This window comes from Bidens hawaiensis, unplaced genomic scaffold, assembly GCF_021521415.1.
Source record: "Bidens hawaiensis isolate Kalapana, Puna unplaced genomic scaffold, B.hawaiensis_p1.1 tig00014475_1, whole genome shotgun sequence".
NCBI classification, from domain to species: domain Eukaryota; kingdom Viridiplantae; phylum Streptophyta; class Magnoliopsida; order Asterales; family Asteraceae; genus Bidens; species Bidens hawaiensis.
The window spans coordinates 93,035-165,123 of record NW_027492262.1 but is presented as its reverse complement, the minus strand read 5'-3'; the positions used below and the strand labels follow the sequence as shown (position 1 = coordinate 165,123).

Here is a 72,089-nt window from a genome sequence, read left to right as displayed (position 1 = left end):
AACAAAAAAATTTGACGTTTGGTCGGTTTCCATTACGTTTATTATGGTAACTGAACTAAAAAAAATCACCGGACAAATACGGTGCCGCCAAGTGACTTGCGGCACCAAACTTGTAAATAATAATAATAATAATAATAATAATAATAAATAATAGAGAAAATTCTCAAAATAGCCCTTTTTAGAGAGAGGGTTCCCATAGTAGCCCTTTTTTCCTTAGAATTATTTAAAATTTGGACTGGCAAGACGCTTTGGGAAAAGATAATAATATAGGGGTAGCAAGCCAAATTTCTAAAGAAAGTCAGGTAGGAGACGAGATTTGGGGAAATAATTAAGGTAAAGTCCAAATTTTTTTGTAATCTTGGAGCAAAAGTTCAGATTTTTTCGAAACTGTTTTTTTCATAAAACCATCTTGAGAGACTGTTTTTTATGTTTCCTACCTTTCCCGTCCGTATTTTCAAATTATTGGAAAAATAAATTTTTTACAATTATACCCCTGAACCACCACCACCACCTTGAACCACCACCATCACCGACGCCATCGGCCCCAACCCATCACCACCACCGTTAACCGCCACCACCATTTCATGGATCTCCGCCGTCGCCTCGTCGGGTTTTAAGAGTTCAGTAGTCCTCCCAACCTTCTGACCATCATCTGAGATCTTTAGGGTAGTTGATTTGGCCTTTAAATTCTGGGAAACGGCTTCGACGGTGTCATCGGAAACATCTTCAACCTTGATATCATCCCCCAGCCCCAGATGACCTCTCATCCGAGAAAACGAATTTATCAACGCCAAACTCACCACTGTTCTTTCATTAAGAAACTAACCCACAACCAGTGGCGGTCCAAGGCTTTTAGAGGCCTCAAGCTAACAATCAAGTTTGGGGCTTTTTTTCAATCTTTTCTAATATAAACCTTCATCCTTTATCCGGGCTTGGGACAGGCAATAATAAACCAAAACGTTTATAGTTGGCGGAGTTAAATTTTTTTTTTTTAAGTTAAATCTTGTCGATGGAAAACAGTGCTTACATGAAATTTACTTTTCTAGCTTTATTAGATGCAAATTGTTTAATGAAATAATCATAGTCAATATCTGCCAAAAAGTTCTTCTCAATCGACAAAAGAGCTAAACCGTTTAACCTTTCTTGTGGCATTGTAGATCTTAAATAATTTTTTATCAACTTTAATTTGGAAAAACTACGCTCTGCGGAAGCAACAGTTACAGGAATAGTTAACTCAATTCTATAGGCAATATAAGCATTCGAAAAAGAAACAAAGTTTTTAATATAATTTAATATGTTAATAAGTGTGTCGGATTCTAAATCTATAATATCTCTTAGCATTTTTAGCTCTTGAAATAGATCTAAACCATCAATATCTACCTTACCGTCATGTTTCAAAAATATTTCAAGATTAATACACTTCTTTTTTAAAGTTTCTTCAATGAACGATTTTAACTTTTCTATGCTAAACAAAAAACCGTAAATAGTTTCAAACTCTTTAAATTGATTAAATCTACTTGTGAGTGAAGATATAGCTTGATCTACTATGTATAAGAAATAATCGGTTCTAAAACATTCAATAGGAGTTCTTAAAGTTCCATTATCAATGTTTTCATCAAACTTTTTATTTCTACGAATAATACGTTTCTCACGAAAAACAGGTTCAATACCAATATCTAAAGCTATTTCTTTGGTTGCGTTCATAACTTTTTCAAATCCCTCATCTCTATACTTTTTAAAAAAACAAATAAGTTCATTCAGTTGTTTCATAGCATCATCAATACATATATCTTTTGCTTGTAAGTTTTTACTAACTATATTAATAGCAAACAAAATGTCATACTAAATAACCATCGCTAATAAAAGTTCAAAATTTTCAAAATGTTCAGTAACTAAAATTTTAGCATCACCTTTAGTAAGTAAATTTTTAGCCTCAACACTATCCTCATATAACTCTAATAATGCTTCTCTTAATTGTGAAGCTTGAAACCTAATTGCTTTAACACTTTCTAATCGACTTTCCCAACGCGTTTGTGATAATGGTTTAAGAGTTAAATTTTACATTATCTTGTAAAATTTTCCATCTTTTAGGGGATGATGAGAACAAAGAATACACACGTATTACACAAAAAAAATCCTCAGCATTGTTACAAGAGATAGCTATATCAGAAATCACTAAATTTAAACTATGACAACCACATGGTGTGTAAAATGCTCTAGGGTTAGTATCTAACAATCGTTTTTGCACGCCTTGATGTTTTCCCTTCATATTTGATCCATTATCATATTCTTGTCCTCTAATGTCATTTACATCAAGTCCTAAATTATTAATTTCTTCAATAATAGCATCGAAAAGGCCTTACCGGTTGTATCATCTACTATTAAAAATTCTAAAAAATATTCATTAATTTGAATTGGAGTTGACGAAACATCTACACATCGTAACACAATGGACATTTGTTCTTTATGACTTATATCGGGGGTGTAATCAAGTATAATTGAAAAATATTTATCTTCTTTAACTTTTTTAATAATTTTAGTTTTTATTTCATTTGCTAACAAACAAATCAGTTCGTTTTGCATTTTGTGCCCAAGGTAATGATTATGAATTTCATTATATTTTATGCGTCGAATATGTTCTTGCATTACTGGATCAAATTCTGCAATCATCTCAACAAAAGCTAAAAAATTACCGTTATTTTCTTGATAAATTTTTTCATTTTTCCCACGAAATGCTATATTTTTTTTACCAAAACTCTTTACAATTGCAAGTATTCTTATTAGCACATTTCTCCAATGTTCTTTATCTTTATCCATTCGAACTTGAGCTTGTTTATCAATTGTTTTATTTTTTGCCACTCTTATCTCTAAATCCATCCATGTTCTCATATTGATAATATGCGCATTACTTATTTGATGTTCTTTTAATTTATAACTATGATTTCTCCAATCGTTACTACCTTCGGATGCTAATTTACTTGTACATTGATTAACATCAAATAATTTGCAACTAAAACAAAATGCTCTATCTAGTTCTATAAAATAAACCAACCATTTTCTTTCTATTTTTTCTCCATTTGGTAACTTTTGCATATAAAGAGACGTATTGATGATTTCCACTTTCCAATCCATGAATTTCGTGATACCGTGATAGTCGCTTGGTATCCTCCAATCTTGTTTCTGACTTCCGGTCTTCTTGTGGATGAAGCGAAGTAGCAAACGGCAAAAAAGAACCCTAATATAATATTTTTTTTAGGGCCTCTATGAGTTGGGAGCCTAAAGTCCTAATTTGGGTCAACATGTCTATTAGGCCTGCACTGCCCACAACTATACTAGTAATTTTAAAAGCAAAAATCATGTTTCTACTCATACAAACAAACAGATTATCAATTTAAAATCACCAAAAAATACCAATTATTGAATATTAATTTGAAAGCTAAAAAGAAAACTGCCATCTTCAGCCTCAGTAATGGTGTTTTTGAGAAACGTGTCTTGGAAGGTTGCTATCACTGAAATAGAGCTCAACCTGCCACCCATCAAAGTTATACAAATCAAATGACAGATTATTATATTATAATAATAAGACTTGAATGGAATGAATACGTACAACGATTTTCTTGACGGTTTCTTCATCGAATTGAGTTACCATTTTAACAAACACATCAAAACAGAGAGAGGGAGGCCAATAGAAAAGAGAAGAAAAGGGGGTTTTTATTTTTAGAGAAGGTCGGCGACGGTGGAGATCCATGAAATGGTGGTGGCGGTTGACGGTGGTGGTGATGGGGTGGGGCCGACGGCATCGGTGATGGTGGTGGTTCAAAGTGGTGATGGTGGTTTAGGGGTATAATTGTAAAAAGTATATTTTTCCAATAATTTGAAAATATGGACGGGAAAGGTATGAAACATAAAAAAACAGTTTTTCAAGACGGTTTTGTGAAAAAAAAGTTTTGAAAAAATCTGAACTTTTGCTCCAAGATTACAAAAAAAATTGGACTTTACCTTCATTATTTCCCCAAATCTCGTCTCCTACCTGACTTTCTTTAGAAATTTGGCCTGCTACCCCTATATTATTATCTTTTCCCAAAACGTATTGTCAATCCAAATTTTAAATAATTATAAGGAAAAAAGGGCTACTTTGGGAATCCTCTCTTTAAAAAGGACTATTTTAGGAATTTTCCCTAAATAATATCCTCAACTATCACGTTTGCTATTTTATCATTCTATAGGATTAAATATGAAACATCTTACAGACTACAGGGGGCTATTAAAAAATATTCCGTTTTAAAAACCTACAAGATGGCGCGAAAATACCAGTATCTGTTTAACCAACGAAACAGAAATTGGCGGGAAACTGACTTCAATAAAACAGAGCTCCGATAAAGAACGCCGACGGGTTATATTATTCGCCGATCATACATAATCGGAATCGGTACGGTTTATTTGCTGTATAGCTTACCGAATTTACGAGTAACAACCGGCTAATTAATAATTGTTAGAATTCTTGCGTGACGGTCGGTTTTGTGGAATAAAAATTTGAAGCTTTTGATCGGAAATTGAGGGTAATGTTTTGATGGTCGGTTTGGGGTTAATGAGATGAATATTGGATTTTGGGTGGTGGGTGACAGAAGCTTTTGGAGGTTGGTTAACGGATTCGATAGTTTAAAACCGCACATAAGGTGTTTGTGAAAATGCCCCTGAGAGACGATATGATGATTGGAGGTTTGGGAAGTGTTGGAAGTTAATTATGTAAGTTATATCAACATGTTAAGATATGTGAGAATGAAGGACATGTTTTCTGGCATCTGCGAAGCATAGTTATAAAGGCGCTAAAAAAGTGAGGGCCGAGGTAAGCAAGACGCGTAGCATAAACATACCATTTTTTTAAAGGTTTTTGACATGTTTTTGGCTGGTTTAGGCTGGTTCCAAGTCATTTTTTTTTGGATGTTTCAGACCTGTTTGCCCGTAATTTGCAGAAATTTTCCAAATTTTAAGGATTTTGGCCAGAATTTGGCTGGAATCTTGCCCGAAGGTCGACGGATCGCCTGAATGGCATCAAGGCACTTTCCTGCGCACCGTGCCTGAAGGGATTTTTGACATCATAGCTGCGAAGTTGTGGGTACTTATCCGCGTCTCAATCATACTTTAAAGATATTGATGGTGGTGGCTGCTCTAAGGTCTTCAAGATTAAAGCTTTCATCTCAAAAACCGGTAAAAGCTATCTTTTTCAAGAAACTTATGATATCTTTGGCAGGGGATGTTTGGTGATCATTTTCTGTGCATTAGTTTGTATCTAACATTAAATAATAGTTCTTGTTTTGAGGTAGATACGCTGAAAACCAGTAATTAACATTTAACAACAATAAGAGGAGATATTACCAAGTAATTCAAATTAGTTATCACTCTGTTATGAACATCTCAAATAGTTTTGCCACTTGATCATTAGTATGCATTTAAAAGATCCAATAAAATATTATACCAAAAGGCATTTGACCCAATGATATCATGGTGTGGTGTTTTATAAGGTACTCACTCCTTGTAGGTCGAGGGTTCAAGTCTTGTGGTATTATCATCTTTGTTAATAAGTGAAATTTTAAGAGACTTCTTTTTGTTATAGAGAACTTTAGACGTGTCACATGTTTTACGTATCCGGTATGATATACAATTGTATTATTTGCGTGCAAGAAATGTTAATATCGATTTTGCAACAAGTTGGAATGCGATAATGGAGTTTTCCATTTGATCTATTTGCACATTTATCTTTCAGTCTTTAGTATTAGTGGAATCCTTTTTCATGGCATCTATAGTGTTCGGTAATAGGGCTTTCGGCCATTGAGCACATTATGTAAGGTCAATAAACTCGAACCGATCAAGTGGTCCCTTTTATCCAAAAACAGATATGCATCTTTCATGTACAATACACAAAAGATAGTTGAGTACAATATACCACTATGCAATGATTTGACATCATGATGGTGAAACATTATTGAAACAAACACACCATGTCAAGTTCTTGATTATTTTTTGTCATATACATACCTATGTTTAGCTATAGTGTTTCATATGTTCCTATAAAAGCTATTTCTTGAGTAAAGTTGCACATTGATTGGCTTGCTATAATAGAAAATACCTATAATGCATCCCTTTGGGCCTTTCTTCTCTTTTATCACACATGTATGGTTCTAGGTAAAGATCTAATCACCATCATTCATGCAAGTGAGCACTACCTTTCAAACCTAATTCACATGCTTCCCACATAGTCAAAACATTCAAACCATGACATCTTTCTCCCTTATTTCATTATAAAATCACAAAAATATTAACCCATCTTTTAGAATAATAATATAAAATCCAAATCATTTTAAAAACTACAAGTATAAAAAGACCCATCAAGATGAAGTTTTATATATGGATGGACATCTTAATCATTGGAAAACAAATTTAGCATAACAACTCCACAATACTTAGGCATAACCTAATCACTACTAAAATACAAAAAGTAAACAACAAAAGACACTACATTGTCTAAGGGCATTAACACATCTATTAAATCTTTACCAATACTCAACTGAATATATAAAACAAAAACCCTTTATTTCTAAAAAGGCCAACTATGTTTAACTTATATGCCTAAAAACTGATTTTTTTTTTTGCATTTTTTTTTAACTTTTTAAAGTTAAACTCAAGTTGGTACAAAATCTCTAGGGATTACCATCACTAACATTCTAAACCTTTTTTTAAATATAATCTTTTTTGTCAGCATATACATCAAAAAGCCAAAGAAAGCAACCATCAAAATACACTGAACCCAAACATAAGATCCTGTGCAAATGTAACCAAACCAACAAAGCCACGGTAGCAAGTTATTCGGTACACTGAGGCCTACAAAGTTTTCAATGGTCCAGCATAGGTTATCATAGCAGAATACTCGCCTACATAAACCCTAAAACGAGATTTTTCGACTAGTTCGTTTCACGGGCCCGCAAAACTTTGATATATCGAGCTGCTGCTAGTGCTTGAATTTGGTAGCAGTAGTTCTGCTTGGGGGAAGCAACTGTGTGACGGCACATCTAGCAACAGATCTTGATCAGAACTTTCATCTGCATATTTTAATGATTCGAGCATTAGGGAGCTGTGATCAGGTGGTAAGGCGAACAGGCTTCTTGGGCTGAAGCCCGGCCCGTCATTTTCCATGTGCTCTTTGTGTTCATAGTTTGCCTTCATTGATGGTCTTTTAGGGCTCTTCATTGCAGCCTTTGATCCTGAAAGATTCAATTGTTGCATAAAGCATTCTTGATGAGAACACATTAACATTTTTATCTTTTAAATACAATGCTGACCTGGATATGGTTGATATTGAGCAACTCGTGGTCTCTTTACGTTTACCGCACGACCACCAACTGCAGACCCTCCATTATCATATTTACGTTTTGCATCCTAAACGAATTACAACACAAGATTAGTGTAAATGAGTAACTTACGGATATTTTATTTTTGATCAATTCAAACCTCAAGCTGAAAATATTTCTCCACCCAATCGGATTTTGTAGCACTACAAAGAGCAGCTCCTTAATGTTTTACAGCCTTCATTTTTCACCATTGGTGAAGATAGATCAAAAACTCCTTCAGAAATAAGCTTCTGGAAGGAAGATATGTTGTCCTTAAACTGAGGGCTATCAAACATGCTTTCGAGGCTGTAAAGTTTTAAAATAAACACTTATTATGATCATTTGTAAAACTATATGAACTTGATTATTAAATAACTTTGATTTATATCTATTGAGTAGTATAATATTCATGTGATATAAGATAATTATTAATAATATTATGATATAGTATGCAAACCTATCAGGGGCTTGAAGAGAGTCAGCATAAGGTAAATATTTAAGCAGTTGTTGCTGTTCATCATTTGTCATATGTTTTTTGAACTCTCCAAAGTTAATAATATCCTGCAAAAGTTTTATAGTTTTCTTGAGAACTTTTCATTGTTGCATTAAAAAGCAATAAGCAGATACGCAGTAAAAACAATCCCAAACACCCCATGTGTATCTAACGGTAATACAAAATTACTTATTTACCCCTTTCTTTAACCTAATTCGAGATATTTTTTAACCATCAATAAAAATCATCTTACATTCAGATCAATGCTGCAAAGTGGAGAATTACAGTTCATAAGTATCTGCAACTTTTCGTCATCATTCCTACAATTTACAACAAAAACACATACATTTCACTTTTTTTTTTTAAAAAAACATAACATAGAAAATAATATCTATGTAAATACATACCGGTTCAAGCAGTCTAGATTAACGGGCTTTTTGGCCCGGCTTGAGAAATTCCCACCCTTGTTTACATTATATACAGGAAGGGTAGTAAAGCGCGAATATGCCTCGTTTTTCGTATCAACAGAGAGAGAACTTGCTTCAGATTCTTCTTCACGGGCCATAGAACTTGGATGGCGAATAAGAACACTTCCATGCCCTATTTCAACCGAAACCATCGGCGTATCACTTTCAAATATCAAATCTTCTTCTGATGAACCCGAAAAATAAGATTGTTGTTCATGTAAAATGGTGTGTAAATCCTTTGTAAGTTTCTCAACAGGAGACTGTTTTTAGTCGGTTAACACATGTTCGCTTTCTTGAAGGCACCATTGTGTCCCAAACAACTGATGATTGAGCTTGACCTGAATAAGCCAACATTGATTATGTAAACTAACGTGATCAGAACCAGTTTAACCGTATTCATACACCAGAAATTAATACCTGTCAGATCACTAGCATCAGCACTGGCAAGCTGCATATAACCATCAGAATTAGATATAGCCGAACCAGAACTCGATCGGTTGCTTGTATCTTCATCAAACGGTTTGCGAAAAGCCTGGTTATGGTAGTCATACGCGAGGCCACCACACCAAAACCGCCACTGCCGGCAGTACCCGAGCATAATGCTGGCGGAGCCGCCTACTACATTGTCATAATTCGGCTTTCTTTTTAGTAATTTTGTCTCTTTGCTCTTAATGGATATAGTCTTAACTCTAGAGGCCCTATGGTCTACAAGATCATCAGGCTCGGATCGAGCATGAAGTGGTGTGTAGTTAACAAGTGATCCTTTGGTTCTCCAACGCGACCCGCACGCGTTGCACAAAACGGGCTTGTCTGGAGGCCCGTTTCGCCACAACGGAGTGCCTGTAATCACAATTCATTTTCCCAGAATGTTAAAAAAGAATTAAACTGTTACATGATTGAATGACTATATAAATGGACATGAATGTAACAAAATCATATATTCATATCACACATATTCCATTTTGGCTGTGTTTGATGGTTCATTAGACATTAAAAGCTAACAAGAACAATATGAATGTTGTTAACATGAAGTAAATTATCAAGCAGGTGGTTTGCATTATAATTTGAAGTGCAATTAAGCAACAACCAATTAATTAAGCCAAAAGTCATTGATAAAAGATTACTCTGTATTTGATATTGAACAAGTCAAACATCTGGTTTTTATAACAAACAAGCTCAGATTTCAACTATTTCTTGTGTTCAACATCGAAAAATAACTTACCCTATCAAAGACTCCAATAATTATTCATATTCAACTTATTAAACACCAAAAAAATCCCAGAAACAGACAACAATCAGCATAATAATCATGTATGTTATTAATAATTATTTCCAATTTTTTCCAGGTAATTTCTGCAAATTTTGACCAAACTCAAACCATCATATGAATATTGTAAATCATGATCTCATAAAAAAAAAATTAAAAAAAAAATCAATCCATTTTTATAAAAATAAAATTCCCCCAAATTATAAACTCACTTGTAACACCACAGTGATAGCAAGGTCCTTGCTTTCCCATCTCCAGACAATTAATTTTCCAAACAAAATTAAATAAAACCCAAATTAAAGGAACAAAAAATAATCAAGAAATGAACTATTCTCTATAAAGAAAACTCATTTTTCAATTTTTTGCAATTTTTTTTCTATAAAAATAAAAACCCAGAAAACTTATGAACAAGATTCAACTGGGTGTTGAAAATTTTTAAATACAGATTTCAAGAAACCCTTAAAGAAGACCAAGAAGTTAACGTTTTAAAAACCCACCATAATTATTGAATAAAAATAGGAAAAACTGAAGAAAATTAGATGTTGTTTCATAAGAACATAAGCATCTGCAACATAATATTAATGATAATGATAATAATATTAATAATAATCCAATGGAAGAAGAAGAGAAGAAAAAGAAAAGGAATCTAATAAATGGTTGGGAAAGGAAGGTGAAAATGGTGAGGGGGTAGAGAGAGAGAGAGGTTGTATGTGATTTGTGTGTGTGTATGACTCTTAATTCTTAATGTTTCAACTTTTTTTTCTTTAAATAATTATTTTATGTAATTAGTTGTATTAGTATTATATTTTTTTAACCCCCAACGAATCTTTCAAATAGGCTCTTGCTTATGTTTTTTGTTTCGGGAAAAAACCTTCAATTAAGGTCAACGTTCGTGAACACTCGCTCGAATGCACGACTGTACTGTAAAAATAAAACTCGTTCAATTCAAAGATCTAACTAATGAGCGTCATCTACTCGTCTAGGCTCCCACTAGATCACATAAAATATCAAGTCTTTTGTTAGTCCTTTCCACTCCTGTATTAATATTAATACATGTAATGAAATGTCATTGGAAAATAATGTTGACTTTTCTCATAATGTATTTAACGTCTATAAAAATGATATCTTAAATGATAAAAAAAAATGGGTTCTTAGTATGTAACTATGTATTGAATAACAGTGTTTAAAGAAATAAATTATCTTGAGTTATAATTTTGTGTGTTTATGACCCTTATAATTCTTAATGTTTCAACTTTTTTCTTTAAAATAATTATTTTATGTAATTAGTTGTATAATAACTGTATTAATACATATAATGAAATGTCATTGGAAAATAATGTTGACTTTTCTCATTATGTCTTTAAAACCTATAAAAATGATATCTTAAATGATAAACAAATGGATTCTTAGTATGTAACTATGTATTGAATAATAATGTTTAAAGAAATGAATTATCTTGAAGTATAATAATATTAGGTTTTTTGTATGGTGAAAGGGTGTGGATGTGTGATATCTATTTTTTGTCACATTGATAACAAGAGGTTCATCATATCCTTTATGAATAAAAATCACATATACATTTTTAGAATTTTTAAATATGAATAATATATTAATATGGTTTATAAATCGTTATCCGTATATACGAGTAAAATACATCAAAATATATTGTAAAGATATTTGAGTGGATTGATGGTACGACGATTTAATTAATGACTTAAAGTTATTAAATTAACTCTGTATATTAAAACGCTTATATGTAAACTGATACATCTATTGCATGAGAATCTACATATTTGTAAACGCTACATACCGTGTATAGAAGTAAAGTCTACATAATTAATAGCAAATATTTTATTATTAATTAAAAACTAGAATATCTTCTGATAGATAAATTAATTTTATGAAAAAAAAATCATAATACAAATTTATAAACTTAAAAAATATAAAAAAGTGGGTAATGACAACCATTAGTACTTCAACAGAAAGATAAGACGTGTTTTTAAAACTATTTAAATACAAAATGTGGCATTTGGGTTTTATTTTAGTTATTTATTTATTTTATTTGCATTTCTTCTTTTGTTTCTTTTTTCTTTTTGGTTGATGAATGAAATGTTTATTTGTTTCATAGAAGTTAGTAAAATAGTCATATTTATTTGTTTCAAGCTAGAATGTTATTCATCCATTACATTATCGTAATATTTATTTGTGTGTGTGTGTTTTTTAACCATATTTATTTTTGTGTGTTTATATTCATAACTTTGATAATTACTAGGGGGTAATTTTGACGATTTTGAAATACAAAAGTTATTTCTCATGGCATTTAATCTAATATATCTTTATTTCTAATAAAGTTTATTATTGTTAAATTTTTGGTGGCATGATCAGGAGGTAAATATTAGGGTTTACTTCTACGGTGATGCTCAAGCTCGAATCTCGGCTTATGTGCATGATATGAAATACGGGCACCATCACTGTAAGAGGGATTCAAACTTTAGTAAAGTGGGTTGTATGTGAGTGGTATGTATTTTGAAATCCCCTGACAACCGGTTATACTTGGTTGTTCAAAAATTTTTTACAAATAAACCGACATTGAAACAACCATTATATATAGATAATATGTACATGTCGAACATGTTTTGTTACGATGTTTATAAATAACATATTAGTTGTCATCATTTTCTCTTTCATTAATTAAAGGATTGCTAGTGTTTTTATTTGATTCAATATATAACTGAACGTATTAAATGAAATTACTTTGAATTCACTCACGTTCGAACTAATTGCTTATGAAAATTATAAAACTGAAGCGTTGAGTATACGTTCGGTTTTAACCAATAACTGAACTGACCCATTCTCATCCCTAAAAAAAAGCAACTTTAATTCCCTATATTGAGTGTGATTTGGAACGGAATCAACGACTACTATATATAACTCGAGACTTCAGCTTACACACCAATGTCTAGTGTGTTGGTCCAATAGTTCATTTACCTGTGTGTGTGGGGGGGGGGGGGGGGATGAGGAAGCACGGAAGTGTCACTAGAAAGTGGTGAATGCCGCAAACACCTTCTCCGCATGACAATGATAGTCACAATAGACCGCAAACGTCGTAATTTTTTTTCCATCTAACAAATAAGAACTATTACATATCATTCTTCATTCTCCACTATTCGTCGCGTCAACAACTCATCCACCATTCACATCATACCACTTAACTTATGTTACACCCATCATTTTCCATTCCTCTTTTTTTTTTATATATATATATACACACTTTTATATTGTAGAGAGTGGGAATAAAAGAGAGAGCAAAGGTGAATGGTCTACATGGACGGGACCGTTTTCAGTTTTTTTCGCCACGCCATGTGTTAAATGGTTATGAGGGGCATGGTGTTACATTCCCACAATCTCGCCATTCACATGCTAGCTACGACCATTCTCACCTCTCGTGACCATACCCCATAACCTTACGGAAGTCACTCTAGTCCCGATCTGATATAGTAACCATCATGCAGAAACTTCTCGTCCAATTATCAATAGCGTACAGTTAATCGTGACCATGAAATTGTCAACAAACTTCTTGTACACGATTATTTTGGTGAAAGCCATATATATAATTTAAAGGATTGCGTTTTGCAATTCAAAAATGGGTAGCAACGCAGCTTGTTACATGTTTGTCTTCTGTTTCGATGCAATCATTACTTTCCGGATTATTTTTTAATCTTTGTATTAATAATACAAAGTTTAATATCAAAAAGGAAAGTTTTAAGGCATGGGTCATGTCGTACCAAAGTTCATCTTTAATTCAATTCGCATTCATATTTTTCAACATTTTCTGAATTTACTGGTAATTTCTTTTAAAAGTCTTGACTTATTTTAGAAATGAATTTCTCAACTTTAATGTGGATAAATGTACACTACTAACTGTACAATCATAGCCGTTGATTTTAATGTAAAGCGATCCCAGTTTGGGGCCTACATGGCTACGTGGCATGCACTGACCATTGGTCAATACTTGGATTCAACCAATATGGGTTTTCCAAATGGCCCTTCTTGTATAGTTAAATATACAAAGTGTCCCTTTAAACTTTCAATTTGTCATTTAGTAACATGGTTTTTACTTTTTAGCATTTATGCTAAACTAGTATTTATACCCGTGCTTTGTGATGGGACCGTTAGATCAAACAAAAAATAAACGTAAAAATATTAAATCACGCATGCACATTATAGCATGTTAACTTGTAAAAAATAGACAGAGGCATAAAACATATAATAGAATAACCATGTCGAAATATAACACATAAAAAACATTATTCAAGCGGGTGTGAATTAATATAGTATATAACAACAACAATAATAATAGTTGGGTTATTAAAACTAAAAATAAACCACATGGGTTATGCCAATGAACTAGTGGTGGAGTGGTAATGAAAAGACTTGGTGTTTCATGTGACCTAGGTTTGATTTCTGCAAACAATATTTATTTTCAAAGGCACCAGGGTGATGACGGAAGACTAAACGATTATGTAACTTTTACTAGTTGGATCATTGAGTTGAACGAGTTTTATCTCACCGCACTGTCGTGCATTCGGGTGAGTGTTCATGGGCGTTGGCCTTAGGTGAGGGTTTTTCCCGGATCAAAAGACGAATGCATCCCGATGCGATGAATTTAGCCAGTAGCCCATCTGAAGGAGTCTTTGGCCATTCAAAAAAATAAATGCATGGTTTGTCTTGTACTTTTACTAATACTCCAAGGAAAGAACACTTAAATATAGGGAAAATTCCCAAAATAGCCCATTTTAGAAAGAGAAATCTCATTTTAGCCTTTTTTTTCCTCAAAATCTTTTATAATTTGGACTTGCAAGACACTTTGGGAAAAGATAAAATAAAGAGAGAGCATGCCAAATTTCGAAAGAAAGTCAGGTAAAAGACGAGATTTGGGGAAATAATGCCATGCAAGTCCAAATTATTTTGTAATCTTGGAGCAAAAGTCCATATTTTTCCAAATCTTTTTTATTCAAAAAACCTTATTGAGAGACTGTTTTTTATGTTTCCTACCTTTCCCGTCCATATTTTCAAATTCTTAGAAAAATATATTTTTTACAATTATACCCCTTAACCACCACCACCACCTTGAACCACCACCATCACGTCGGCTCCACCCCATCACCACCACCGAACCACCACCACCCCCACACCATCAACCGCCAATTCCAAACCCTAATAAACATGATGGTGCCGATGATGATGATGAAGCCGATGATGACGGCGAACATGCGGCGAAGGAAGGTGACGCGCTGTTGATTGGCGACTGGGTTGTTGGAGTGGGTGGTGGGTTTTGGGTCGGGTGGGCGGCGTAAGCGTAGGCGGTGCCGGGTGGGTAGCCGTTGGAAGCGGGTGGAGCTGGGTAGCCGGTGACGGGGCGGGTCGGATCCGCCATTGGAGATGATAGGTTAGGCGGTGGAGGATGGATAACCAAATAAGGTTGGTCGTTGCCTCCCTCCTAAACCTCCTTCAATAACCCACCACCATCATGAAATGGTGGTGGCGGTTGACGGCGTCGGCGTCGGTGATGGTGGTGGGGGTGGTGGGGGTTCGGTGGTGGTGATGGGGTGAGGCCGATGTGATGGTGGTGGTTCAAGGTGGTGGTGGTGGTGGTTCAAGGTGGTGGTAGTGGTTAAGGGGTATAATTGTAAAAAATATATTTTTCTAAGAAATTAAAAATATGGACGGGAAAGGTAGGAAACATAAAAAAACAGTCTCTCAAGACGGTTTTTTTGAGTTAAAAAGTTTTTGAAAAATTTGAACTTTTGCTCCAAGCTTACAAATAATTTGGACTTTACCGACATTATTTCCTCAAATCTCGTCTTTTACCTGACTTTCTTTCGAAATCTCGTCTTTATTTTTATCTTTTCCCAATGCGTCTTGACAATCCAAATTATAAAAGATTTTGAGGAAAAAAGGGTTATTTTGGGACTTCTCTCTCTAAAAGGGGCTATTTTGGGAATTATATGCATGCAATAAAAGCTTGTACATTGAGCTTGTGAGTATATACCTAAAAAATAAAAGTTGGATAAAAAGTTAAGTAATTAACCATCACTAAAGCAAATGGTACAACTTAAGTAAGCAAAATATAAAAGGAATAATAAGTATGAGAGATAAAGTAAAAATCATAAATAATATATGGCCGGATTTAGTCCGATTAATTCTGATTTTGGTCGGATTTGACCATTGACCGATTAATTGGTCGAGTAGTCCAAAATTAATTAGTGAAGTAGGGATTAACGATTAATCGGTGCATACTCAGGATTTTTACAACACTGGTTAAGATGTTACCAAACAACCCATTTTATATACAAGGTAGAAACAAACGAAACTTTGCTAATTAAATGAAACATGCATGCTATCGCGTGCATATTTTCGTAAGAAACATAGTTTCTAATGACGTTTTCATTTATTGTAAATTACAATAAAATGTTGGTCAGAGAAGTTGAAGAAGGGCGATCTTAGGGTTCAACTTAATTGGTCAGATGAAGAGAGAACAACATGATACATTGAGTCTAGATTCATTAGTTAAGCATGATAAATTTTGGCTTTGAACCATTTGTGACCCAAGTTTTCAAAATCTTGAATAGACAATATTAGTTGTGCATATTGAAATGTATAATATTAAAGCCCAAATCTATAACATTACAAATAGTTGTTTGATTAAATGTTTTAACATAAGTAATTAAAGAGTACTACTTAAGAAAATATCTATAAAATAAAATTATATAAAATACTACATGTCCGATATTTTACAAAGGACTTTTGGTCTAAACCGAAAACCAAACCATGATATGTTTTGAAAATTTATAAATCAACCGATGGAAGTTCAGGAAAAAAAATCGTTAAACCATTTTAGACGGGTTGATTATTTCAACATTTTTTTTACATTTAAGTTAATGATGTGCAATTTTTTCTACGACCTTCATTATATAACCGTAATATAACACTTTTCATATTTTACATAATAAAATGAATGTAGATGGTTTGAATCAAAATGTATAAGCTAGAGAATATCATGTAGTATTTCTTTGTCATTTGACAATTCGATACTTTTGATTCCATCTCACCAAAATGGATACACTTTTATGTGCAATAATAATATTCTTAAATTTGAAATCCAACCAAACTAAATGAAAACAGGCTAAGAGCATTCCCAACCCATTCCCTATTGAAGAGGTAGGTCCCAGCAGAGCCCAGTTGGACCCGCAGGACTCACCTTGAAGAGAGACGTCTGCGCAGAAACCAACTGGATCCGCAGGACCCACCATGCTCAGAGACGTGACGTCCTTACGCGCAGTACGCAAGCTGTTCCCGCAGGAAATGCCTCCCAATGGCAAAGTACTCCGCCTGTTCCCGCAGCTGCGGATACAAGCCATCAGGGAAGGCCACCCGCGCAGCAAGGCTACACGCACAAGGCACTTAGCTCTCAAAATAATTCAGTAGTCACCTGAAGGAATGAGCAAAGCCGGGAACAATCCCGCACAAAGGCGGGAGGGGGAATGCTCCCGCCCAAATGAGCCAGTCCGTACGATACTGGAGGATCTTTTGTACTGTACCTGACGAGGTATGGGCAAAAGATCTGACCAGAGATACGACAGCTCATTGACAACAGTATGGCGAGCAGCATGCTCTTGTACTGTATGTCACTATTAGCCGCTGCCTACTCACCAACTCCTGTCATACCACGTGCATAGCCTGCAGTTGGTGGAAAAGGAATAGTACACAACAGGCCTGGTCACTGTTAGCCGCAGCCTACCCACCAACTACCAGCATGGCACGTGCGTAGGCCACAGTTGGTAGAACAGGAATACTATTCAGCCGGCTATACCCTCTTGGAAACCTACCTTCGGCTATAAATACCCCAAATGGTATGATCATCTCATCTTATCTTGTATCTTACATCTTATACCTGATATCTGCTCTAGCAATCTCTTAATATACACTTATATTCAAGAGCAATCTAGTCTGATTCTCACGCCGGAGGGTGGTCACAAGGAGGTACCTCCCCTTCTCAGTGACGAGCTCACGGTGTCTGTTTTGCAGGTTATCAGAAGAACCATCTTTGCCGGATCTAACCCCTCGTGGGAAACATCTATTTAACCCCCAGATTACCCGTAATCTGCCCGGGGTCGATTAGTGTTTCTTCATTGGCGCCATCCGGGCATAAAAGCTAGAACTTCATTTCTTTTCAGTTTTTTCAAACTTCTGGAAAGATGGTTAAAGAAACTCCGGTAACCACAACCCCAGCTACTGGGGGGAATACCGGCGACTACACAGTTTTTACGAGCACTACCCCGGTTACCCAAGCCGGGGCAAGTGCAGTAAATTTTACGAACACTACCCCAGTTACCCAAGCTGGGGCAAGTGCAGTAAATCGCCCACTGGGATTCACCGATACCCAGTTAGAGAGACAACGAACGAGGCTCCCCCGCCAAACACTCGATGAAGTTAAAGCGTGGGCCGAAGCACGTCAAAAAGAATTCCAAGCTGAGTTGGATGAACGCTTACGTTCACTCCAATAGCCTGAGGAATTCGGAGATTACTTGGTCAATGATTCGGAGGAATCCGATAGTGACGCAAACCCTCGTCATAGGGCGAAAGGGAAGCGTAAGGAAACGGACTCCCAACCGAGAAGGCGTTTTGGAGAAACCTTCAAACCAAAAAACGCAGGTGGAAACCCACGTGACTTCTCCAAAACATTTACACCAACTGCTGCACAGGCGGGAACGTCCAAATTTGCAAGGGACATTGCGGAAGCAATCGTCCCGAAAAGTGCCAAACAGATGTCCAACATCGGCACTTACGATGGTATATCTGATCCAGACGATCATTTGAACAGGTTCATAGCGGGGGCAACCGTCAGTAGTTGGACGGAACCTACATGGTGTTACATGTTCCAAATGACGCTTGTTGGGGCAGCTAGAGCGTGGTTCGATCGTCTACCGGTCCACCACATCTACGATTGGGAAGACTTCCAGCAGAAATTTAGCCAACACTTCAGCCAACAAAGAAAGTATACCGAAGAGCAATGGACAATCCTCAATTGCATTCGAGAAAAAGATGAATCTTTGCCAGACTTCATCACTCGCTTCAACTCAAAGAAGCTAAGTCTGGGTAATATTAGCGAAGATCTTGTTCGCGCTGCTTTCATCCAGGGCGCGAACGACCCAGAGCTCATCCGCACCTTAACGGGTAGAGATGGCATGCCATCCACATGGGATGCCATCATGACAGCAGCTAAACGCTTTGCGGAAACGGAGAAGCAACTGGGTAGAGATCTCCCCCAGAGCACAAACCTCTACACCCAGAAAACAAGAGAAGACAACGTCCTTACCGCCCGACTAAACAAAAAACGGAAGCTAGGCATTTGGCAGTCAAGGATAAACTTTGACACCTCATCCGGCTTGCAACATCGGTTAGGCAGAAGGGATAACGTACAGTCGAACCAGGACTCCAGATGGACGCCACTCACCAAAAGCGTAACCGAGATATTCGCCACTGAGGAGCTCCCATGGCCAAAGGCTCTAATAATCCGACATCGTCACAACGCTGATCGGAGCAAATACTGTGACTTTCACAGAACAAAAGGCCACAACACTGAAGAATGCACAGACGTGAAGGACATCATCGAAGCATACGTCAGAGATGGGACGCTCGCGCACCTCGTGGCGTAACAAACGCTGAGCAGGCTGATGCGTGTAGAACCCCAGCTGGGGGAAACACGAATAAAATTGCAGCTTCAATGCCGGAGACTACATACTGCGTAAACAACGAGATCCCGAACCAGGTGCATATCGGCTCGATGGCACTCCCATCCCAACATGGAAGGGAGCTCACACAGTTTGCATGTAGATCAATTCCAAACTTGTAAAGAAAAGGCCCAGAGCCACTTCTAATGGAAATGATTCTCCTTAGAACATTGATGCTGATGATCTTACATTTATACTTATGAACTTTCCACACGGATATGCCGGTCTTCACCGCATACATAAGTGTGAAAGAAAGTCGTTGCGTGGGGAAGGCGGCAAAACCCGCATAAACCCAAAAAATGGCAAACCTTCACGCAGGTCAGTTAAAGGTAAATTTCAGTCATCCCACTAAATGAAAGTGCCGGTCTATCCGCACGAATCATGATAGAGGAAACTGAACACTAACCTATTAACAACCGCGCGTCGAACGATCAATTTATTCAACACTGATGCCGGTACTCACCGCATAATTACGTGGAAAGTCGTTGCGTGGGGAAGGCGGCAAAACCCGCATAAACCCAAAAAACGGCAAACCTCCACGCAGGTCAGATGTAGGTAAAGTTTAGCCATCCTACTAAGTGCAAGTGACGGTCCTACCCGCACAATCACGAAGGAGGAAGCAAAACTTCAACCTATTATCTACCACGTTCAAAGGTTAACTTATTCTAAACACTTAGAAAATTTCTAACAAAAAGATGAGGAAAACCTCCACGCAGGTCAGATATAGGTAAAGTTTAGCCATCCTACTAAGTGCAAGTGACGGTCCTACCCGCACAATCACGAAGGAGGAAGCAAAACTTCAACCTATTATCTACCACGTTCAAAGGTTAACTTATTCTAAACACTTGGAAAATTGCTAATTTAAACTAAAGTATGCATGAGCAAGTCAAATAACGTTTATAAAGCAAGTCATCCAGTGAAAGTAGCGGTCTTACCCGCACAAAGATTTATATTTCATAATATTCATTACAAGAATGGCCGGGTAACTACCCGCCTACAAGAATATAAATCTATACAAGCTAAACCTATCCTAACAGTGGGAAGGGATCTTAGGGTTCAAGCTTCAGGACCACTCCCTCCAAACCCACTTGTACCCGCACCATCAGTTGGCTGTGGCGGTTCAAGGAAGGTCTTTAGAATGGCTAGCCCATCATCAGCAGCAGCAACTTCGTTCACCTTCTCCACCACCGGATGCGGGAAGGCGGCATACTGATTCACTGCTTGGTCATATATAGCTTCAGTGTCAACATCATATAAAGGGAAGTTGGAAGGTGGGATGCCTTTCTCAACGAACCCTAGACCAAGCAGGAAGCCGGCCTTTTCCCCATCCTCGTGAGAAGCGTTGAGGGCTGCGCTCATGGCATCGTCGTATGATGTGTCCGTGAAGACTCGATGCACAACCTACAAGAAAAAATACAAGTATCAAAACCTTTTCTATTTACAAAGAAAAGCGTGAAGACATTAGGAAGCTAAGCTTACCTGCGACAACGCTTCTCGAAGAAGCCATTCCTTGGTAACCAGAGCCTCCTGGAGGGCAGCTTGAGCTTGGTTACGGGCGCGTTCGGCTTCACTTTTGTTGAGGTTGGCAAGCAACACTTCTTTAGCCGCAGCCTCTTCAACGCCCTTTAGCTTCCGCTCAGTATGGTCAAGCACCCCCCTCTGGTCCAAGATCTCTTGGAGCTTCTTGGCGTCTTCCATCGCCAAGGCATCATGAGCCCGTTGGAGCGCCTCTAGTTTGGCTTTAAGTTTTTCATTCTCGAGGCGTAGAGGCTCAGCAACAGCTTCAGCCTTGGTGGCCCTCTCGGTTGCGTTCCGTGCAGTTTCCTTAGCCAGCCGAAGCTGTTCGTTAACAGCTTGGGCAGCCTTGGAACGGGCCTCGAGCCGGGCCTGAACTTCAACCTCTAGAACCTTGAAGGCCTTCTCCTTTTCCGCAGCCACTGCGGCAAGCCTCTTGTTCTCCTCCCGGACAGCCCGCGCCTGAGCTACTTCTTGAATACGAGCTGCTTTTAACTTGTCGTTTTCACGACAAAGCAGCTCGACGCGCGGCTGCATCCGGGCCAGGAGAATCCGAAGCTCGTTGGTTAGCCTACCCTCCTGGTAGCTAGCCATCGCTTCCCCCAACGCACCACTGGGAGCTGCGTGACGAGCCCACTCCACGCACTCCACAAGCGTGCGAAGGGTTGTTCCTCGGCTGATGTTCCATCGTGGAACATACACTTCATTGGAATCCGACACTGCAAAAAACAAAAAGCAGTTAGGAAAAGATGATATATAAAAAAAAAGGCCAAAAGAACCCTACGTACCTGTAGGGTCGACAACAGGCCGATAGCTGCCAAACCCATCACCTGAACCCAAGGGAAATCCATCAAAGAGGTCAGGCAGATGGGAAAGAGGCAGAGGTTGGCGAGAAGCCCCAAGCATACCTGAAGGATCGGCTGTAGCTGCCGACGTCGGAGGCATGGAGGCCGCCGCGGTGGAAACCAACGGAGGTGAACTCACAACCGTGGTCGCCGCTGCGGAAGTACCCGCAGAAATAGTCACCGCCGGCTCAGTGAAAGATTCAATAAATATGGCACTGACAGCCGGCGGAGATGTCATCACAGTTGGAACAGTTGGCTCAACTGGGTGAGCAACTGAACCAACAACTGAAGCAGGCGCAGCCGCCTGGCTCATCGCCTCAGGTAGGTTGACCAAGCCTACCGTCATGGGTCCGGAGGTGCTCCTCCCCGCTCCACCCTGGAATGCGGTAGCATCCACACCTGCACAAAGAATATATAAGTATAATGGCGGAAATATATGAAGTTAAAAAGTAAAGTTTGTACTTACGGGTTTTCTTGAGCCTAAAAGTGCGAACAGGCGGGGACGAACCCGATGGAGCCGGCCTCTTCACGCCGCTCACCGTCGTTGTCCTGGGCTGCTCGGAGGTGACGGTCGTCTCAGCCTCCGGAGCAGTGGTCTTAACACCACCAGGGTTCCCCGCCACCTCCTCGCTTTCGATCTCTGAATCAGACCGATGCACCGGATCGGCAGTTGAGGCAACCTTCGCCTTCCCCTTCCCGCCGGCAGCCTTCTTTTTCCGCACCAACGGAGGACCATCTGGGGATTCCTCATCAGAACACAAGATTAGAGGAATTCCAGCAGAGGTTTCAGCATTGAGAGGTCGAGGATTGAATAACTCCTTACCTAGCCGCCTGGCGCTCAAGATCTCGTGGCCTGGCGGGTAGACCTCCACGAACCGATCCGCCGTCTGTTCAAGGATGGGCAACTCATTCTCATCTAGAGCACGAGTACCCATCCGAGCGGGACCATCAGCCTCCCGCGGATGTAGGAGCGACTGCAAGTCATTCCCCTCTGAATTAAAAAAAAAAACAGTTAGAAGAAAAACCTATATCAACAAAGAAGACAGAGCATACCGTAAGGGACAGGACGATGGGAACCTGCGACGCCTCCTTCCACACCCGGCTCATCCCAAGCATCACCATCCCAGACTCCGCAAAGCGGTATACCGGAGTTTGGACCCGGGAGATCTTGGCGAACCACTCCGCCTCCTGGTAGTTGAGGGCGTGAATGGCGGGGAGTGCTCGTCCATTCTTAAAGGTCATCGCAAGGGGGACGACGCGAGCGGAGATATAAAAAAACTCACGCTTCCACGACCGAAGACTGCGCTCGGTAGCGCAGATCTTCAACCCCTTGATCCGATTGACCAAGGTGTACCACCCCTGGATGCACCTCCAGGAGTAGAAGGTCATCAACCGATCTACGTGGGGCTCCACGCCCAGAATGAGGCACACCCAATCAAAGTGGCGGATCTTGGCGATCGCCATCGGGTGTACCTCCGTCAGATGCACGACGTGCCTCTCCAAGACACGGTATACAAACTTCGTCAATGGGAACCTGAGATTCCCATAAACGAAGAATACAGCGTACACCCCTATCTTGCCCTTGGGGGCATCGTACACCGTCTGGTGTGGCTCCGGAAACTCAGGCTCGAACGACTCGAGCATGAACTTCCGGACGACGTACCGATAGAGGTCGGCCGGAAGAGCACACTGGCATTCGCCAGCAGTGCTCTTATCGTCTTTATCAGACGTAGACGTCGGGATCTCAACGTGCACGTCAGATTCTTCGGCAACAGCTTCAAAATCGTGAGTAGAAGACATGGTTTGGAGGTAAAGAAGAGTGATTTCAGGAGAATGCTTGGCAGAAAGTATTCGCCGGAAATCGTTTACAAGAAGAGAAGAGTGAGTGTGAATTACAAAAGACCCTCTCCCCCTTTATATACTCATCGCAATTAATGCGATGAATTTAATGCGGAAGAGAGAGAAATCGCAGGTGCAATGAAACTATGACACGTGGCAATGAGCAAGCTGGCAACAGCTGTTGAAAGGACGCGTGCCATTAATTTCGCGGCCACGCGCCCGAAAAATCGCGCCTACGCGCCCGAAAAAGCGCCTGGAATGACCATATACTGTCACGTCGCCATAACTTCCTGCACGTCCTGACACTGTCAGAAGAAACCGTCGGACGACGTTTCAACAGTTTGGACTGTTCTTATCCTTTCACCAACTCTTCGAATTTCAAAATTTCAAAAAGATTCAAAAGTAAGCGGGAAAATACCCCTTACCTTGGCAACCAAGTAACTATAAGACAGGTGCGAGTACAGTGTTAAGGCAAAACCCTTCACATACTTAGCACCTGCAGGGAATTGAAGCCAAGAATACCTCGGCGACCAAGTAACTATAAGAGGGGTGCGGGTACAGTGTTAAGGCAAAACCCTTCACATACTTAGCACCCGCAGGGAATTGACGCCAGGAATACCTTGGAAGTAAAGTAACCGTAAGACGAGTGCGGGTACAGTGTCAAGGCAAAACCCTTCACATACCTAGCGCTCCGCAGGGAATTGAAACCAAGAAGGATCTTCTGGGCCATGCTTGCGGAAACGGGAATAACATCCCCGCATAGCGGGAACGTCGAGAACTATATTGTTTGAAACTCCAAGATGGAATTGGTGGTTTTAACATAATTGATCACTATATTCAAAACTACCAAAACCTCATGGAGAATCCACACAAGTGGGACTCAACGCTCCCGACTTGCGAGGAGGTTACAGACCTACCCGCATCATATCCAAAGATCAAGCAGGAAAGTCGGGAATTTCTGCAAGTGACATTAGGACTTCCGCGAGAAGAATCCCCATGGAAAACCTTAAAACTAAACCCTTTTCAAAAACCCTTTGCTTAAGTCCAAAAGTTCGCCTCACTTATTAAACATTCATGAGAAGAACATTGGACTGGGGGGACTTGAAGAGGTAGGTCCCAGCAGAGCCCAGTTGGACCCGCAGGACTCACCTTGAAAAGAGACGTCTGCGCAGAAACCAACTGGATCCGCAGGACCCACCATGCTCAGAGACGTGACGTCCTTACGCGCAGTACGCAAGCTGTTCCCGCAGGAAATGCCTCCCAATGGCGAAGTACTCCGCCTGTTCCCGCAGCTGCGGATACAAGCCATCAGGGAAGGCCACCCGCGCAGCAAGGCTACACGCACAAGGCACTTAGCTCTCAAAATAATTCAATAGTCACCTGAAGGAATGAGCAAAGCAGGGAACAATCCCGCACAAAGGCGGGAAAGGGAATACTCCCGCCCAAATGAGCCAGTCCGTACGATACTGGAGGATCTTTTGTACTGTACCTGACGAGGTATGGGCAAAAGATCTGACCAGAGATACGACAGCTCATTGACAACAGTATGGCGAGCAGCATGCTCTTGTACTGTATGTCACTATTAGCCGCTGCCTACTCACCAACTCCTGTCATACCACGTGCATAGCCTGCAGTTTGTGGAAAAGGAATAGTACACAGCAGGCCTGGTCACTGTCAGCCGCTGCCTACCCACCAACTACCAGCATGGCACGTGCGTAGGCCACAGTTGGTAGAACAGGAATACTATTCAGCCGGCTATACCCTCTTGGAAACCTACATTCGGCTATAAATACCCCAAATGGTATGATCATCTCATCTCATCTTGTATCTTACATCTTATACCTGATATCTGCTCTATCAATCTCTTAATATACACTTATATTCAAGAGCAATCTAGTCTGATTCTCACGCCGGAGGGTGGTCACAAGGAGGTACCCCCCCTTCTCAGTGACGAGCTCACGGTGTCTGTTTTGCAGGTTATCAGAAGAACCATCTTTGCCGGATCTAACCCCTCGTGGGAAACATCTATTTAACCCCCAGATTACCCGTAATCTGCCCGGGGTCGATTAGTGTTTCTTCACCTATCCTATATCCATATATATCATATAATTACACTAAAAATCACTGTTTTTTCTACTTTTTATACCTTTATCATTATCTTTTCTCTTTCCTCAACTCACAACCACTTTTAGAAAATATTAAAAAATTTATACGGTATGAACAGTGAATCCCAAATTTAACTTTCTCCTATAACATTTTCTCTCTCCTTTACTCACATCCACTCATAACCATACCATATAATTAACAAATCACCCTCACAAAAATATAGGGAATAGGCTGAAAATGCTCTAACGTTACTTAACTAAGAAGTACAAATATGAAAAATAACATTTCCCCCCTAAATTTTAGCATGTGCCTGTAATAACAAGGAGATATTTCACAATTCATGATAATCAAACCTAATCAAACAGCTAATAACTTATAAAATAATTAAAATATAAAAGTAAATAATAAAGAAACAAAAAAGTTGAATACAAATATAACCTCCACCTCCTTGAGTTTTGATTTGTTTCATTATCTTAGTCAAACAAACCACACCTCATCTTTACAATCTAGGTCCATGGAGCAATATCAGCCATCGGATTGAAACAATAGAAAAGAGATCATATTAGCCCTGAGTTGAAAAAGTATTTGGGCGGCTATTGGGCATCATCAAGTTTTGTTGGTTTCATGTATCTATAAGTCCATTACTCTTTTTACTAGTATAGTTACTTTTTCATTCCCTTAGATGGGAGTATGGACCGCCACCAATGGAAATTTACTATGGTGGTGTTTGTTTTTTTAAAAATGTCCATGCAGGTTTTTTTGTCTCTCCTGTACAGATCATGTGTAGACATTGTTATATGCAAACTATTTGTTTTTTAAATACGTTTCGTTAAAAAATGTTAGCGAACTCTTCTTGGTGCAAACTTGGTCTATCTACTTCTAAGGTTTGCAGAGCTTTAAACAACACCACCTAACAACACCCATTTTCCGCCACCGCCATCTACCACCACCACCACTGTCCACCATAATCCATCGCCCACCAGGGGCGGACCTAGCTCTTCATCCTACCCCTCAACTTGGAGGCTACCCCTCAACTTTTCGTCGATAATGTAAAAAATTATTTTTTTGGGTAGGTTTTCATATTTCGCTACCCCGGAAAAAAATATGATGTTACCCCTATTTGTGTAAAGCTCAACTAATTCAAAAGTTTAACCAAAGAAAACCCCAACCAAAGTTTAAAGCCCAAACCAATTAAAACCCATTAACCATTTTTAAAAATAATACTCGTTGTTTGGAAATTGAAAACTAGCCAGACATCAAACAGCGTTGCACCAGACACCACCACTCGACACCATTTTGAGGTTGAAGTTTTTAATATAGTTTTGGACATGCAAATTCAAGAACATGAAAATAGATTCAGGATGTCTCAACTAGTTTGTTAGAAAACATGTCTGGTTTAAATCCTTACAATTCAATTTCTAAGTTTGATATATCTAAGATAGTGTCATTTTATGAGATGCATCCGAATGATTTTAGTAATGAACAAAGATGGTGTATTTCGGGTGATGATCTTATGACCTTTTATCACACTTTAAAGAAAAATGATAAATTTGCAAAAGTGAGTGTAATGTGTGAACTTGCTCGTGTAATGGTGGAAACGGGAAAGCACACCACTTTTCCTTTGGTTTATTGAATATTGAAGCTAGCGTTGGTTTTACCGGTTGCAACCGCAACCGTTGAAAGATGTTTTTCTAAAATGAAGCTTGTTAAGACAGATTTGTGCAGTCTAATGGGTGATGAGTATTTGAACAATGCTTTAATTTGTGCGGTCGAAAGAGAAACGTTTGATAAAGTAAAAGAAAATGATGTAATGTCTCGATTTCAAACTTTCAAAAACCGAATAGGAGAAATTTGCACACTATGTATTTAAATTTATTTATTATCGTGTTTCTATTTTAGTTCTGCTTATATCAAGGGCGGCTATGAGGTAGGGCCGGGTGGTCGACCGATCCCGGCCCGACACCACGATAGGTCTGAATTTTTATTTTTTTTAATCATATATATATATTTTTTAAAAATATGTATTTTTAATGTTTAAACCCAATTACTCAACTAATTTAATGGCCATTTTTTTTCGCCTTTGATCTAAAAAAAATTTCACGATTCTCAAAGACGGCTCTGATTACATTGTGTGAAGTACGGCAAAAAAATTTTTTTAACGTTACCCCTGAAGTTGATGTCTAGATACGCCACTGTCACCCACCATCTGCCACCATCGCCCCTCACCACCACCACAACCCACCACCCACCATCCGCCGCCACCACCGTCCATCACCACCACCACCCACTACCACCTTTCATATATACTCCACAAACAATTTATTTTAGCAGTCTGCATACGTTAAAAAACAGTCTTCTTTTTGCATACTTCAGAGGTACACCTCTTCGTCTACAGATGTCTGCATATGATGTCCGCATATTACAAACATTTTATTAAAAAACAAGCAACACCTATGTGTCACGTTAACTTCACATCTAAGTGTGAGGAGTGAACATCACACCTATACATTATGTACGAAAGAAAGATATCCACTCCCACGATGACTATCACGATCATGATCACTAACTATGTGTACCTAGTAAGTGTTAAGTGAGTAATATTTTAAAAATATTCAAATACAAGTAATTATTTTCATACGATTAATAAATAAAACATAAAGGTAACATTAACAGTTCAAATTTTTATTGATATTGTTTGTCAAACCGTTTATAAGACTATTATATATTTTATTAGAAAACAACTTGTTTTTCTTTAAATTCTATGGCCAGATGTTTCAAAAGAAAAATAATAAAACCGTGTGAAAAACTAACGAGTATGGATTATTTAATAAAAGTTGAATACAATAAAAATAAATTAATAAAACAAATTGCCACGTGCCTCCATTTTATTGGATTACCAGTTTTCCAACTTAATTTCAGGTTTGCAACCCTCTTCACGCACTCACAACGCACGCATCACTCATGGACAGACTCACAGGCAGACAATGTAGTGTTTGTGTGAGTGTGGGTATTCAAATAAAGAGGAGCGCCTTGTTATCATGAAAAAAATGTCACAAAAATAAAGCATCTAACGATAGTTGAGTGTTTAAGAAAAAAACAGATATTTTAAACGATTTTAACTTAATGCTTTTAAACTTATTTATTGTAAAGTTATAGCTACTAAAATAATAGATGTAACTGAAAAAACAAATATATTAACACTATCATGGCACATATTATATAATATAGTATAAGTTTAGATTTTATATTTATATGTTTTTATATGGTTTGGCACTTATTCTGGACATTGTTGGGTCAATAACCCAAAAAAGTCTTTGATGGTGTTGAACATCACAAAGTTGTTCACAATATTTAATTCTAGATTGCATCTGAGCCGTTTATTGCACGACGTGTCGTTTCTTGATGCACTAATTGAACTGATTTTTAGATGAACCACTATCATTTAAAAGGCTTGAACTTAAAAACTCATAATCCTTTAATGTTTTAAAGGTTTTTATTTTACCAATAGGCAATTAACCCCATTAATTTATGAGTAAATTACATTATTTGTATCATTCTAGTATTCTTAAACGTACCAACAGAAAAAAAAAAAGAAAGATACATAATAGAAGGTAAATGAGTAACAAGCTACGCTAATAACCTCTTTGTAATATAATGAAAATTTTCAGTTATTTCATTTTATTTAATTTGAATTTGATTAACCTTAAGTTTTGTTTATTTTCAGTCACATGTTAAGTACTATTTAATTGTTTTTATGTGTATGTATATAATTCTTTTGATAAATATTTATAAATGTGTACATATATAACATACTATAAATTTTGGTATTTTGAAATCATAATGGTTTATGCAATAAATATTAAGTTTTTATTTAATAATAAAAGTGCTACATAATTTCAAATTTCAAAATTTTACCAAATTCATTAAATTATGAAAATGTTAAGTTTGACAACAAATGAGATTCAAAAAAGAATAATACAATGTCTTTTATTTAAAAGACATTGTATCCATCTAACGCCCTGCTTGCGTGCGCGCATATAATGTATATATGTGTGAACCCTCGGGTGGGCAAAAATAAAATTGCACTAATTTTGACGTTATTTTACTAATCTCGTGAAAATAACGTTAAAAGTGGCGGAAGGTTAATCAGGCATCATGTGGTGGCGTTGATAGCCGAAAGACAAGGGCAGATGCACCGATCAGCCGGTGTCCCGATGATTGAGTGCTATGTGCCTTATGTCCAAGGCTTGATGCAAAACTACTATCGAGCCGGGGGTCTCACCGGAAGCAGCCTCTCTATCCCTATGGGATAGAGGTAAGGCTGTCTACATCTTACCCTCCTCAGACCCTACCATAGCATTGCTATTGGTGGGATATACTGAGTACGATGATGATGATGATATTGTATCCATCTAAAATTATCATCATTACACAGTTATTTTACTTGTAAAAATGTTTAACCACAAGATCAAGGTATTTGGGATCTACTTCTCAACATCATCAGAACTAATCACATCACAATTTAATATGATCGAAGCCTATTTTCAGTTTTTAAAGAACTCGGAGTTTTACTAATTCTTGTGAAGTGGCCAAACTTGATGAATGGATATCGAATAGGAGCTTATTAATAAATGAACAATAATTTAACTTTCAGGTCGTCACAAATGTGTACGAGATGCTTGGCTTAAAAACACCATCCTAAATTAAATAAATCGTATAAAATATTATAAAAATGTAGACTTATAATAGTATTAATATAAAGATTACGTCTAATCCTTGTCTTCGTCAATAAAAAGATCCGTAAGACAATTGTTTATGACAAGTATTCCATTTTTTAATGTACTTAAACAACCCTTCTTGCATTTAATAAAAATAATTGAACATATTTTACACTTGAGGTGAAAAAAAAATATGTATATAAATCTACCTTTTCCTAGGAAAAGTACAGTCTATCTTGTCAATTGTTAATTTTTTTACACTATTTGAAATTACCCTAAATATCACACTGTACAAAAATTGTTTCACAACACACATATAAACTAAATATTTGCTTTTTTTTATATTCTAAAAACTTAAAACCTGAATTTCATTAGTGACTCTAGTCGGTGGTTCGGACGTTCGGTAATAGTCAACAAATGACATGTTTGACTGGAAAATAAAATGAATTGAAGGTAGAATAAGTTTACTAAAATTATTTTTAAGTAAATGAGAAAATTCTCAACAAAATAAGGGAAAAAAACGTATACTATAATATCCCACGCAACTAAAGCATCACCACCCGTCCATAATTGTCGTGATCACCACCACCCGACGACGTTGTTACCATTGCCACCACCATATTACAACAATTCATTAACAATTATACAAACCAAAAACCGGTTATTTTTTCAACCACACATAAAAATTCGAATTCTTTTAGCATATTTTAATTCTTAAAATTTTATTTTTGAGAAATTTAATTTCCAAATTCAGATTCTTGATATTTCAAATTTTCATTAGATACAAATTCGACTTTGATTATTCAAATATCTCAAGAAAAAACAAGCTAACTTTGAGCATTTAGAAACTAGATTATGGTAAACCAAGAAACAAGGTTTGACAATTGACATAGTAGGATAAATGTTGTTGGGTCATACAAAGACACCATAATCATAAACTGTTACAAGGTTGGATGAAAAAGACCATATTTAAAATCTAAAAGAAGATTTAATTTGACCTAATAAACATGATAATATATAATTGAGGGTTGCAAAAAATTTAATGAACATAAAATCATTACGGATCACTAAATTATTTATTAATAATAATAATATGCGTATGACACTATAACATACAACATAAGTCCTAACATAAAAAGTAGAGTTCAAGATTTACATTTAAAAATAAAATCTCAGTATACAAATCATATCATTTGAGATTTAGGGGTGCAAACAAGTTGAACTACTTGAACTTGGCTCATTTACACCCCTAATTCAAACGCCATGTAAATCCTCATATAATTGTTTCTCTATTTTTTAACTTAAACATTTTACTCGCAGGAGGATCACAACTTTTTTAAAGCTCAATATCATGTGTGTTCATCCACTTTTATTGTCTTATATTCCATATTTCATATATTAGTACCGTATGACGGACGCACATTTGTATGGTTTAAATACATTTTTTAAAGCTGAATATCATGTGTGTTCGTCCACTACGGTTAGACACTCTGTTGTTAAAGGTTTGAATGCACCTTTGTATGCACATATGTAAACCATTTAAAATTGTACTTCTTAAATATAACAATATTATACTTTAACATTTGGCATCTCGTACAACCAATATTGTTCGTTTTGCATACAAGGATTTATGTTTGGTTTCCAGGGTGGAGATTTTGTAGGAGGTCATCCATCTAGGTATTGAGCATGCTTGTATACGAAGTTCTTATCTCATCCGCATCTATTGCGTCCAAGATGCGCTGGTGATTTTTGAGGTCCAGTATTTCTTATGAACCCAACATCTCGGCTGTCAATGGTCGATGCAAGCTTGCCTAGGGTATTAAAATACTTTGATAAGCTGTACTTTTCTTATAAAGTTAATAAACTATATAGTAATCAAGTGGGCTTTGAAAAGTTGATAAAAATATACAACAATCTAACAAAAATTTCAATCACCTTTAAAAAAAAATTTGTTTATAAATATAAGAGAGAATTGTGGTTCTTATTCATGTGTTTTGTTTAAATTTGTTATTTCAGTCAAATAGTTAATAATTAGCTATTTTTGTCCATAGAGTTTCATTTTCGTTGAAATTTCTTCCTTCTCGACAACATATTTTGAACTGAAATAATATATTTTAATAAATTACAGGGACGAAAATTGCAACGAAAATAAAACTTTAAAAACGAAAATAACAAATTTATTTTTTTGAATTGAAATAACAAATGTTAACAAACTATAGAGTGGAAACTCGTAGTTCTTTGTAAACATAATTTTTGTTATATTAAAGTTCATGATTTTTGTACTTCTAGACAATCCAATTGCCGCATAATCCTCTTCGATATTGACTTTTTTATTCAAAAATGGCATCATCTTTTTAATATTCCGATAAAATATTCCTTTCGTGTTATAAATTATTTATAGCAAGTAACATGGTATACCAAATGTAGATCTCAATAATTGAAACTTGAAATAAAAAGGTTTATCTTCATAAGTTCGTAATCATCAAATCCAAAATGAGTATATGCCGATAACGGTCTTCGAATGTACATGTGCATTATACGATTGTTGTAGCTTTCATTGTATTATTGATTACGAATTTAACGCGTCCTTATATGTAATAAGTTTTATTACCGAAAACTAAAGTATGATAAAATAAAAAAAAGAAAACAAATTTAAGTCTTTAATATTATAATTTGTTATTTATATTTTTAATAATGAGTACTTATTACTTACAAATTCTAATATTTATGTATTTGAACAATCATCAAATTAATTTGGAATTTTTATTTGCATGTAATATAAGTATAACTTAAACATGTATGTATTATAATTATTATTATTATATAAACAAAATTTGATGATATTTTTTAGTTAACAAAAAACAAATAATGTGTTTCGTAATAAGTAGTGTTTTACATCTCTCTCTCATAGATGTATACAAGGTTTTTTTGTTATAAAAATGAAAAGGACAATGATCATATCCAATCCAATTCCCATAAAAAAGACATGACTTTTCATGATTATCTTTTTAACGTTAAGATCATAATGAATAAGTGTCCTGATTACCTTTTTATGATAAGATTGTATTTTTTATTAATCTTACATCATGTTACCGCGAATGATCCTCGATTTAAGTGGTTGAGAAGTGCCAAAAATTTTATTTTGGTGGGGGGGGGGGGGGGGTGATTCAAGCCTCACTTGTAACAAAACGAAGGGTTCAAGGTTGGGTCATAGGACTTTCTCGTATATATTAAGTTTCCTCATGAGATTGATCTCTAGTATTTGAGAAATGGACCAATGATTTACAGTGATTTAAATAATGTGATTTATCAGTAATCTAAATAACTCTTAAAAAAAACATCTATGTTATCATTATAGGAAAGAGATGGCGAGTGGGACATAAAACGAAATTTAATGGGCTAAGTTAAATTAACTTTTATTTAATAACGCTAAATTCCATTAAATAATACTAAAAAGTAAAAAACACCAAAATCTTTGTATTCTGGTGTGGGAGAAGACATAATCTTCGGTTTAACCAATGAACAAGTGACATATTCTCCTAAAGTTTTTATATTAAACATTTATTATAAATTACATTAGGTTTTTTCTGGTCATTTTATTTCTGTACAATGTTAATTTACTCAACCAACCCACTTGGGATAATCCACTTATTCTTTATGTTTATGATAAAATGCAATCTCACCAGGAAATAAACTTCTTGATAGATAAAAATAATTTGGTGAAAATAAATAGTTTTGTTGTGATTGTAATTTAGTAAGTCTGGATATAAATGTGGTGACTCTACCAACACCTTTTTTTTCCTTTCAGGACGTTTGATAAAATTGAAATGCTAAAGCAAAATTTAGTATGACTCCTGTCCAAGAATGACAACACTTTAAAAAAAACTTCTTGAATGTTATAATAATCAGTGAATTAAATATAAATTATTTTCATTAAACTATTTAAATTACATGAAGAAAAGACAAACATGAATTAAAACTGCGCTGCTAGCCGCTTTTTGATTGCAAAACCAAATATTTTATAAACTACATTGGCTGATTTTTGAGTCATAACATTGTCATGCATAACGCATTGACTCGGTTAAGTAGCTACACAATCTTAGGCCAGAGGAACCCAAAAATATTAAAAGCAAAGGGACTAAACACGTGTTAGTTATCGATGCATGTTTTCTCTTGTTTGATCACTTTGCATGAAGTGGTTTTTAAGGCGGCTTGATCCACCGTGAACACATTACTCACCAAGGCCACAAGAGGGGAAATTCATGTTAGGCCCACACATGCGTATTTCCCTCCTGTGACCTGTCAATTCAAAGACCAAAATGTCAGCTAATATGAGTGTTGATCTTCCTTCCAACGGGTTGGTCAAGAAATTCATTGGAGCTTTTTTTTTACCAACATCCCAACACGCCTAAATAGGTCAAAAAGAACGTCTCGAACCAAGTCGTGTGGGTACTTGAGCCCTGGGAACTCTCTACAGTGTACCACGTGCTCCCCAACGGAGTTTAAACACGCCTTGTGACAAACATGACATATCTCATCCACCAGGAATATAGGAATCACAAAGTGATACTTAAGGATAGTAAAAGACTCCGCTGGTGACATATCTTGGCTTAGCCTATCTATAGAGATAGTATAAAAATCTTGAGCATGTTGTGCTCGTAAACACTCAAAATGGGCCTTTTGTTTAACAATCATGTGAAAGTGTACTTTCAAATCACAATTTTACTAAAAAGGATACTTGCGGACTCACAAATATGTGTAAGGCGGGGATGATGTACTTGTAGGTGAAACTGATGAAGTCAAAGCTTGGAATTGTTAGTACACTACATAGCAACATTCAATTTTTTGTTTGATTTAACTCATATTTAGCCAAACTTTTAAACATGATTTATGCACCACTTTAAATTTGTAAAAATGTCTTTCGTAAATTAAAATAAAACACTTTAAAATTTTAGATTACATTACAAAAGTCAAAAGAAAACAATAAATTACAATCTTTATACAACTGAAATAAAGTAAAATTGCAAGAAAAGAAGACGCAATAAGAGAAAGTGGTCGGGGAATGGCTTTCAACACAAATCAAGAGTGTTTTAAAACGTAGTACTGAGTCTTTAAAAAAAACTAGCTTGTTCTCTTTGGTACATCAGGCGAATTGGTACATCAAGGAAAATTCAAGCACTCAAATTTTGCCTTAAATCAAAGCAACATAGATGATCAAGAACTGTTGGAAATTTCAGTGTGCACGAGAATTCAAGTGCGCATCTTCTCTTTCTTTAATGAAAAATGTTACACTTATAATCTACTTTAGACCAATAACATGTATATATATCGCAACCAAGAAAAAAAGTATCTAGAGTTTTTATATTTTCTTGAAACCCTGAAGTCAAAAGGATTCTCCACTACCCAATACCCATAACATGCCATTATTTTCTTCACTTACATCATTCCTCATGAAATTCAAGCACCCTTTTTGATTTGTGTTTATACTAAATCTTAAAAGCACAAATGGTCGGTCTTCTTGTCTGTGTGGGTCAAAGGAAAGCTACATGTTTTACCTCTTCATCGTCTTATTTAGTAGCTGCTGTTCCATCTTATAAGTTGTCCACCACTTCAATTTTTATTGCATTATTTTCATAAACAAATTTTGTTAAATGTTGGTGAGGCATGGTCATATGTATTAACGGACCAAAACCTCCTCAAGTAGATTCATATGGCAAAAACTTAACCTAATCAAATAATTGGGTTTAATATTTTTACGATTCTGTTCAGCGTCAATCGAACGAATGAACGAAGTCAAATTAAGTTAATAATAGGTAATTATAATGTAAGAGTGGATTCTTTTCCCCGAGCCGTAAGTTAAATTACATGGTATATAAGTATATTAGTTTTAGAGCCCGTGTCACATACGGGATAACTTAAATTATAAAATTATAAGTAAAACAAATAATTACATAGCGTATATGAAATGTATTACATCTATACAATGTGTACATAAATTGATTTTATTTATATCACAAAATGATTTTTTTAAATGAACTTAATAAAAAAAATGTCCGTACAAAATCATGCCCAAGAATGCTTCTTTCTATTGAAAAATTCATTCTCCGGTGTCATATATGTATAATTGAATGAATTTTAGTTATGAACCAATTTTGAAAATAAGACTTCTCATACGATTGTAGTTCTAACCACTCAGGCTAAATACAAAAGAGGCGTTACCTTTATTTATATATTTATCAATTTACCACCCATCAAAGGAAAGTAGGATATTAAATTGTAGCAATGGATGTTCTTTAAGAACTATGTTTTTCTGAGCTAAACCATGAAAAATATTTTGATAAGTTTCAGAGGGCTTCTTGACAACATAAAAAATAGCACGTTAACCAATTCAATTTTGTGAATATTTTTTTTCATTTGAGCATAGTTTTGCATGACATGCTTCTCATACAACGTTTTGATCACCATTGAAGGAAAAATTAATGTTGACATAAATATTTCAAATTTGATAAAAGTTAGAAGCATTGATAGGCATGGGGTGGCAGTCTTTTCTTAAATTTTAATAGTTGAGGGAAAAATAGTCAATTTGCCAAATCCTGAATCTTTTGATTATTTCAAAAAATGCTCTTAAAAATAAATTTGAAACCCGAATCATGTTTAAAATTCTAACTTTCATATTTTTGACATTTTAAAGTCAACACTTTGAACTCATAACAATTTGACGATAAATCTATTTTGCATTCTCAAACTTTTAAAAATACTCAAAATTTTTATTTTTGACCCGTAACAATTTGTGACCTAAATATAGTTAACTTGTACCAAGCAATCTATTTACCAACTTTTGACCCATAAAATCAAATTTAACTTCCACAAAAAACCCGAAACAATTTTCATTGAGAAACATGATTTGTTGTTGATTTTTGGAATTCACCAAGTATTTTGAAATACATAGTAAAATTATATGTTAATATTTATATTTATAAAAATATATAGATATTATATAAATATAATGTAAAAGGAAAGTGAATAATTATTGATTTATTACATATATTAGGGTATATTAGTTTTAAAGGAAAAAAATTGTAAGAATTAACTAATACATGACAAGTGTCCCCATTTATTTTAGTTTATTAGAATAGTTAGAATAGAATCATTAAACACTATAAATGATATGTATTATGTAAGTGCTGATACTGTTGCTGTAGCACATAGGTATATTTGATATTTATAAGCAATTAACCACAATTATTTTAGTCACTTCTGGTGTGTTCTTTCTGCATGGTATGTTCAGGGGCGGCTCTAGGGTAGGGCGAGCCAGACAACCGGCGGGGCACGTAATTTTTAGGGGCCTGAAATTTTATATATTTTTTAAAACTATTTTTTTATGGTGGTTGAAGCTTCTTGAGGTGAGTTGCAGAGGGCAAATGAAGAAAGATGATGATTGTTTAGAGAGAAAATATTTATTATTAATGTTTGTCTGACACAACTTTGCCAACAGTCACTTGAGTCACTTTATACACATACATTATTTTGAAGGTGTAAAATTTATTTTTAGTTTGTTTTTACTATTATAGGTTTAAATTTACTTTTACTTTATTTATTACTAAATGATTTAATGTGACTAATGGCTTTTCTTCTTCTAATTCTATCTAATTATTTTATTTTCTAAATCAGTTTATTAATTTTACAGGCTATAAATTTATATGGTGTACTCTATTTTCTAATTAACAAAACATATTTACTTCTTTTAAAATATTTCGTTAAAAGTATATGTTTGTAAGAAAAATCTTTTTATCCAATCTTTTTAAAAATACTTGTGAAATCACTATATAAAGAGGGTTAGAAAGGTTTAAGTTTTTTGAAAAATTAAATTATTGGTGATCCTGTTTTGCGTAAGCCGATTAATGATTATTTATCTAATAAAAGAGAAAGTAAGAAAGCAATACTTAATCATATGGTCTTGATATTTACACGTGGATGCAAAAAAAGAACAATTTGTGAGCCTCTAGTTAAAATGTTTTAGTTCCGTCGGCTTAGATTTTAGGCCATTTAGTTTAAGTAATATTATGTATATTTAGTTGGTTAGTTATGCCCTTAAAAATTTTAAAAGTGAAAATCCTAAATTAATTATTTATTCTTTCATAGCCCAAACCAAATTATTAACCATGTAAGAGCTGATTTTTTTCCTCTTAGATTTATGTTTTTTGTTTGCCTTTTGTAATATTTTCAGCCCCTCAATTAAAATGTCCATGTTCCTCCACTTTAGGTACGGATCTAGCATTTTAAATATATTTGGTGCAAAACTTACTTTTTATCCATAGTTTGTTTAAGCTATACGGGCCTTTTTATTTCGTCTCGGCTGAGGTATTTAAATTCTCGGGGCCGGCCCTGGGTATATTTTTATGAATTTGCTTTCTTAAACATGATTTTATAGTTTTAAGTTTATTAAACAAGCAACCCTTCTTGAAATCCTAGTGCTTTTTTTTCTTTTACTATTAATTTGCTGAGGAGAACATTTGTTTATGTGCCAAATTATCTTCAATATGTGTCCTCTTTTGTAATATTCATATTTAGTGATATAGGTTTAACTCTGTAGTGCATAAATTAGTAACACAGTAGCATGCCATACGTGTCTTCAACAACAGTTAAAATAAGAATTTGCAAATGCTAGTATTTTAGCATTTTAAGTTATTTGGACGAGTATCTGGTATTAATACAAAAACTGTTTTTTTTTCTTTTTTTTATTTTGACACAATCTTTTCTCTTCTTTTTTTGTGTATTTGATATGCAGTAGTACATCTGGCTCGCATTATGTACCCGAAGGGATCAAAGCCGTCAACCAAATGGCAGGTGGCAACCCATCAGTACTCCCACCATCATTCCCAGACGGCTGCCAAAAACCGCCTGTGCAACACTGCAGAAGGATGTCGATATGGTGACAAGTTGATAGGAATCATGCTCTAGAAAAGTCTAAATAACATTTGTCTATTTTGGAAGGGATTAAGTGCAACTAATATTTCTATAAATAGGGATTAATAGCTAATAGGGAGGGGAGAGTATGTTTTAGGTTTAAGATGGTAGCACCATGGCTCCTGCGTATGCAGCGAGAGGGCTAGGCCCGGGAATCTCTTGTGATCTTTCTTTACATTTTCATTAATACAATCATTCTTCCTTTTTATCCCTAATATCTTCTCTACATTCAATCTATAGCATATCAAACCCTATCACAAGTGTAACTATGCACATGGAGAATGGGAGTTAGGAAGGAAAACCAACAGCCCCATCCCATCTCACTTTGAAGACCCGCGACCTGTTAAAGATTTGGAAGTGGTGCTGCCAGGATGGATTATAATCCGGCGGCTAACAATGCGGCTGCTGCCAAGATCAGTGTTGATGGTACTCTTGATCATTGGTAAAACGGAGTCAACTCTAAACAAATTTGTCGGTTGACCGGAGTAAAACTTTCCATAACAGACCATGAGTCTGATCCAATTGAGCTCGAGGGCACGTTTGACCAGATCAAACAAGCGAGAGTCAGATGGTTCGTGAGCCTCGGGACCAGTTGGACCACAAAAGAACTTTGATGTTTTGTCCTTTTGGGTGTTGATTCGTTTAGAACATGAGCTTGTGTTTGCATTGTGCCAACATGTTTTGAATTTGTGATGTTGAGGATGGATATTAGACAGTAGTTTGGTTTTTTGTTATTGTGGTATGTTTGTTGTGTACTAGTATGGTATTGTGTCATGAATGAGGCAAATTTAATCTAGTTTCAAGTTATATCTTCTTGAAAAAGGAACTATTAAATCAAAACTAAATCAATTTATCTATCCAGAGAAGAGTTGATAAAACTGTTACCAGAAAAAAAATCCACCAAACCCCTATTCAAACAACCACAACCCCAGAGTTTGTCAAGCATCAAGATGGAATGGTTGAAATCAAGTTCTCAAGCCAAGAACGGAGAAACATATTCCCAACAATAAACATGATGCAAACCATACCACCACTAACACCAACTCAACACACAGGGCATGCTTGTTACGATGTATGCAACTGTCCATCTTGCGTAGAAGAAGCTTTCAGAGTTGAGTATGACGAAGACAAACCAAAAAAGAAGAAGAGCTCACAACGCTCGCATTCCAAACATGTTTGTTTGACATTCTTTTAGTTAAAACTAAACCAACTTAAAAGATTTGACTTTTGTGACAAATCCTGAACCAAGTATTGTTATACCACCACAACCAACCAACCTGTAACAAGTTGGTTAGTTTGAGATCTAAATGGCTCACTTCATAATTTGTTTTAAACCCTAATATAAAACCAATTCAGCTATTTATAAGAATCATTTCTATCAGTTATATGATATTATTATCTAAAAAGGAAAAAACAAATAAAAATCAACTTGAATTGCCAAACTCTTTTTTAACTCTTTTAAATCTAATAATGCATTACAAGAACCAAAATTTGCAGGATCTCAAATCCCAATAAAACATAATAATCAAGCAGTAGCATCAACTATGAATTGAAGAAACAACAAAAAAAACATATGATTTATAACAATCAAACAATATCACCATCCTTTGTTTGTTAGTTGGCCTTGTTCTTTTTCCTAGACTTGTTCTTTGCATGAAAGTTTCCTTTCCTTTTATTATTAGATGATTTCTGCTTCTGCTTTCCTTGTTTCACAGGTGCAGGTCTCTTCACTTCAGCATCCTCTGTTTCGTTCAGATCTTCTTCATCGTCACTCATTGATTCCTCCTCTTCATCCGAACTTAACACAAAATCCTCGACAACATCCTCATCACCACCACCCTTTTTACCATTTTTCTTTCCCTTCTTTTCCTTTTTATCCTCTTCAAGATTCTTCGCCCTGTAATTCAACCACCAAATTAGATTTGAAAGAAAAACACGCAAACGAGTTTATTTGTTTTTTAGTTAAAAGTTTAAAAAATATAGCATAACTTAAACTTCATAATAACATGTAAACTTAGAACTTTAAAGTATTACTATGCAAAAGTATTAAAAAAATCAAGTTAAATAGGTCGTGTTCTTGTCAACCCACAAATACATGGATCTTATTTGGGTTTGACCCGTTTAGCAGCTCTATTTGGACCGACCCAAAAACACTTTTTTGAATTTTATAAATAACTAGTGTGTTTACTATGGTTGGAAAAACTATTTTGTTACAATAATAACCCGTTACTATTTTACTGACGTTTTTATGTATTTGAACACAATTTGGATGATGTTCTATCCATTTCCTCTTTAATATAGCAAAACCAAATCAACCCGTTTTTATATTCCTCTAGAATAATACAATAAAAAAAAGAAACTGAGAGATTGGGATAAACCGTACTTTTGGTCCCCACTCGGTAACCATGCAGAGCTAAAGGCAGCAGCCCCATCCACATCCACGTCAACATCTAGATCATCATCGTCATCATCATCATCATCATCATCACAGTTTGATCTCCTTTTACCAAAGATTGATGCTTTTTCACCCACAATTACACTGTAAACACATACACCCAATCTTTAGCAAAACCCTAATATTATAATTTCTAGTGTATCATCAAAAATCTAAAACAACTCTTGAAAATCTTTAGCAACAGCCAAATGTGAAATCTTGCAAGCATGTCGAAAAATTTAGCCCAACACAGAAATGTGATTAAATTTAAATTTTCTGAAAATATAAGCGTGACGGTTATACAAACCTGGACTCAACCAATGAGGCATTTCTCTGTTGCGCTTTTTCGCGCAGTGTGGCAGCATATTTAGATAGAGGACTCAAACCCTCCTTTTTCTCATCCTGTTACAAGTCAAAAACCATATTATTATTCCAATAACAGGCTTAATAAATTTCATTAGTTATTTATACAAATAAATAATAGAAAACAAAAAATGTTTGTTTGCCATCCTGACTCAACCTACTTTGCCCATGCTAAAAGACACCGAAACCGTTTTGACCCATTAGATTATTATAACCAAAAAACTATATAATTGTTTAATATAGTTACAAAACATATTTAATTGTTAAATTATAGCTATAAAACTAAAAGTAAAAAAACATGCTTGTAAGCCAACCCGCATTTTTATTTGTGTAAAAATCAATCATAACATGCTCACACATAAAATCATGTAACCGGAACACGACTTGTTTAAATCATAAATCTAAAAGTGTCAAACGAGTTGGGGTGCTGTCTAAAGTAACGACAAGCAAGTTTACACGTGTAAATCGAAAAAGTGGGTTGTAAAAAAACAGAATAAATGGGCCATAAAAGGGTTAGTAGATCGACATGTTTAACTAAGCATGTAAGCAGGTCGAGCTGTTACTAAACGGGTCAATCAGGTCAACCGAAACATGAACCATTAAATTCAATAACTAAACACACACCTCCATAAATGATGATGCAGCAGGATCATTTGGTAAAAATGAAACCGACATTCGTTTCTTGTTAGTGAACTCAGCGTTAGCCTCAATCTGCATATCATAAAACAGCCAAAACATTAATTCTTTAATCCACCAATATCAAGAAAAATCACCAGATGAACAATGTCGACCCACCTCACGAATTAATTGCCTCACTTCACGACGAAACCTCTCAACTTTTGTAGATTTGCAGAAATTACGCAAACGGACAAGGGGAACAAAAGAAAGCTCAAAGAACGCAGGCGAATAACTCCATTGTGATAAATGTTCAGCAAGTTCTTCAATAACAGAAAAAACGAATGCTTCTTGAAAAGATCGTGTCTTTATAGTCGCCTTGCTGACCTGTAGTTTCAAATCCATTATAAGAACATAATAAAATTATTCATATAATTAAAGCGGACCATACCAACGATTTTCTTATGAAGCAACTTTTTTTATCTCAAATGGATCAAAGCTCAAATGAATATATTTACAGGTGACAATATTGACCCATTTCAGGCACGAACCGAAAATAACCAACTTATAACTGTATTCTAGTAAAAAGTGACTAACTTTCACATGCTCAAGGTTTGTCCAATAATATTATTCTTCAAATCAAATTAAACAAACTAATATTTCATTAAAAACTAAAAACATTGCACAAAGATATCAACTCTATGCATAATCAACAAAGTTTTTTTAAAAAAAGTAATAAAGGTTACCCTTAAAATAGTGCGCAGGTCAACAGCTTTCCCGACACCCCCAGTAGGCGGTTTATGTAATTCTTTCATATCCAACATGTCGGTAAGCAACACAGCAACTGGAATAAAAGTGTTTGTAGCAGCAGCAATATTATTTAGCATTCTAATGCACCTTAATCGGAGAGGAAGATATCGTGCGGTTGGAACCAACCGAACAACACCTGATATTATTTGAGTTAATGGATATGCGAGCGGTTTAAAATCAGCTTCTGAAGCGTATGCGCAAATGGCCCCTGTCCAAAGTTGAAGGCAATTCTTATACTTCCATTCGTATACTTTCCTGAATATTTCCTGTTAAAAACATAGAAAACAAGTGATTATTTGAACTTAAATAATCAAAAAATATCTACAAACGTACTTGGTTTGGTCTGCTTTGGGCTGAAAGCAAACCAAATAAACAAAATTTCAAGCTTGAGATTTTTAAAAACAGTTCAGTTTCAGTTTTACCCTTTTTTTGGCCTTCACAAGTTTAGTTCAGTTTCAGTTTTACCGACCAAGGCTTGAAATTTTTGACCCGAAAAAATGGCCCACAATAATGAATCTAGGCCTGAAACTTTGGGCTTAAATTTTTTTGGTTAACACTTAATTGATTTTTGCACATTTGGACCAAAACATTTTGGACCCCATATATAGATTACTTAAAAAATCAATGTTTGTTTTTTTAGTTTTGGTTGATTGCAAAACAAACAAGAAAAACCGACTTAATAAAAAAACAGAAACCAAACTGTCGGTTTTTTGTTGGATTCGGTTGTTTAGGTTCGATGGATCTCGGTTATTTCGATTTTGTGCACACTCCTAGAAGCAGATAATCAAACTCAAAACAAAAATCTAAACACCTCCATAACTAACAGCAACAATTAAAATAACAAGAGATTAAATACCTTTCTTTTTGTAGCAAATGCTTCACGTAAAATCATAGCTAATTGGCGTATGAAAACAAACGCATGTTGATATGCAGACGGAAGATCAACCCTAAAAAGCTCATTGACACAATTTCCAAGAAAGTATACGTGTTGAAGTTTAGTGGCATTTACAAAATGGCAGTTCAAAATATATGCTTTGTATATTCCTTTGAAACATTCGTCTATACAGTCGGACCCGAGTCGAATGCACATGTTTCTTAAAAATAGTAAAGAGACTGTTGGTAATGCACCTCCTCCCGTACCCCAGAAATGAAGAACCACCTAGAAAAAAATAAAATAAAGAAAAGGTTAACGAATAATATTGGAGACAAAAATGGCAGACTGGATAACGGGTCAAAATGAGCAACTTCCAAACATAAAGTCAAAATCGGCCAGTTCCAGTTTGGACCATGTTCATTCATTTTTAGCAAACAAGCAACATGTCAATTATCATTTCAAAAACACAACAATATTACAATAATAAGCATCTAATAATAAAACGACTCAAGAAGTTGTACGCGTTAAAAACAAACTGTGGTCAACTTTCGGCGCGCTTAACCCATATGACGTGTTCACCTTTTAGCTAAATTCTTTTTACATTGGCTGTTGAAGATAGGAGTGGACATAAACAGGAGTGTAAATGGGTGAAGTCGAGCCCAGCTAGGCTTGAAAATGGCTCGTTTAACGTACTAGAGCTCAGGCTCGACTCGTTTATTATTTTTAATTTAATTTATACACATTCATAATCATTTTTACAATGTAAAAATAATTTATACACATATAAAACGTAAAACATACCTTTATATACTTCCTTAGAAGACTTGGAAAAGCAGCAAGAAACAAAGCCGAAAACTGTAAGCGTCTTAATGTAAATGCAATCATATCTGTGTCGGTCATTTGATTCAAAACATGAAGAGCATTACCAAGATACGCCTTCACTAAATGATTGTGATTTTTCCAGGCTCGCGTGCTCATCAAATCAAGAATTATTTCCTTCTTTCCTCCTGTTAAAGGAAGCTTCAAGAGCATTCTAAGGATTCCATCCATTTCACTTAATACAAACAATAAGATTTTGTTGAAGACCGGGAACGACATGGACGTCAACTTTGACTCGTGGTCGTCATCACCACAATGGCAAGCACTTCTAAAAGCCCTCATAATGTTACGAATTGCACCAATTCTACGCTCTTCGCGAATTGATTTGCACCATGAGTCGACCATTTCACTTGTTATCGTTTTTATTTTTTCTTTTTTAGACGCATGGTTACTGCGATCCTTTGGATCTTTTTCTTCATCTTCACCTTCATCTTCTTGTGAGGCCTCATCATCCATGTCGGTTTCAACATCTTCCTACACATGGTCATATACGAATACAAAGAGGGTAAATAAAATAAACAAACAATAATACTTTAAAAATCGATATGCTTAGCTTACCTCATCATCATCATCTGCAAAATCCAAAAGCTCTTTGTCATTTTCTTACAAGAACTTATAAAACTCTGGATCCTGTAAGAACAAAAATGTAAGGTTCATATATTCAATCAACATTATACAACACCAACCTCTAAACTAACAATTTATTTTGTCATGTTGCTATGGAGATCCCAAAAAACCATAATAAATGACAGAACCTGAATCATTCAACATTGTAGTTGTACAAAATGTTTATTCCAAAAGGGTATCTGCTAAAAGTGATTAAAACACACTTGTTGATGAAATTGCTCAAAGATTTAAGCTTTTGGCGTCAGTGTTTAGGGTTTAAGCCAACAAATAAAACCCTTAATTATGCTTAAAGGAACTGAGCTTTCGGGGTTAATTTTGCAATCAGGGTTTAGGGTTTAAGCCGACAAATAAAACCTTATATTATGCTCAAAGAATTGATCTTTTAAAGGTGATCTTGCAATTAGAGTTTAGGGCTTAAGCCAACAAATAAAACCCTAACTGTGGTCAAAGATTTCAGCTTTTGGCGTCAGAGGGTTTAGGGTTTAAGGCAACAACTAAATGCAAATGTTGGTCAAAGAATTGAGGTTTTGTGGTTAATCTTGCAATTGGTAGATAAAAGTCACCTTTTCTGCAAGCCTTTGTAATTGACTCTTATGCTCTTTAGCATTTTCCTCAGACTTCGCAGGTACTTCCTCAGTAACATCTTCATCTTCAACTTTTTTCTTGAGTTTTTTATCTAAAATTATTTTGCATGAAATTAGAATAAAATATCAGTATTGTAATGTTCTTTTGCAGCAGAAAACAAAGAATAAACCTTTATTCTTGGAACCCATGTGTGTACTGGAACAAACAAACAGAGTGTCTGAGGGTGGTGAGTGGAACTCAAGTGAAGGCTGAGGTTTTAATGTTTTATAAATTATATATGCCTTCTGATATTTTGGGCTTTTTGGGCTTTCATTTGGACTATGGAAACTACCTTGTTGGGCTCGTGAGGTGTAAATTCTAATCGGTTAATTGAACCGGTATAATAGAAACTAGAGGTGTACAAAACCGGTTTTAAACCCAAACCGAACCGGTTTGGTCAACGGCTGGTCAAAACCGGTTTGACTCAAACCGGTTCGGTTTAAACCTGTTTAGAAGCAAGATAGGCCGGCCTGGTCACGTCGGTTCGGTCCGGTTTTAAAACCTGTTTGGTAGATCTTAAGGGGAACCGGTCCTGAAACTGGCGGTTTGGGAACCGGTTTGGGTGAAACCAGTTTTTTGTACACCTCTAGAAGAAACTAGTGTGTAACAATACTCACTGTCATTGGAACCGGTTAACCAAATCGCTTGATTTCAATAGGTTAATAAAGTTAGCTGGTTAAATAGATTAGGGATTTTACACTTAAAAATTGATTAGGAATCGTAACCTGTTATTGGTGTTTGTTCGATTAATGACCGGTTATGGTAAGTAACTAATATTTCAAAAACCGTTAACCGGTATGTGCACCTTTAAGTTAGTAACTAATGTTGTATGGACAAAAAGATATATACGTGGGGAGTGGATGTCTTTAACGTGAATGTCTTATACATTTGTTAGACATGGTTATTTGAGTTTTAATGCCACCTGTATTGATAAAAAACTAGTTTATATGAAAGATAATAAATTTAAACATTTCTTACATGCTTCCAATACATACCAATATCTCTTTAGCTAATAATATATTTGTGTCTTGTTAAAAATTTTGGGGTGTTGAAATAAATGGTGTTTGTGTTGATTTGAAAAAAAAAATCCCAATGATGGATTTGTTAGTGACAGGTTATTTCACCTTAAATGTGATGATCATAATTTTATTTTATTTTTTTCAAAATGGGTTGGACCGTTGTAACAAGTAGGGTGCGAATGAGCCGAGCTCGATTCGTTTCGAACTATATTTTCAAAGCTCAAGCTCGGTTCATGAGTAGATTTTTAAGCTCGAGCTCGGCTTGTTTCGAGCTATATTTTCAAAGCTCGAGCTTGGTTCATGAGTAGATTTTTAAGCTCAAGCTCGACTCATTTATTATTTATCAATTATTTTTTATATAATTATAGTTGTTTTTGTATATTTTTTTCTATTATAATTTTATGTATGTATAAAATAATATATATTATTTAGTTATTATATATTTTAAAAAATTATAAATGGCAGGCTCGTTTAGGCTCACGGGTCGGCTCGAGCTCGTTTATTAAACGGGCTTATTTTTAGGCTCAAGCTCGGACTCGGGCTCGATTAAGCTCGGCTCGATTTCATTGATTATATTAAAAAGTCGAATTCAGGTCAAACGGACCAAAGATTTTGATTTGGGTCTTTTGTTGTGTTGCGTAACAAAAAAACTTTGAGTGTAAGTTATAATTAAATTTGTATTAAGTGTTTAAGGAAAACAAGTCACTCACGTAAAAAAAACATGTCATATTTTAGAAACTCAGTAACGTAAAAAAAATAACAAATTTAGTAGGGTTTTTTTTAAACGGAACAAGTTACATAGAGGTTATTATAGTTATGTGACATGTCAACCTCTAGATACCTATCATCAAAAGAAAAATGCGAGATGTAATATTTATAAGTATTTAATTCATTAGTCATTACCTTTTGTTTTCCATTTTCCATGCCCTATATTTAATGTTTCAAGTTTTTTATGTGGCTAAGTTTGAACCGGGCTGGTAACTTGGTATGGCTATTAGGGATGTTCGCGGTCTGGTTTTCGTGGTTTTTAGGTCAAACCGTGAACCAAACCGTTAGTAACGGGTTTTGATTTTCATAAATCAAAACCGAACTGTTGAAATCTTAAACCGAACCAAACTTAACCGTTAATAACGGTTTGGTCCGGTTTGGTCTTTATACAATATGCCAAAATAATTCATGATATGTAAATATTGTACAAGTCCCAATAATTTATATAATTTAACAAACAACTTATTTTACCTTTTTAAGATTGTATTTAAGAAAATAAAAAGGGAAAATTCCCAAAATAGTCCTTTTTAGAAAGAAAATCCCCAAAATAGCTTTTTTTTCCTCAAAATTTTTTAGAATTTCGACTTGGTAAACGCATTGGGAAAAGATAATAATATAGGGGTAGCAAGTCAAATTTCGAAAGAAAGTGTGGCAGGAGACGAGATTTGGAGAAATAATGAAGAGAAAGTCTAAAACTTTTGTAATAAGAAGGGAAAGTCCAAAATTCAAAAATTTTGAAGAAATAATGAAAGGAAAGTCCAAATTTCAAAAAAATTGGAGAAATAAGATTTGGAGAAATAATGAAGGGAAAGTTCAAATTTCAAATTTTTTTTTCAAAAAACCGTCTTGAGAGACTGGTTTTTTATGTTTTCTACATTTCCCATCCATATTTTCAAATTCTTGGAAAAAGAGATTTTAAAATCTCGTCTTGAGAGACGAGATTCTACCACCACCACCCATCTTTCGCCTTCTACCACCACCACTACCGCCACCACCCACCATCACCACCACCACCTATCGTGCGCCACCACCACCATCCACCCCCACCACCCACTCACCGTCCACCACCACTATCCGTCACCACCCACCACCATCGTCCGCCACCACCACCCATCGTCCTTCACCACCGCCGTCTTCTCCATCATCATCATCATCTGATTCTTCTTCATCTTCATCTTCATCTTCATCTTCACCTTCTTCATCTTTACCATCGGGTGGTGGTGGCGGACGTTGGGTGGGGGTGGGTGGTGATGGTGGGTGGTGGCGGTAGTGGTGGTGGTAGAATCTCGTCTCTCAAGACGAGATTTCAAAATCTCTTTTTCCAAGAATTTGAAAATATGGACGGGAAAGGTAGGAAACATAAAAAAACAGTTCCTCAAGACGGTTTTTTGAAAAAAAAAAGTTTTTAAAAAATCTAAACTTTTGTTCCAAGATTACAAAAAATTTGAACTTTTCCTTCATTATTTCTCCCAATGCGTCTACCAAGTCCAAATTCTAAAAAATTTTAAGAAAAAAATGGCTATTTTGGGAATTCTCCCTCTAAAATGGGCTATTTTGGGAATTTTTCCAAATAAAAAACCAATTAAAGTTTCTTGCATTTTTGATTTGGGCCTAGACCACTTTTTTTTTGTTTATTATTAATATTTGTCAATATTTAGTAGTGTATATGCATATACACATATATATTATGAAATATTTAAAAAAAAACATATAAATAAATCATACGGTCCGGTGCGGTTTTATGCGGTTGGTTTTCGGTTCAAACCGTAAACCAAACCGTTCACTACGGTTTGGAAATTTTCAAACCAACCGACCGAAAGTAAAGAAAAAAAACCAACCGTGAAACCAAACCGGTGGCCGGTTTGGACAGTTTTGCGGTTTCAAACCGAACCATAAACACCCTATTGGCTGGATGAACTAATTGGACTTCTTTCGCATATCTTCTTGGTCACAAATTGCTCTCTAAAAGGTTTTTAGTTAATTTTATTGATCAAGATTTTCCCACCCAACAATAATATCCATAATCTTTCCAAAGAAAACTATTTAAATTTATGAAGGGGAGTTCGGTTGAAAGTAGATTTACCTATACAAATAGACTTTGCCTTAATTCATCTAGCTGAACAAATAAAAAGTCTACGTCTCATTTACATTCTCATTTACTCATTTGTATTCATGAACGTTTGTTATATTCACTTATGTAAGTTTCTTAATTCGTATACCTTCAATTGTTTTGAATCAATTCGTATTTAAGATTCTTTTATATGTTTCATGTTTGCTTTTAATTAGCATCCATTTGTGTAAAGAGTCGTTTAAAACGTTAAATGATGAACATAAACAAACACCAACAAGAAAATCCACTCGTTTAGTTATGTATTTGTTCATTTTTCCATTAAAGCTGAACAAACAAAAATGAGATGATCATTTACATGCCCAAATCTTTCATTATCGACTAGTTATTTAATGAAGAAGTCGCTTCACAAGACAACAACTGGCACATCAATTGTACTTAACGGAAATTCAAACTCGTGTTTAGTTTCCAACGGGAATAGAACATGCGCACACAAGTTTATGTACCTAAAGACATATCAAAGAAAGTTATATGACATTATTATCAATATTACTTTTGTTATCATTCGTTACCATGAGCCTAATCCCTCCTCTTCTTTTTCTTCTCTTCCCTTTCAGCCGAATTTTTCAACTGCATTACACACGATAAAATATAAACAACCACTTCAGTTCGCCTGTCATGACTCGAGGGTGAAAAAAACACATCAAGATAAACATATGCATAAACTTACCATGATAATGAGGATACGAACAAAGACTGCAACGAAGTCAGTAAAGAGAGTGAGTGCATGCTTCACATAGTCCAAATCTCCGAGGTGAGCTCTCTCAATAATCTCCTGTGTATCAACCACCATGTATCCGACAAACACCAGAAGACCAAAATACAGCTGAAAAGTAAATAAAAAACCATTAGTATTGACTTTTAATACAATATACAGTTAATAACCCTCTTAAAAGAAAAGATTAGGTTTTTGTTACCTCAAATTGGAACATAGCAACGGAACCACCAAAGATGGATGAAGCAAAATGCAACCAGAAGAGAATTGAGACACCAGATGACAAAAGGCCACCTAGATAAAGGTACTCTCTACGTCTCGCCAACATGGCAGCTCCTGAGAAACAAGCAAATGCAATAGCAGTCCCCATGAACGCGCTCACTAAAATGCTGCAAAACCAACAATATTACATAAATAACCGTTCACCTAACCAGCAGAATCATATATAAATGTGTAATTGAGCATACCTTGGTTCAAAATCAATGGCCAAATCGATTAAGGGACCAATAGACGCTCCTTGGAAAAGGGCTGAAGCCATCAAAAGTGAAACTCTTTTTTGCTGTAATGTCAAATATATGATAATTCAAAGAATTCAAAACATATGAAGAAGAATAATCAAGAAAATAAAATGAAGTAAAGGACAACTAAACTAACCTCTTCATATGGAGGAGTGGCGAGTAACCATGCCATGCATCCTAAGGTTGCAAAGGTGGTCAGGAGACCACCAATGTTCCACAGGATGTGAAGATAAGCACCCCCAGCAGATGCCACGAGGGCGCAGCATAGAGAAAGATAAACCTGCAAGTGCATTATAGGGAGACACTAATTAATAACTATAATTCAATGAAGACAGAATTTGTGAAATCATATCAACAAATCTGCACGTATCAGAAGATCAACAACTTTGTGCACATAAGAACCAAATCAATTTCACTTGAATCAGAATAATCACATTATCTTGAGCGTATGAGCAAAAATGTCAACGAATCACAAGGACTTAGAAACACATCTTCCATGCTTCAATAGTCTAGTGTACCGTTATCTCGCACAAACAATATCTACATGAAATCTCCATTGTTTATTTTTTTTAGTACAGATGTGTTTGTATTGTTTGATCAAGTCTAAGGAAGAAAATGTGAACGAAACAGGATACAGCTATCAGGATCAGGATCAGAAGATCAACAGCTTCGAGAACAAATCATTTCCACACTTTCAACATCAAAATAACCACCTCAGATCTGCTTTACTGATTACTTGTTGCATTTCCATTGCTATTTTGATAGTGAAAGTGTTAAAATGAATAGTCGTAATCAGTGGTGTCGAACTTATGATCCTGCTTCTTATATCCATATCCAACTTAATTCAAGAATTCTTCTCAGATTTTGAACATACAATACAAACCATTTATACTAACAAAACTAATCAGTGTTGATTTTTCTGCAGATATCATTTGGATGAGAAAACCACGCGCTAGGATATTGAAGCTTACAAAATGTTTGCTACAGATATGAAGACGTAGTTTCTGAATCTTCTAAGTCATTGACATCGCCGCACATACGCCCGATACAACATCGCTATTCCTATTCAAGTTAAATATCAAGTTAACTATCTAACTAACAAAACTAACTCAGTATTTTGACCATAATAGTAGTTTAATATATACTACACGAAATCAATACATGTAGTTTTGGTTGATGAACCAAAATGGAGAAACCGTAACATCAAAACACCAATCATGTATGAAATTTCTGAACCAATTCGTTTACACTGCCTCACATATGCTCGATATAACATCACTATTAATCAATTATGATTCAAGTTAACTACCTAACTAACTATCTGCAACTACCTCAATAGACTCTAATATTAGTCGCGATAAGCTCGATATAATGTCACTAATATGATTAAACTTAACTAACTAACTAACTAACTAGCGACTCTAATATTGGCGTATTTATGTAATGATTTGTAAAATATGATATTATGTGTGTGAATTGATTTTATGCAGTATATAATACATCACAGAAACCCTAAAATCAAAATTACCGAGCACGTACTAATCAATTCAGTAAATTATTCTAAAATCAACACGTACACTTAGGCAAAACACAGATTACACAATCAAAAGCACATAAAAAAGCAAAAAATGAAGAATTAGGGGAAAATAGAGGAAGGAACCTGTTTGAGATGAGTTTGAACACGTGGCGAGATCTGACGGAAGTTCTTGAGAGAATCGTAACTCCAGCTGTTGCGAGAAGCCGATTGTGAATCGAAGAACGATGAGAATGATTCCATTGGAATTTGGAAGCCTTTGTTTGTTTGGTTGAAGATATTTTTGGTTTGTGAAATGATTATTATTATTATTATTATTGTTATTGTTAGGTGACTTATTGGGGAAGAAATGAAAATGGGGTAGTAGGTTCGCGAAGGTACGATTGGGCTGGCTAACAAACACCCAATTGTCAACATCTATATCTATATTTTTTATTATTCCTTATCTAACTTATTATATATGTTTCAAAAACAAATATGCTTACCAGCTCCACTAAAATGGTAATTGTGTTTAATTTATTAACTTAACATACATAAATGTGATTTATCTTCAAGTATAAAATCAAAATTATATTTAATTGTTAACATTTTCATAATTCACAATATGACACTGTCTTCTCGCATCTCTTTAACACAACCATTTAAGATTGTTCATAGTTTCTCTCTTTATTTTAAAATATAATATATTTTTATTTATTTTCTTTTACAACAAAACTTTAGTCTTCGTAAATTTAGTTTTTAAATATGTGACAACATTTTGTTATAAATATTATTTTTATACACACATATTTAATATAACAATATCGGTATAAATGTTTTATTTGAAATAAATTAAACATCAAGGTTTAGTTTTCAACTTAAAATTATAACGCATAATATATCAAAAACTTAATAAAAAAGTCATAAATAAAAATTAGGAAAATTGGAAATAAATAATCCCATCTTTGGTGTATTGGCCGATAATAATCTCACCTTTAAAAATCACTAGCAATGGTCCCACCTTTTAACTATTTTTGTCTCATTGGTCCTCCGTTAAAAAATACTTAACGTTGTTATGTTTTTTCCCTAGTTTCAAGCTGATGTTTTAGGGCTGTTGATCGAAAAAATGATATGAGTCGACTAATGTAAAACTTATTTCGAAACGGTGATTCAAATGACTTGATTTTTGTTAATTGGAAATTCAAGCACCCGAATTGAAACATTGTTTCGTCGTTTGGATCACTATTTCTAGATAAGTTTTACATAGGTCGACTCGTATCGTTCTTCCGATCAAAATCCCTAAAACATCGGTTTGAAACTAAGGAAAAATCATAACGACGTTAAGTATTTTTTAACGGAGGACCAGTGAGACAAAATAGTTAAAAAGTGAGACTATTACTAGTGATTTTTAAATGTGGGATTATTATCGGCCAATACACAAAATGTGGGATTATTTATTTCCAATTTTCCTAAAAATTATTATATGAAACAACTTTAGCGTATTACATATAATAAATTTTATTTTTATTATATTTTTCACCCGTGTGGACCACTGGCTTTAACCTAGTTATTTATGGTTAGTATTTTTTGTCCCCGCGAAATACGAGGTTGTTTTACATTATTCGTTTATAATACTTATATATTTTTTTGGATTTAAATTTATTTGTTATAAGTTAACAATATGCTTAAAATTTGATGATGAAATGGTTTCACAAATAGATGTTATAACCCGGTTTAAAAGTTATCTGAGTTTGGTGAGACCCATGACCACTTATTTTTTTTCCTATAAAATTGTTTTTTAATTATAAATAATATTTTTTTAATCAGATACTAATTTTTAGTATATCTTTATTTTATAGGATTTTCATATCAAATATTCGGTGAGATTAATTTTTAATTTAATGAGATGTTATAACTCGTTTAAGGGCTATTTGGGTTTGGTAAAACCCATACTCGTGAATTCGGGTCAAATGCATGAGAATCCTCTATTTACAAATAAAACAATCTTGTGGCTTGAGAGAATGTAAGGAACATGCAGAGAGTTTTTAAAGGTTGCGTTTATATATATTTTAAGATTTTTTGGATTTAAATTTATTTATTATATGTAAGTTAATAATATAATTATGATTTGATGATGAAATAGGTTCACAAATAAATGAGATCTGGTTTAAAATTTATATAAGTTTTGTGAAACTCATGACCCGCTTATTTTTTTTACTATAAAATTATTTCTTAATTATAAATAATATCTTTTGTTAGAAAAATAATATATTAATTTTAATATATCCATATTTTATAAGATTTTCACAACAAATACTTGGTGCGATTAATTTTTAATTTAATGAAATGTTATAACCCGTTTAAGGGTTATATATGTTTGGTGAGACCCATGCCCGTGAATTTGGGTCAAATGCATGAAAAGCCTCTATTTACAAATAAAACAATATGATGACTTGAGATAATATAGAGAGGAACGAGAGAGCCTTTAAATATTTCGTTAATATATACTTAAGATATTTATATTTATATTTTAAATGCTTGTAATTTATTTATGGTATATTGATTTTTATTAATCTCAACTATTATCTTTTGGTCGTTGTTGGTCCCAACTAACGAATTGGCTGCTAACCGCCTCATCTTTTAACGCATTTGTCCCCAACGGTCCGCACTAACAAAATTCTAACATCGTTACCGCGGCTAACAAAATTCTTAACGTTCATATTGATATGTTAGTTTGCATATAAATTAATCACATAATATTCATATGCATATTTTTGATAGTGTGAAGTATTGCTTAAATCTATATGATTATATTAAGGCATTGAAAATTATCACACACCGCTAATGAACAAACATAAACAAACGTAAACAGCATAAATGAACGCTCATAAACACAATTGAACGACCATGACCTTGTTCATGTTTGTTCATTTAGTTAATCGAACACACATAAACAAATTTCCAGTTGAACAATTCACCGAATGTTTAGTTCGTTTACAACCTTACACATACCTCTAACATACTATCCGTACACCACTAACAGGTTATATAACAGATCCTAGCAGGTCCAGTGGGCCTCGACCCGATGCCACGTGGGTTTAAATGGAGAAGATACGGTGGCCCAGTTCTTCGTTGATAACGTCGGAGTAATGGTGATTGTAATCAAGATACTCCCAGAACCGTGGAAGACTAAATTCTACATTTTTAGGAGAGTTGAGATAGCATGCATACAGTTGTTTCATGTTCTGGTTAAATGTTTGTTTGATGGTAAGAACCTGCATCAGCAAAATAAAAAAGAAAAGAAAAGGTTAAAATAATATTTTAAAAAATAGGAAAAAAAGTATATAGACAGTGTAGATGTGACCTGAGAGACATCCAGATCTTCATTTAGTCTGGCAACAGATCTGAAGTCCAATGCACATTGCAAAATACTTTGAATAATGTCGGCTATTTGCTTCATGTCATTCGATAAGAAACATCTGCAAACAACATAGAAACCAATATCTATAAATAAGCCACACACTCACACACACACACACACACACACACACACATATATATATATATATATTACATAAGAACATAAAACAGAAAGAGAGAAGAACTTACATGGATTGTGAATCCTTGAGATAATCCATATGCACAAAGTCAAGATCAGTCAAATCCTTAACCTGAGTCATGAATAATAATGTTGTTTAAAAACTATATACAATCACTATATTTAAGATACAGATACAGTTCTGAAACTTAAAATAAGTGTGAAGATGATTATTTCAAACCTTGTGCTTGAGAGACTGTAGAAATCTGCACCAGGATACATGTGAATGTTGAGACTGAACATATTGCTGCAATGTCGATACAAAATGAAAAATCTGGTGCCTGAAACATAGCGTTATGATCATTAGTCAGACCACGAAAGATGTACTTACCTTGAAAGTTAGCTTTATATGTGTTACTTGCAAAAATCAAAAACTGTCATTTCATATATAATGGGATATTTTGGTAAGTTGTATTAGAATACCTCAATTTGACCATGATATTGAAATTGCGTGACTTTGATTTATGTACGTTAGAAGAACGGTCCTGGTTGGTGAAATGGATGGATTCCTATATATCAATAAAGCATATTTGATCATTTTATAAGTTAACTATTACTAATATATTCTGCTTAAATTCCTGCAGTTAAATACCTTAAATGAGCACCAAACTTCAGTCAAAGAAGATGATGCCAGTTTGACTTGTATCAGAAAACTGAAAATTTGAGCATATATCTTCAACGCGCCAGGTGTCAAAACAATGCTCACTGGCCAATCTACTCTGTAACCGAGACCTAAACCGTTGAATGACTGTATGCCTGTCATTATATCATATATTAACCGCTCAATATCTGATTGTAGAATGTGAAATTTTACGTAAAGCAAGAAATGAAGTTGTATGAATATCAAATATACCGGTTGACAAACTAGGAAGAGATGAGGAGTCTTGTTCTTTCATGTACACGAATAAACGATCCTTATAATGGTCTTTTTCACATGAAGATCTCTGAACGGAAAGTTCTAGAAGGCCTTGAATTTCAGATATCCTTTTATCTGCTTCTGTTGCATACCATTTCTGAAAAAGATATAAAAATCAGTATAGAATAAATGAAGAATCATATAAAGAATATAGTTACATGTTGCCAAAGTGAAACGATAAACAAATCTGCCCAGTCAGCAGATTCCATCATGTGGTACCGCCTCAAAGCCAGCAAATGGTGTTCTAAAGAGAAACTTTCTTCAAGTAGCTTAATTGTCAATTTACTGACGTACATGTATCTAATCACTTAATTAAGGATACACATGAAGAAAAAAGATCTATGTACTAAAAATTTAAATTGCAGACTGCATGAAATTAAGGATACTGTAGTAGAATCTCTTCCAACAAGCATTTCTCAAGAACAAAATCCAACGGAATCTCAATGACTGTCGTCACACTGGTCTTATGCTTGCCAAGGTGGATAATATTATTATTATTATTATTATTGTTGTTGTTGTTGTTGTTGTTGTTGCCAGTGCCATTAAGGAGACTTTCCCAACAACCACCACCAGACACATTCTGTAATGGTTCTTGTTCTTGGTGGTTACTTTTCGGACCGAAAGATGCATGCTTGTGGAATGACTTCTTTTTTACAGTGATTGCACCATCAACATGGATATTATTGTAATTACTAACAGTATCAGCAATAGAAGCTCTGTAATAACTGCCTAACCTATCTTCACATTCAGTAAGTGGATTCTTAACTGACTCAAAGTCAAAAGAAGGTAGTTTGACTTTGGTACCTCTTTCCCGATGTTTGTTTGCTCCCAGAATTAGGTTAGCATTTTCAATCTCACATGGTTCCAAGCTTCTCAAACTCTTAGCACAGGTGACTCAGCATTATTTGATCGTTCATCTGATTCAGTTACCATAGTGGACAGACTTCCATCTTGAGAAGGGTTTTTTAACTGAATATTGTTGGTGTCTGACTTAATTTCTAAAGCAGACAAGTACATTTTCTCTAAGGCATCCGGATCATGAAAAAAGGCATCCGTCTTCTCTTCTTCACCATAGTTTTCAATAGATGAACATTCAGATGAATCCAACGAATCCTCAAGATAAGAATATTCATCTTCCATGCTTGATTCATCACACTCAGCTGTATCAAGAGGCCTGCGAGTCAGAAAGATGATCAACATTTTAAGAAATTCATAAGAAAAACTTGCAAAATTATGAAATCTTTTGTCATCTAGAATAACTTAATAACCACAGTGTCATTTTTTCCTGTTAAGATAGATACATAAGAAGAAAGATCTTACAAATTTTGATTCATATTCTTTGCTGAAGATGAACTTTCCAGACTTCCTCTACCAGAATTTGGCAATGTAGAGTATGTAATTACCTGTTAAACCATTACATCCAAGTAATCAGTAAACAAAAAGACCAAAGGTCAACGAAACAGTTGACCAACAAACTTATGAATCATTATAAGAATAAGTGTGGCTTTTGATGAAATCACCTGATGATGTTTGAATTCTAGGTTTGGCAAACGATTTTCGAGTTTTTCCATCATGGTTTTGTAGTAATCACTCCTTTTACCTACCATCATTTCAATTCCTTCCTTACTGAAATCCATATGAAATGCATGTGATAGGCGAGAGCTTGACATTCTACTCCAGTAAGGAAGAAAATCCTCATATGTTCGATTCCAACTGCCAACACCATCAGAAAACTCTAGTAGTTTTATTAATACTTGAAGCTGCTGACCAGCTCTAAAAAGTGGAATCAATAATTCTCTCAAAAAACAAGGAACAAAAACTCCATCTTGCTCCTGGAATGAAAAAACTAACATTAAAATACCATATTTTCAATATATAACGTCTGAATGAAAAAAATAGAGAAAATATTGCTCAGTATTTACCCTAATGATGACTGTGTTACTTTCAGCCTCTGCCACTATAAACTCATTAAAAGGATCAATAATTCTGGCCTTGAAAATCCAAGATCTAATAAAGTCAAAATACGGTTCACACGAACGGATAAATAGGGTTCAAAGTAGAGCAGAATGTGCTGGATCAGCAACCTGATATGTTCCATCAAATAAAACATGTCACAAAAGCATATGACTTATACATGCAATATGAGAAAATGATTACAAGTAATGCTGACCTGGAGCTCCTTATACAAAAAAGTAAGAAGATTTCCGCCTCTAGGAAACTCAGTAAACTTTGTTTGAGTAACTAACTCCTCAAGGGGCGAAACCAAGAAGCAATTAGCTAAACCATGCACATTGCATATGCTTCCAATAACCTCAATTTGGTTCCTTAATTCTTTAGTATGAAGATAAACCTCCAGCAAAGTAAGTTCAGAGTGGCCAACAGTTGAAAGACAGCCACTTGACAAGTTACCAATAATCGAGAACCGCCTTAAACCAACAGAAGCGTATAAAGTATCCAATGCAGCAATGTAGCCTTCCAAAACATCATTAACAGCAACTGCAAAAGCCTGGTTAACCAGACTGTATAGAGGATAACTGCTTGCTGCTGACTTAGCATTGGCATCATCGGAAATCAAGTTTGCAAAATGATTAACAAATTTATAGAGAAAGAAAACTCCACATCCCATGCCTCCTAGGGTTCTAAGTATCTTCCCAAGAGCAAGTGTGCTTACAGATTTGGTCCACATATTAGGTATTCTGTGAAATGTTCTGTCTGTTGGATCATAATTGAATATTGCACATAGCTTCTCGATACTTATAAGAGATTACTCTAAACCTTGTAGAGCATTCATTGCTAATCTCACTAAACTAGCCTCCTGCATTGAGTGTTTAAAGATACGTATTAGACACAATGTAATTAGCAAATGTTAGAGATAGTATTATGTAAATATGGGTTAAGTATATAACCCTCTATCTAGTAAAACCCTAATTATAATTATCAATACAATTATACATTTACACCATCATTTACACACAGAGTTTCTACTTATTAAGATATGAATCACTATAACATTATTTAAATAGTTATTCGAATGCTTGAATCAATCATAAACCTAACACGGTCAATTAAGAAATAACGGAGTTAATTGCAAATTTAAAGTACTGTTGGAGCCATGAAAATTAACTGGAAACTGATGACATGTCATAGGGGCATCCAGAAGTATGAGAGGAGCGGGATATTGAAGTGACAGAGAGTCCGCTTTCCGCATGGGTTCCCAAATCCCAAGGTTTAGGTGAAACAATGGCTTCCACCTAGACCCTAGGAATCCATACCTACCGAAAGCCGACTCTCGGCCACTTCAACATCTCGCTCCTCTCATACTTCCAAACACCTTAATGGCACGTCATCAGTTTTAATGCTTATGAAAGATGATTCTAACCCTAGCAGAGCATTCATTACTAACAGACCTCACCAAACTAGCTTCCTGTGGTTAAGTGCATATATATGAATCACTATACACTTATTAGCACAGTTTCAATAACTGGAATGCTTGAATGAATCATAAACTTAAAAACCTAACGCAGTCATTTAACAAATAATAGAGTCAATTGCAAATTAAAAAATTAATCAGAAGCTTACAGAAACTGATGACGTGTCATAGAGGCGCCTTAAATAAGTATGAGAGGGGCGAGATGTTGATATGACAGAGAGTCCGCTTTTAGTAAGTATGTGTTCCCAAATCCCAAGGTCTAGGTGGATCTTCCACCTAGACCTTGGGAATAAATCCATACCTACCGAAAGCAAACTCTCGGCCACTTCAACATCCCGCTCCTCTTACACTTCTAAGCGCCTCAATGACACATCATCAGTTTCAATTCCTATAATATATATATATATATATATATATATATAACCCTAGCAGAGCATTCATTGCTAACCTCACTAAACTAGAAGTGCATACATATATGAATCACTAATTCACTATACAGTATTATACTAGTTTCAATTACCGGAATGCTTGAATCAATCATAAACCTAACATATGCAGCATTGCAATTATATATAAAATTAGGTCAACTAAGATATTATCGAGTCAATTGCAAATTTAAAAACTAAGTGGAAGCAGAAATTGATGACGTGTCATAGGGGCGTCTAGAAGAAGTATGAGAGGAGCGAGATGTTGAAGTGACAGAGAGTCCGCTTTCGGTAGGTATGTGTTCCCAAATCCAATGTCCAGGTGGATCTTCCACCTAGACCTTGGGAATGAATCCATACCTACCGAAAGCAGACTCTCGGCCACTTCAACATCTCGCTCCTCTAATACTTCTAGGCGTCTCTATTGCACGTCATCAGTTTCAAAGCATATAACAGATATCATTAAACCAGCCTCCTGTATACATATATGAATCCCAAACTCACTGTACAGATGCTACATCAGGTTCAGCATTGCAATTATATATAAAACTAGGTCAATTAATTAAGATATAATAATCGAGTCAATTACAAATTGAACAGGAAGCTTACGGAAACAGATGACGTGTCATAGAGGCGTGTAGAAGTAGAAGGAGGAGACGGTGAGAGTCCGCTTTCGGTAGGTACGGACTCCCAAGGTGTAGGTGGAAGCCAGGGATCTTCGAGTTTCAAATTGTTTAAAAGTGATGCGAAGTCTGTATCCACGGCCATGGCTGCCGGAGAAGATGATGGAAGCAATGCCGATCGGGATTTGATAGGCGGTGGTGATAATCGCCGGTCACTTGATCTGTGTTTGTAGGGAGGGAATTTAGAAAATGGCTGAAAGCCTGAAATATCAAAACTTGACAAGCTTTTTCGAACTCTAGCCGAGCTTTGAGTTTTAAATCAAGCTAATTCGAGTCTTATATGGGAAATTCGTTTAGACTTGTTGAGTCTTAACGAGCCCTTGTTTTGTTTTTATGTTTTACCTCTTTTGAATTTCTATGTATTGATTTTTCAGACTCTACACTGGAGCTCAAGCTAAGCATTTACTCGTTTAAGGACGAGTTTGAGCCTAGCTTAGGTTCATTTGTGGTTTCTCAAAATATATAAAAAGAATTAAAAACATATGTAAATTAGTTAATAAATAATAAGCGAGTCGAATCTGAGCCGAGCTCGAGCTTCAAAAAAAAACTCGAAATCAGCTTAGCTCAAACTCTCGTAAATCAAAACGAGCCAAGCTTGAGCCTAGTCGAACTTGGGCTTGGCTCAATTACACCCCTGGGTAGAGATTATAAATTCTAGTTATGATAAGTTTATGAAATATATGTTTTTCGTTCACGTATGGTCTTTAAACGTTGTAATTTGTCGACATTTGATGATGATTTGACACAAATGGAATTCAAGTGACGTGACATCTATTACTTTCGTGATCATGCACGGAGATAACAATATAGTATTTCAATTTGCTATGTAAGAATTATTAAAAGCATTATTGTTTGAAGACGCGCATAGTCGTACACAGATATATTTTTGTATTGAAAGGGAGATATAATATATTGTAACGTATCACATGTTTATTAGTGATATTGTTAATCCAAAAGATATTATATGTTATGCGACATTGTAAACTTATCAAAAGGCGAAAGCATGATTGATGCAACTTTATAGTTGTAGGTGTTCATCACACATAGAAAGAACGGACTAATGCAAGGGTGTACCTAGGTGGCCAGTATCAATGTCTTTGTGACGCTTGGTAAAAATATAAATTGTAGCATTATATCTTCTTACACGCTCAATACATAATGAAACTAACTCCAGTGACAATGTGGACAACATAGTGAAAATGTGCATTGACCGTTTATTTTATTTATTGATACTTTTGAGTTCTGTATATTTGATCAAAAAGAGGATCCTGCATTTTTATGTATAAACCTATTACAGTTTATTGTTTATTGACACACTTAAATTGCATATTTCTTTTGATATACACAAACTGACAAACATTACGTACATCAAAAATAAAATCCCTTTCGAGTCTGATCTCGACGTTTTCGTCCAAGCTTCACCACAGTTCAAGTGAGATTATGAATTTGAGACTTTGAGTTGATGGTTCGTGACTCAAAACTAAGCCTTTGCTTCTTTAACCTTTGCTTCTCTAAATCCTTAATTTTGCAATCTATTTTATATTCCCGGTGGTGTATTATTCAAATTAATTAAACTTTAGATGATGAAAATAAATAAAGTTGTCAAATGAAAAAGGGATGGAGGAACTCACTCCTCAGATTCACCAATTAGGTAAAGTGACCCCAGCAGACCATATGTCAATCTTGGGACCTTGGTATGTTGTTCAACAATACTTGGAAGTACATATGCAAAACATGAATAACACTAAAAAGAGATCGATAATTTTGGTCAACCAAAAACACTTTATGCTACAAAACTTTAATCATGTTAGTATAAACTAGTGCGTTAAATATGAATTACATTATTTCAAAAACGAGTAAAAAATTACTAATACGGTTTAGAATACGATTCATATAATTATCCGTGTCAATAACATCAGCCACTCAAATGAATCAAATCAATTGTGTTTAATGATAAAGAAATAAAGTAAACAAATGCATCTTTACCAAGTATGCCATACCATATCATAATAATAACACTAGTTTACATCTTCAAACAGCAATTGCAAAAACATTCATACAATCCTTCAATTGAAGGTCAAAAATTTCAAACTTTAGCATTAAAACATACAAAAGTTCATACAATTGTTGAGAAAGTACCAACAAACAGAGATGCAATTCGCCATGGTCAAATACTCAAATGTACAAAGACAAAAACACATACAGCCATCAGCTTTGGATAATTTGCATAAGAATGAACAAAAGAATCATAATCATCAGTCGGCGGTTTAAGATAATTATTCAGTTATTCATGCAGTTGGTGGCGGTGTAGGAGACGACATTGGCGGTGGTGGTGAAGATAAAACCAGCTTTAAAAGCAACCCGACCATTATTCCAATCAGTCCAGCCGTTATCGCAAGTCTTATCGAGAATCCATGACTCTTTTTTTGGTTCCTTTTCTTTAACATATCCTAAAGATAGGCAATAATTTGATCTTGTAAATATAGACTCATTTTAACCACCTATAACAAGAGGGTAAAAAGGTAAGTGTACCAGTTCCTGTTGCAGCTGAGTTGCTCCATTCACAGCTGCATCTCTAGCAGCTCTTGCAGTCTGAACCTCGTGATTCTGTATTATAAGAAAAAATCATAAATAATCTCCTGAAAGAACATTGAAGCATAAAAAAGAACTGTTATTAAATAAACTCACAGAGATAAATTCAGAAGTTGGTTTGATGTTATTATCTGAATTTACCTGATTAGTGCGAGCAACATAAACAACTTTAAGCCTGTATTCCTCTAACTGCTTACCGGCTTCCTTGTTAAACTGGATGCAACAAGTATGACTCTCAACTGTTACTTATCATTTCAGTGAAGCTTAAACTGATTGGAATATAATAATATTAATAATATTCTTACAGTAGTTGCTGATAGTTCTTCACTATCACTATTAGGGGGCACAGGGGTGCATTGTAAAAGAAATTTATCTCTACATTGCATATCTGGGGGATGCTGAAGTTGAGCTTGAAGGGTAACTGTATGTACATCAATAAGTTTGACTTTTCAGTTAAATGTCAAGACAGTTAAATATAGCAGTATCATAAGTCATAACTTACCTCTTATTATACATGTATCCCAAGGTGGTATAATACCAGTGTTTGGACGAACAAAGTATTTCTTCGGCGAAGTAGTTTTGACCTATCAATAAAACAAGAATTTTGAATAACATAAAGTGATATGCTTTGAACGAACTGAATTTTGGGTGAAGGTATTATACCTTAAAGGCAATATTCTTGTCTGTGGCATTATAAACTTTTAAATCACAGTGGCTCGGTTTCTCTAGTTCAACTGTTGGAATCAACATCAAATAGATCATTAACAATACTAGGTGCTTAAATATAACATGTAAATTTTATTTGTAGAAATGAAAACAAAACTGTTATAATAAGTTGTTGCACAGGGCCATACTACTGTAACTATCTAATCATAATGGATTGATCTATGTTGCTATTAGCTTTTATGAAGTTTCCTCCTTGCACAAGGCAAGTATATCCTCTCACCCTGCCCCTCGAAATTTGAGCGATGATTATAAAAATAGTCATGATGCAGCTTTCATTCCTTATATAGTTATATCATCATGTATCCTGGTAGATGTTATAACTGCTTCCATTTCAAACAGGTGTATTAGGGAAGATGTTCTTATTATAGCTAATCTTCCCTATTCATATTCATTTGCATACATTTCACTAGTCTTCATCCATTAGACCTAGATCTCCGCAGGATTCAACGTTAGGCAGTGATTTTCAACTCAATTTTTCCTACAATACACAAATTTCCTCAAAAACACTAGTTGCATAATTTCAATCTACAGATTCAAATCTTCAGGCACAAATAGAAAGCATTTGGTTCTAACTTCTAATTTCATATACAACTCAAAAAAGCAGAACCTTAATTAAAAGTTAAAACCACTTGATTCAACGCGATCCGAAGATCAAAACCTAATTGCTAATTTCTAACCTATTTGATCAACAACAAACACATGATATGATTATCTGTAAAACTACTAACGTAAACGGAATCATATACATCAAATCTAAACTCATCATATCCATTAGACCTAGATCTTCAAAGGATTCAACACTAGCCAGTGATTTTCAACTCAATTTCTCCTAACACAAATTTCCTCATAAATATCATCACTAGTCGCATAACTCCAAATCTACAGGAACTAATGGAAAACAGTAGTTTCTATATACAACTAAACAAAGCAAACCTTCATTAAAACCACTCTATTTCAACACGATCAACCCGATCGAAACCTAATTGCTACATTTCTAACCTATTTGATCAACAACTAACAAATGATATAATTATCAGTAAAATTACTAACTAATATACCGGCAATCATATACATTAAACAAAACCTTCATTAAATCCACTTGATTCAGCATTTCAACGCGATCCGCCCGATCGAAACCTAATCGCTACATTTCTAACCTACTTAATCAACAACAAACATATAATAAATTAATTATCATCATAAAACTACTAATATAAACACAGAATCATATACATTATAACATTAACATGATAACATCCAAATCATACTCACCTTGAAACCTGAGCTCCTCGGAATCAACAGTAACTAACTTATAACCGCCACCGCTCGCCATTGACGCACAGATCGCCACGCTAAAAGCCTAAATATGAATAAATAATGTAACACGTGGCATGGATCGCCGATGGAAACGAACTGAATTGAAGTTATTTTACGGTGGTGAGATTGAACGGAATATTTGTATGAATGGAATTGGAACGGACACGTGGCGTGGTGGAGTGAGTAACCGTCGGAATTGGAATTGGATTCCGGTGATAATGCGGACGTGAGAGCGTGTGTATGTTTCTGACAATGGATGTGTCTAGTTGTACTTCAGGGGATGGGGACTTCGGAAGGTATCGTGTTTAGTGGTTTACGTGAATGGTCCGTGAAGTATTTACGTGGTGTAGGAATCGTCCTTTAGGTTCGGTTTTGTGTGATGTTTTGTTGGTATAGAAGTTAGGGTTTTTCACGAGCCAAAACGAGTGAGGGACGGATTGTACTCAATTTGGATCGGATCTGATAGAAAGTTAGATGTTTTATTCGGTGTTGAAAGCTTGGCATCAATAGATTGGAACAATCGCAAGTGAGGTTAGGTTGAGGCTTGACTTTTTAATAGTTCTTTTAAAAAATTGCATGGTGCGTGTAACAAGAGATTGGACATGGCTTTTGTGTATGCTCATCGTCATATGGGGACACAACTATGGTGAATTTTGCATCCGTCAGCGGTTTCATACTTCGTTTCATAAGGAGGAACATCTCATTCTTTGAAAAGCACGTTTTGCCTCGTCTGAATATTACTTTTTATTTCTCATTAAACTCAAAACGGTTATAATAAAGTGGCAGGAAAACGGGCAACAAGCTGCGCCGCAACCCCCTTTTAAATAGCAAAGCCAATCATACTAAACACGAAGCTTTGGGACTTAGGAGTCGAAAAAGTACCATGTACGACACGCTGAACCATGCTCAGAAAATTCACAGCCTCCGGGGCCAGAAACCCAAATGTATCAAAAGCAAAATGGAGAAACACATGCTGATTCTCTAAACAGGTTTTCTTGTGTTTGACAACTTTGTCCGATTCGGCCTTCAACGCGGCCTAACCCACAACAAAATACTTTAATATAAAAGTGATTCAAACGCGATTCATAAAACCTGTCCAAGTCATACGTAATTAATACATATATGGACACTCAGCCTAAGTACTCAGTTAAAAGTTAAAATTGTTCAAGCGACTCCTTTAAGTAATTTCAAAGCACACGATAGTTGAATATCCTTACGTCCAAAAAGGTTCAAATCCATCCCCTCCCATAAATAATTATATCAAGAAAAGAGTAATAAAAACTTTCATACGAAATCATTTAGTAATAACCACCATAACTAATTTTCTATTGCTTAACTTCTAAAACATATCCAAAAACACAAAATAAAGAAAAAATGATCTCTTTAGAAAAGATAGACATTTTTGACAACTGGTCTTTTACAAAGGTGACATGTACCACACTACCATTTATCTAAAACATCTTTCAACAACAGGTGCGTTTATCTTGTTATCTTATGCTTGATATATTTACGCATTAAGCCTCATCACTAATGTAGTGAAGACACAAATAACAGATTTATAACAATTGACCTTGGGCATAAGTTGATATTCCATTACATTATACAGTTGACACACGTTGACAAGAAAAAGTAGTTGAAGGACCAAGTTCGAGGTGAGTTCATAGTTTATGGACCAGAAACATATTTTGTAAAATTGGAAGGTAGGCATGGTGAAGTGGCACCATGCTTCGCTTTAAAGCCATGGAAAATGGGATCTAAAATGAGCTGGACCAATAATTGGTAGCTCACGCCCATCACAAATTAAATTCATATAAAAATGATTAATTAATTAATTATTTCCATGATATGTTACAACAAAATTTCTCAATTTTCCAATAGAATACAGATAACAGAATGATGTATTCCTACATTTTTATCAGTCTTAATTATTATTTTTTTAAGGGAAAATCCCCGAAATAGCCCATCTACAAAATAAGATTCCAACTTTGTCTCTTAAACTTAATATTTCCAAAAATGATCATTTTAACTTATCTTTGACCATGTATTAGGAAATCTAACGCGTCTTTGACGACATGTTAGCATAACACGTCGTCAAAGACGCGTTGCATTTCCTAACACATGGTTAAAGATGACAACATGTCGTCAAAGACACGTTAGATTTATAACACATGATTAAAGATGTGCCAGACCTCCAAACAAGTAGACAAAGATATGTTAGCATCAAACGCATAGTCGAAGATATGTTAGCTTTTTTGTTTGTTTTTTTTAATATTATATTTTATAACTAGTTTTACTTATATTTGTTTTTCTTTTATAACTTTTAATATATAAAATTTTATATTATTTCGAATATACCGACAAGAAACGTTTACTTTTATCTACGGACCGACATAAATTTTATTTAAAACCGAGCATGGTCAAATTTTATTGAATATGTCGATATTGATTTGGCACGGCTCAAGCTTGAATTAGTTTATGTCGGTCAGTAGGGAAAAATAAGCATGTCTCGTCAGTATATTCGAAATAATATAAAACTTTTATCTATTAAAAGGTATAAAAGAAAAACAAATATAAGTTAAACTAGTTATAAAAATATAATATTAAAAAAACAAACAAAAAAGCTAACATATCTTCGACTACGCGTTTGATGCTAACATATCTTTAACTACGTGTTTGGAGGCCTAACTCATCTTTAACCACGTGTTTGGAGGCCTAACTCATCTTTAACCGTGTGCTAGGAAATCTAACGCGTCTTTAACCATGTGTTAGGAAATGCAACGCGTCTTTGACAACGTGTTATGCTAACATGTCGTCAAATACGCATTAGATTTCCTAATACATGGTCAAAGATGAGTTAGAGAAGGTCATTTTGAAAATATTAAGTTTAGAGGACAAAGTTGAAATCTCATTTTGTAGATTGGCTATTTTTAGAGATTTTCCCATTTTTTAAACAGCTACATTATATTCATCACAAGACAAAAAAAAAACCTTAACCGCTTAAATAGAAACATATATAACGCACAACTTGATATCACTTGATTGCAATCTCTTTGATTCTTAATATTAGTTTGTATTTTTTTCTCGTGAGATGCCTCTTAGAATTTAATATAACGGACTTTCTTATGTTTATACCTAACTACTTTCATATAAAAAGTTATGAAAACCTTATATACTTGTATCCTTTTATTTTAATTGCAATTAGGGCTGAGCACGGTTCGGTTCGGTTCGGCAAAATCCAAATTGAAACCGAAGTAATCGGTTATTTGAATATACAAATCGTTCGGTTTTCGGCTTTTCGATTTTTCGGTTTTCGGTTAATTTCGGTTTCGGTTCGGTTTTTTTTTTTCAATTATATGTTGACATTGGAAAAAAATTAAAAATGAAAAATGCATATTTTAAGCTTGTATAAGAACGTGTTATAGTACCACAGTCCACATATATATTGAATTCAAAAGACAAAAATAGGCACGTATTACGTGAAACTATGCCAATACAAAGTTGCTAAATAGAGTTTAAAAATTAAAAATCATTAAAAGTTTAGTCTAGATTTCCATTTATCATCAAATTTATTAATCTTAAAAATTTAGTACATTCCTCATCATCTTGATAATCTTTATCATCAATCGGTTCGGTTCGGTTTTTTTCGGTTTTTTTAAAATAGATAACTGAATCGAAATTGAAATTTCGGTTTTTAAAAAATACAAAAAATTAATCGTCGGTTAATGCTTTGGTTCGGTTTTTTTCGGTGCGGTTTTTTAGGTTAATTCGGTTTTCTGCTTACCCATAATTGCAATAGAATAATGGATAAGAGGTTTACCCGCTTACCTTATTTGTTTCTAACTTTCAATATATATGACAAATTATGCCAAATCGTTTCTAACTTTTGATATAAATATAAATGTAAAATTATGCCAAGCCATTCAATATATATAATTCGTTTTATAAAAATCTTATATTTATTCAATGGAATATGTTTATACATATCAACAAACTCAACAACTATTTTCTTTGACTTTTTTCGTTATGTCCAATTTATAATCTGTAAAATTCTTGGACAGCTTTTTTGTACTTATTTCATCACCTTCTTTTAAAGTAGTTAAATATAGTATTTTATTTACATTGTTTATAGTTTCTAGCATGAACTATTTCGATATGTTCTAAGACTCGAAATTTAGATATTTATTGGCATTTTTATGTCAGTATTGCCTTCTCAAAATATTACTTGTTTATTGTTTTTGGTGTTCTAAACACCTAATATAGAAATACTAAATTTAAGAATTCGTCTTTAAGTGTGATGAGTTACACATTTTGTGACAAAATGTTTGGTATTATATTGTGGAATTTTTCGTTAATATTGATGAACAATAACAATGGTTATTAAACGTAAAATATCATTTTTCAATAAAGCATTAGTATTCAATGCATGAAATAAACCATCTTTAACTGTCACGTCGCCAATGAATAGTTGCCAAAGTTCCAGACCATGCCTACTTTTGGTCTTATAGTCGCCCACTTGGCACTCACAACGAACGCCGTCTTTAGGACCACACCACAATAATACACCTCTGCCAACATCCTGACGACTCTGTCAACAACCATTTCAACTTCTCGATAATTATTTTCTTATTATTTGTGTGTTTGCAACATTTTACTTAAGATTGTAAGGGTGCGATGATAGAAGAAATAGTAAGACTTATACTTTTGGTCTTATAGTCGCCCGCTCACAACAAACACCGTCTTTAGGACCACTCCACCATGATACATCTCTGCTAACATCCCGACAACTCTGTCAACAACCATTTCAACTTATCAATAATTATCTATGTGTGTTTGTAACATTTTAGTTAAGATTGTAGGGACGCGATGATAAAAAAATAGTAAGACTTATAAATGAGCACATGTTTTTAGTTTAATCTATGTTGTATTTTTGGTATGGTGTTTATAGGCGACGATGGAAGTGAGGGATGTAAGGAGAGAATGGTGAGGATGGCAAAAGGGGGCAGATATGAGGTGGTTGCAGTCGTCCAATCATGCAGGTTATCAATAAATAAAATGATTGAAATACAAAATGAGGGGGGGGGGGGGGGGGTAAACAGGGTTGCGTTTCCTATTTTATTAA

At 35.1% G+C, this 72,089-nt stretch overlaps 5 protein-coding genes and 1 pseudogene across 6 annotated transcripts; all 6 read right to left on the bottom strand.

Annotated features, from left to right (window-relative positions):
• Nucleotides 1-6,810: 6,810 nt before the first annotated feature.
• Nucleotides 6,811-9,896, bottom strand: LOC143546887 (GATA transcription factor 27-like; annotated as a pseudogene). Its single transcript, XR_013137672.1, has 8 exons — nucleotides 9,825-9,896; nucleotides 8,763-9,185; nucleotides 8,286-8,683; nucleotides 8,132-8,198; nucleotides 7,843-7,946; nucleotides 7,507-7,691; nucleotides 7,338-7,434; nucleotides 6,811-7,259 (listed from the first exon to the last, which is right to left on the bottom strand). The product of XR_013137672.1 is annotated as a GATA transcription factor 27-like (transcript).
• A 31,114-nt stretch (nucleotides 9,897-41,010) lies between these two features.
• LOC143546910 (nucleolar complex-associated protein 2-like) lies at nucleotides 41,011-45,916 on the bottom strand. Its single transcript, XM_077038464.1, has 8 exons — nucleotides 45,294-45,916; nucleotides 44,475-44,777; nucleotides 43,555-43,884; nucleotides 42,989-43,195; nucleotides 42,818-42,904; nucleotides 42,138-42,232; nucleotides 41,780-41,935; nucleotides 41,011-41,293 (listed from the first exon to the last, which is right to left on the bottom strand). Exons 1-8 carry the CDS (start codon nucleotides 45,825-45,827, stop codon nucleotides 41,011-41,013), a joined length of 1,995 nt encoding a protein of 664 aa, XP_076894579.1. The 5' UTR covers nucleotides 45,828-45,916.
• A 4,999-nt stretch (nucleotides 45,917-50,915) lies between these two features.
• LOC143546912 (bax inhibitor 1-like) lies at nucleotides 50,916-53,554 on the bottom strand. The gene is made up of 6 exons (XM_077038465.1): nucleotides 53,431-53,554; nucleotides 51,907-52,050; nucleotides 51,720-51,811; nucleotides 51,455-51,641; nucleotides 51,208-51,363; nucleotides 50,916-51,107 (listed from the first exon to the last, which is right to left on the bottom strand). Exons 1-6 carry the CDS (start codon nucleotides 53,545-53,547, stop codon nucleotides 51,057-51,059), a joined length of 747 nt encoding a protein of 248 aa, XP_076894580.1. The 5' UTR covers nucleotides 53,548-53,554; the 3' UTR covers nucleotides 50,916-51,056.
• Nucleotides 53,555-56,381: 2,827 nt separating this feature from the next.
• On the bottom strand, nucleotides 56,382-58,093 carry LOC143546868 (gamma-tubulin complex component 4-like). The gene is made up of 8 exons (XM_077038429.1): nucleotides 57,956-58,093; nucleotides 57,735-57,894; nucleotides 57,474-57,637; nucleotides 57,305-57,390; nucleotides 57,063-57,162; nucleotides 56,893-56,954; nucleotides 56,648-56,762; nucleotides 56,382-56,558 (listed from the first exon to the last, which is right to left on the bottom strand). The coding sequence occupies exons 1-8, from the start codon at nucleotides 58,091-58,093 to the stop codon at nucleotides 56,382-56,384; spliced, it is 1,002 nt and encodes a 333-aa protein (XP_076894544.1).
• Nucleotides 58,094-58,204: 111 nt separating this feature from the next.
• LOC143546886 (uncharacterized) lies at nucleotides 58,205-60,300 on the bottom strand. Its single transcript, XM_077038443.1, has 5 exons — nucleotides 59,968-60,300; nucleotides 59,720-59,881; nucleotides 59,318-59,626; nucleotides 59,118-59,200; nucleotides 58,205-58,971 (listed from the first exon to the last, which is right to left on the bottom strand). The coding sequence occupies exons 3-5, from the start codon at nucleotides 59,465-59,467 to the stop codon at nucleotides 58,671-58,673; spliced, it is 534 nt and encodes a 177-aa protein (XP_076894558.1). The 5' UTR covers nucleotides 59,468-59,626; nucleotides 59,720-59,881; nucleotides 59,968-60,300; the 3' UTR covers nucleotides 58,205-58,670.
• Nucleotides 60,301-64,478: 4,178 nt separating this feature from the next.
• Nucleotides 64,479-67,062, bottom strand: LOC143546885 (vesicle-associated protein 2-1-like). Its single transcript, XM_077038442.1, has 7 exons — nucleotides 66,926-67,062; nucleotides 65,591-65,661; nucleotides 65,430-65,511; nucleotides 65,233-65,348; nucleotides 65,024-65,140; nucleotides 64,868-64,942; nucleotides 64,479-64,785 (listed from the first exon to the last, which is right to left on the bottom strand). The coding sequence occupies exons 1-7, from the start codon at nucleotides 66,984-66,986 to the stop codon at nucleotides 64,624-64,626; spliced, it is 684 nt and encodes a 227-aa protein (XP_076894557.1). The 5' UTR covers nucleotides 66,987-67,062; the 3' UTR covers nucleotides 64,479-64,623.
• Between the last annotated feature and the right edge of the window lie 5,027 nt (nucleotides 67,063-72,089).

Bases quoted from the DNA above. Each gene is read 5' to 3' on its own strand.
- LOC143546885 (XM_077038442.1), bottom strand. From the start codon at position 66,986: ATGGCGAGCGGTGGCGGTTATAAGTTAGTTACTGTTGATTCCGAGGAG. The intron at 65,141-65,232 runs GTAAGAATATTA...TGTTGCATCCAG, and splicing joins AAGAACTATCAGCAACTACT to TTTAACAAGGAAGCCGGTAA. The intron at 64,943-65,023 runs GTGAGTTTATTT...CTTATAATACAG, and splicing joins CAACTTCTGAATTTATCTCT to AATCACGAGGTTCAGACTGC.
- LOC143546912 (XM_077038465.1), bottom strand. From the start codon at position 53,547: ATGGAATCATTCTCATCGTTCTTCGATTCACAATCGGCTTCTCGCAAC. The intron at 51,364-51,454 runs GTAACAAAAACC...TTTACTTTTCAG, and splicing joins TTGCTATGTTCCAATTTGAG to CTGTATTTTGGTCTTCTGGT. The intron at 51,108-51,207 runs GTAAGTTTATGC...TGTGTAATGCAG, and splicing joins TTCGTATCCTCATTATCATG to TTGAAAAATTCGGCTGAAAG.
- LOC143546868 (XM_077038429.1), bottom strand. From the start codon at position 58,093: ATGTACGTCAGTAAATTGACAATTAAGCTACTTGAAGAAAGTTTCTCT. The intron at 57,895-57,955 runs GTAACTATATTC...TATCTTTTTCAG, and splicing joins TCGTTTCACTTTGGCAACAT to AAATGGTATGCAACAGAAGC. The intron at 57,391-57,473 runs GTATTTAACTGC...ATTGATATATAG, and splicing joins AAGTTTGGTGCTCATTTAAG to GAATCCATCCATTTCACCAA.
- LOC143546886 (XM_077038443.1), bottom strand. From the start codon at position 59,467: ATGTCAAGCTCTCGCCTATCACATGCATTTCATATGGATTTCAGTAAG. The intron at 59,201-59,317 runs GTGATTTCATCA...ATGGTTTAACAG, and splicing joins TAGAATTCAAACATCATCAG to GTAATTACATACTCTACATT. The intron at 58,972-59,117 runs GTAAGATCTTTC...TCTGACTCGCAG, and splicing joins AAGAATATGAATCAAAATTT to GCCTCTTGATACAGCTGAGT.
- LOC143546910 (XM_077038464.1), bottom strand. From the start codon at position 45,827: ATGGATGATGAGGCCTCACAAGAAGATGAAGGTGAAGATGAAGAAAAA. The intron at 43,885-44,474 runs GTATTTAATCTC...TGTTTTTAACAG, and splicing joins CATTTGCTACAAAAAGAAAG to GAAATATTCAGGAAAGTATA. The intron at 43,196-43,554 runs GTAACCTTTATT...TTGAAACTACAG, and splicing joins ACCTGCGCACTATTTTAAGG to GTCAGCAAGGCGACTATAAA.